Source organism: Gobio gobio (genome assembly GCF_949357685.1).
Source record: "Gobio gobio genome assembly, chromosome: 21".
Lineage (NCBI taxonomy): Eukaryota > Metazoa > Chordata > Actinopteri > Cypriniformes > Gobionidae > Gobio > Gobio gobio.
This window is the reverse complement of record NC_137117.1, coordinates 35105311-35160156: the sequence shown is the minus strand read 5'-3', so window position 1 is coordinate 35160156 and position 54846 is coordinate 35105311. Positions and strand designations below refer to the sequence as shown.

The 54846-nt window shown below is 38.0% G+C and overlaps 1 protein-coding gene across 6 annotated transcripts; it reads left to right on the top strand.

Moving 5' to 3' along the window:
• The first annotated feature begins 7397 nt into the window (after positions 1-7397).
• Positions 7398-48061, top strand: uckl1b (uridine-cytidine kinase 1-like 1b). 6 transcript variants are annotated; one of them, XM_079801895.1, is made up of 15 exons: positions 7398-7514; positions 23676-23869; positions 24659-24765; positions 27568-27738; positions 28552-28623; positions 28707-28896; positions 29478-29539; positions 36792-36811; positions 38545-38643; positions 40501-40594; positions 40990-41052; positions 41166-41288; positions 43327-43434; positions 43854-44010; positions 46669-48061. In XM_079801895.1, the coding sequence occupies exons 1-15, from the start codon at positions 7441-7443 to the stop codon at positions 46746-46748; spliced, it is 1614 nt and encodes a 537-aa protein (XP_079658021.1). In that variant the 5' UTR covers positions 7398-7440; the 3' UTR covers positions 46749-48061. The 6 variants fall into 6 exon arrangements, with proteins under 6 accessions (XP_079658021.1, XP_079658016.1, XP_079658017.1 ...); XM_079801890.1 differs by lacking the exon at positions 36792-36811 and adding an exon at positions 30710-30726 and having other exon boundaries at positions 7410-7514; positions 46669-48060; XM_079801892.1 differs by lacking the exon at positions 7398-7514 and adding an exon at positions 12633-13071.
• The last annotated feature ends 6785 nt before the right edge of the window (positions 48062-54846 follow it).

Genomic DNA, 54846 nt, shown 5'->3' with positions numbered 1-54846 from the left:
CTGTTATGATTGGCTAACGTCATTGCTGAAAACATTATCCATATAAAACCTGACTACTTCATCTTTCAATAAAGTTTCTTTTCGAAATCTCCATTACACTGTGCCTCGTTTACAAAGCAAATGCTCCGAACAAACATATAAGCTGCGTCCGAAATCGCATTCTGTCTGAGTGTAGCCGTTAAAACAGTACGTTCTATATAGTATGAATGAGTGTAGTATGAATGTAATCCGCCATGTTATCATTATCATGTGACCTACCAGTGTCAGTTGTGTCCCTTCACTGCCATTCACAAATCCTCTCCTGTGGCCTCATGGGATAGTAAAGTGTCCATCGAATGCGCACTTCAGAATTTTGTCGGAAGTAGGTCATCCAGGGCTTTTCCGCCTAATAACTGTGTCTCATTTCATTTAATTTTGAAGGCTGCATCCTCCGGAAGACACATCCTGTGAAGGATGCGGTATACGGAGTGTCCTTATTCAGAATTAAACGAGACGTCCTAAACGAGACGTCCGAGGAAGTATCACGTTGCTATGCCAACACGTTCACAGTGGAGTTGCGCTCTCACATCAGTTATATGAATGAAAATTATTTATAACTTGAAAATGACTATGAAATGTTTCTTGCCTTGACAGCAAAGTACTGTTCTAAACGTTTCAAAATCACTAAACACTTGTAATCCCATCTATTTGAGGTAATACAGCTTAAAAACAAAAACAAGCTTGAAACTACTTAAGTTTAAACACCACATCTTCGCTTGCATGTATATCTGCAATATAACGCAAATAATTGTGGGTTATCTATCTGCAGCAGAGAAGGATACACCTCATGCACACTCCGAATTCCTGAAAAGAAGGGCGCATTTGAAGGTCGCATTCGGAGTGTCCTACTTACTTTTCTGAAATGAGACAGCCTTGATGACGCATGCAGCCTTCGAATGCGACCTCTGGAGCGGAGACACAGCTTATGTATTTCGGACCAAGTGTGCGCCTGCGGCCAGTGTTCCCACAGTTACTTTGAAAAAGTAATCTGATTACTAATTACTCCTTTAAAAAGTAACTTAGTTACTTTACAGATTACTTGATTTTAAAAGTAACTAAGTTAGATTACAAGTTACTTTATTAGTTACATTCAGCAGTTGCCGACAACACCCCTGCCGCCTCAACATAGAAATGACAACCGTTTTTGCCAAAACTCACTTTATTGGAAGTGCATTTTTAACAGTAACGTCAACAATGTATCTCCTGACATTTTAAGTTGAAATAAAAAAATATTTACTAAAAAAAATATATATATTTTAATAAAAAATTTAATAAAGACTTAACATAAACACTCTCCCCGAGGCGCAAGAAGAAAGCAAAAATATATATTTTTTACTAAGGAAAATTACAAAAATAGTAACTCACAGTGACTTGGATAAATTACTTTAAACTGATTACTGGTTTGGAAATAGTAACGCGTTAAATTACTCGTTACTGGAAAAAAGTAGACAAATTAGAGTAATGCGTTACTAAGTAACCTGAAAAGTGAAGCCAAAGCGCCTTGATCGCCCCCAGGTGGTTGGTCCCAGCCCTCTCCATGCATTCTAATGGGATGTGAGACAAATTAAACAATCAAATTACACTCCAAATATTTTTTTCACAAAGATGGTTTCTGTCATTTTTTATTTTTATCACGATTTTTATCACGCTGATGTTAGTTCAAGTGTGCATTTTTTTTTAAATATGTTTGGTTTTAGTTAGTGATTTGATGCTATAAAAACGGGGGTGTGACGTTATGATTGACAGCTGAGATTGAAGACTTCTCTGAGCAAAGTAGTCACTAAGGCACCAACTGACTTTTTTCGGGATTTTTAGGAGGAGATTTGAGCTTTAGCTTTAATTTCTACATTTCCATAACTGCATTTCACACCAACATAATGAGTTGTTCTCCAGTAAACTGTACTTACAGATACTGTGGGAGTGTGTGGGGGGTTGATATCGCGGCTCTACTTCCTGCTCTCTACTGCGCAGACTCAGGTCCCAAATTAGCGCAAGATGTCAGCGCCATATTCGGACATTGGCGGCTTCAGTGAAGGGGCGTCGTCCATCTTCTTTTACAGTCTATGATTCGGACATACTACTCTGTTGGCGTACTGTTTTTCGCATACTAAATTTACTTCAAATGTGAAATTAAAACGGCCAGTAGGTGGCACCAAGTCACTGTTAATGAGCGAGTCATTGAGATTCAACTGATTCATTCAGGAACAAAGCTTTGACTGTCTTAATGACATTGAATCATTCATTCAAACGATTCGTTCATTCAGTAACGACACACCCGCCTTGTGCTGCTTAGAGACGCACAACAGACGTTGGCGAAGCAGGCAATATTGTGTCTAAAATGTAAGTAACTTAATATTAACTGCGTGTTTATCGAACTTTTATAAAAATCAATATCACATGTGTTTTCATGCTACACTCTAAAAAAAAAAAGGTTCTATATTGCACCAAAAATGGTTCTTGGCTCGTAATCATAGGGGAACCTTTTTTAGTGCTATATAGCACCAATTTTGGTGCTTCAGTGGTTCTTCAGCGGTTCTTCAGAGGTTCTTCAGCGGTTCTTCAGAGGTTCTTCACCGGTTCTTTGACTAAGGTGCTATATAGCACCTCTGAAGAACCGCTGAAGAACCACTGAAGCACCAAAATTGGTACTATATAGCACTAAAAAAGGTTCCCCTATGATTACGAGCCTTTTTTTTTAGAGTGTAATATCTGGAGAAAAACAGCACTCTTCGTGTGATATTATTAAATTATATAACTATAAAATACATACAGGAGCATTTTTGCCACCTTACCTTTTAATAGACTAAATCACGCAGTGAAAGCGTGCACTAAATGTGTACTAGTCTAACCTACTAGACAACATCACGTAGTATATGCGCACGCTCTCTGGGTGTGAGGGACATACTCGATAATGTCAGATCGCACATTGTTAAAACAACAATTACGATATTATCGCAGACGATATAATTATCTGACTTGATCCAGGACACCATTAAAACGAAACCATCCACTTGTCTCCGACGCTGGGATCCTTCTGAAGTTAAGCGACTGAATGGTAGTGGGCGGGGCCTATGGTGCGATGATATAAAACTATTCGCTGATGTCTTGATCTGGAGGTGGTCATATGCAAATATATTTGACCATGTGACATCACATATCCCACAAAATCAAAACGAGCCATTTCTGGAGCTTGATTAAATAAATGCTTTGTTTATAATGAGGAGGATGTTATAAGCTCTGGAACATTTTAATGGTATAAAGACCTCTTATATGTCAAAAGATGAAGGCACATTTGATTGCTCCCGTCATGACCCCTTTAGGCAAAATATAATTTCTTTAATAATTTAATTTAATCTTCAACTTTGGCATGTTCTTCACAGGTTTCGTGAGACTCTCCTCATAAAGGTTCTTGTCCTCTTGAGAGAACATCGCAGTAGAGGACATATGTGTCATGCATGAGATGGGAGCTCAATGTTGACATTTCTGATTATGTTGTCTTCAAACCGTCCCTGAGCTGGTGTAATGTTGCCATCTTGGGTCCATGAAACCAACTACTTTAACACAGACAAGCAATGCGCTATAATTTCGCCCAGTAGAATGAATGTTTCTCAATGGAAGTTTAGTTGTCACACGGTATTGCTCGATTTGCCATCTCATGTTAAATGACACGCAAGATGGCCTGTAGTTTCCGCTAGGAATATTGTGCGTGGCTTCAATTACCCGTCTTCCTAGATTATGTGGCGTACACATATGCAGACGTTGTACGATCATGACATTGCAACAGATTTCTTTGAAAATGACAGCAATATCTTGCAGTCGAAAGCACTACTGCAACGTTAACTATGATTTCCAAAGCTTTGTGCGAACTGTATTCGCTTTCGTTTGCTTGTTTGCTTCTTTCTTTGTGACATAGTTGCTTTAAACTATTTGAATATGATCCTGCGCTTTTCTATACAGGTCGAAGTACATGTTGAAAATGTCCTTTTGTCAAAAACGCTATACGCAGTGTGTGTATGTGTGAGCGTGCGAGCGTGTGTGTGTGCGTGCGTGTGAGCATGAATGTGTGTAGGTGTGTGTTTCTGTATTTAGTGCACTTGTAATCCCATGAAATAGGCTTGAATATGGAGTGTCGGTAGAGATTTTGGTGAATTTGATTGTGTGCTGTGGAATTTTGTACTAAGGGGGTCTGTAGAAAGTGGAGCCCCCTACCAGTTTTTAAAAATCATTCTTTTCATTACTTCAACTTTTGTGTGAAATGAGGATTTCAGAAGTTAGAATTTGACCCATCGGTGTTCTGACGGAGAACATCCTCGAAGAAGTTTACAAACAAAAGTCCTTGTGATTGATTTGAAGTGATTCGGAGCAGGGCCGCCGTGTCCCGTGGTTCCGGTGGATGGGGCACATCCCTGGTCTGAGGTACAAAAGGATGGTCCAAAATGACAAAAGAGTACATTTTATTCAGATACAACTGTTGAATCTATTAATACTTATCAAGTAATAGGCAAAACAATCCTTTATTCCTTTAAAGTTTTTAACTAGGTTGGTAAGAGTTCTGAATATAAACTATTATTCTCTCTCTTTTTCCCCTGGTGTATTAACTGTGCATTAATACCCCTCAAATAATTAATAAAATGTTGAGAAAGATTTGACTGGCTGAATTGTTTTCTTATGTTTGGATGAAGAAAATGTCACCCCAAAATCATTAAGGGAAAAATATGACATTTACATTTATGCATTTGGCAGATGCTTTTATCCAAAACGACTTACAACTGAGGAGTACAGGAAGCGATCCATCATGAGGAGGCAGCGAAACACAGAAAGTGCCTGAAGTACTAAGTTTTGCACATGGCACAGAGCATCACACACTAGGGCAGGGAAGAAGTAGAGAATAGAAGGAAAATAAGGAAAAATATTTATATATTTATACATATTTTTTTTTCCATTCATATTTATCCAGTACATTGTGCCCTATTTTTGCTGACTGTTTTTTACAGTGTTAAAGAAATGTTATATTCAAAAAAAAAGGAATAGAAAGTTCAGAAGAATATATTTTGAAACATTGTGAATGTCTTTACTGGCACTTTTGATCGACTTCCTGATTTAAAGAATTAATTTCTTTAAAATAAATTTAAAAAAAGAATATATGAAGGTCATGAGACCGAAACGTTGCCTGTAAAAAGTTTTGGTATCTTTTGCATTGCAAGTATCGAAAGTGTGTGGGATTTCCTTTAACTTTTAGGATTTTTGGATTCTATTTCCTACGCACAATTGTCAAAAAAAAATCTAAAAAATACATATATAAAAGTAAAATATATCCTATTTTATAAGGGCTTTTTTTTAAAGATTTGTGACAGTTTATTCATGTATAAAAACTGTTTAGTCATCTTTTTTGTGGATTTTAATAATAGATTTATACATTTAGCTATATGTTCTCTGTTATTATAGGGTGAATACTGGTAAAGTGGGACAGTTAAGCTTTATAATTTCTATATTTACATGTACATGCTTCCATTAATACAAATCAACACTGAGCTCATCATAAGCAAGTATGTGATAAAAAAAATATATAATCGGGAAGTTAAGTAAAATAATAGCATTCTGAGGTGAATAATGTTAAGTTTATAAAAATAAAAAAAACTCATCTAGTTTTTTTTTTATGCGATTTTGACACTGTCCCAGTTTGCCAATAGCGTATTGTTAAACTGGGACAGGCTGTTATTGGCAAACTGGGACAGCCATTTAAATCCTTCTAATGGGGAAATGTAGTTCCCTTTTTGAATACCCCTCATAAATGTAGTTAGCTAGCTAGATATTTCAACAAAGACAGATTCAACTTTCATATTCTTTCACATTCAACATTTCATACATTGCCTTAAAAAAAAAAGACTGGCACAAAAAAGGATGGAGGGTACAAGCTCGGATGGCCAGGACATTTGCAATATTTGCAAAGCCAAATTTGATGATGAAAATGACAGAGGATTGGATCATGTGCATTATTTGTGAGGACTGGTTTTATGAGACGTGTGGCGAGGAGAATAGCATCATTGAAGACGGGGAGGCATTCACTTGCACTGGCTGTATTGACGCGTAGACTAACCGTACAAAAAAGCAGAAATTAAATTTAGCCTGTGTGAAATGAATTAGTCTATAAGAAGATATGTTCATGAAGGTTCCTCTTTTTTAAATATATTTATATGAAATAAATTAAACCAAATGCAAAATTTGTGGGCAGGTGAGAGGGAGGGAGGGGGTGAAACTGCTGTCCCTTAAAAAAGTGATGTTTATTATTGTTGTTTTCACTGTTTTACTGTATATTGTTATGTATTTAATTCCTTAGGCCTACGCTTGAATAATAATTTAATGGGTTTGAGTTGAGTGTGCCAGTTTGCCAATAAATGTGTCCCAGTTTGACAGAAACGCCTGGAAAAATGTGGTTTGAGGTCATTGTGTGTTTAAGGAAGAGTCATCCATCCTGCGTTTAATGTTTCTCTCTTTTTAATTCTGTATAGTATAGTATAGTAGAGCTCTTAAGCTATTTAAAATAGTATCATATGAGGGGCTAAGACATTTGGATCATAATAAAAAATTATGCAGAAGGTAAATTATCAGAAAGTGTCCCACTTTACCAGTATTCACCCTAATCAATGATTAAATTACTACTATAATATTAAAACATGAGCTAATTATTAGGACGTTGTTTCAGTTTAGATGGCGATTATTATGGATTATTATTCAAGGCTTTTGAACGTTAGTGTATGTATGTATAATATATTTTATTCCTGGGCAATTGATTAATCGCATCCAAAATAAAAGTTTGTGTTTACGTGTGAGTACTGTGTATAATTATTATGTATATATACACACTCCTTCATGAATATATTTAAGAAATATTTGCATGTATATACTGTATATTTTATCATTCATGTATATATATATAAATATAAATATTTTAGATATACATATAACATATTTCTCTTAAATATATACAAGCATGTGTGTGTATTTATATATACATAATACTTATACACAGTACACACACATATATTATGTAAACACAAACTTTTATTTTGGATGGATTAATCGCGATTAATCTTTGCCTCGCACTAAAATAGAAAATACTAATGCATTATGAATCTTGCTTAGAGAAAATGCAGTTATTTAAAATGTGTGTGTAGTGTGTAAAAAAATTGCATTAAATGAACCCTGTAGCTACAGTAAACGCTACAATGCTGTATACCTAAACTTACCCTTAAAATATACGTTACAATTTACATGCTGGGACTTGTAGTTCCGCTTCGCTGAAGACATGTGCGACCCTATGAACCATAAAACTACATATCCCTGCAGTGTTAGTTGCCAGAGTCGCGCTCGCAACAGCTGATTGTCAAATAGGAAACTACAATGTCTGCCGTGTGTGGAGACGGAAGGGTCTCAGCGATGGAGTGCGGAGAAAAATCATCTCTGTGCTGCACAAGGTACGTTTTAAGAGCTGTGCCGCCTAACCTCTTAGTTAGTACGTTCCCTGTGTTCGTGCGTAGGAAACATTGTACGGAAACGATGAGCGCTCGAGCGCACAGTGACTGTCGCGTGCGAGACGTCTCGCGTGTTTCTGCAACACACGCGTTGATGATCATATATGTCTCTGGTGATATTAATAAACGGCTCATAAACTAACATGTGTGGAGACTTGTCTCTATAAGTACGAAACGTTAGTTATTAAATTGACCCCGTTTGCTCGTCTTGTTTCAGTCCATGAGTGTTTGTGTGAATATGTTGTCTTTATGCGTCTGGTTCTGTTTAAACTGTCTTGTCTAAATGTGTGTTACTGCTGCTCACACTTGGCGTATGACATTGCAGCACATGGTGCGGTGATCTCACGAGTGTGTGATGGGACTCAAATAAGCACACAGTATCATCACCGTTATTTCTTTGGACCGTTTTCAACCACACCTTTTCATTATGTGTAATTAAACTACTTTACTTGCGGAACAACATTCTGAACGACACCTATAGTCGCCTAATTACACGGTGGTTGAATTGTATTTTAAGCTAATAATAGAGCAAATACATTATAAAGTAACAGAACAGTTTGGAGTAGTTTATACTATTTTATGTGACAGTGCAACTGTATTATTATTATAGTTTATATTTATCAAGCTGATCTCCGCTCACCGCCGCGAGAGGGCGCGCTCGTCCAACTCTGCTATCAGTGCTCCATTACATCCATACTGTGTGTGGGTCACCAGGTTTGAATATACTTCTACTTAGGTCTCTATATATTATATACACTACCCTTTAAAAGTAATCAATACTTTTATTCAGCACAGATTAATTAAATTGATCAAAAGTGACGGTGAAGACATTTATAATAATGTTACTAATGATTTCTATTTCAGATAAATTGTGCTCATTTGAACATTTGAATTTGGAAAAAAAAGGCTGGTTTCCACAAAAATATTGAGCAGCTAAACTATTTTCAACATTGTTAATAATTATAAATGTTTCTTGAGTTTCATTGTTGTAATGTTTTTGGTTGATTCTAATAGCAAGTTTGTACATGTTCAACTTTCTGTATTGGCATATTTTAAAGGCACAATATGTAATTTTCACCACTAGAAGGCCCTTATTCGAAACAAAGGCGTAGCTTGATGACGTTGTTGTCTTCACCTCTACAGTCGGTGGAAAAGAATCCAGGCAGAAATCATATTCCTGGATGAGCTGATGTATTAAAGATTTATTAACGTTACTGTAGTATGAAGCAGGGTGGGAGCGGAACGAGGCCGCTGGAGCGGTTGCTAATGAGAGTCGAGCGCAACAGCGACACACGGCTGGAGCTTTTATTATGCTACTTCTTCCGCTCATGTGTATGTGGGGTAACGCTAGGGCTGGACGATTAATCGAAACCGAAATTTAGAACCTCTAACCAACGTAATTTTCCCATTTCGGTTTTAGTCACGTGACTCCACCCCGTCATCAAGTGCAGTTTGCAGGCACACGGAAAGATGCAGGAGCAGTTATCTTTGTTTATAGATGCTCAGAATTACTATGGCAATTGCATGTTTTACACAGTTTATACAGGTCAGTTAATCGCCATTCTTATATGCGCTGATACACACACACACACACACACAGACGGCGCGCGCAAGCCCTGAAGCCAGATCACTTTCACCTGCGTCCTCATGAAGTTTGTCAATTAAATGCTTTTAAAGGCTTGCCAGTTTGAACATTTAAAGCGATTGTGCACTATTCAAGAACAACAATAAGGAAAACTTCTCCGTTCAGTGCTTGTGAGCTTTTTTTCTGACACAGAGAGCCAAGCCACGTCGCGCCTCTGACAACGCGCGCGCCCTGAAGCCAGATCACTTTCACCTGCGTCCTCACAAAGCTTTGTCATGTGTATGTGTTTTAAGGCCTGCCAGTTTGAACATTGAAGCGATTTTAGACCATCAGATGTAGACATGTGCCGGTACACGATAATACGATATCTCAATAATGAACATGCACGATATTGTTACCGTGGGCACTTCAAAATACTGTGAATAATTATTTATTACAAATTATTTAGATTTCTTAGAATGCATTTTAAGAATACTTTACCCATCAACCGTTTAAAATGAACAATACGTCAACAAATACAGAGGAACGCGCACTGATGTAAACAGACCGTGCATGAGCCGAGCACATGGCGGAAGGAGTGAAGGAGAAAACACATTCACTCTCTGACAGCAGAGGGCGCTGACCGAACAGCAGAAATGCAGCCGTTTCCCCGGTAACCCTCGTAAACAAAACGATACGGTGCTCATCACGGAACCAAATACTTAATACTTAAAGACTTAAGGCTATTCATTTTCAAACTTAAACATTTTATATTTTAATCTGGACTACATGCTGTTTGAATATGTTCTGATTCTTTGTTGTTCAGTCACACACTTAACAAATTCAATAAGGCTCTATTATTTAACATTAGGTAATTAATTAACAAACTGACAATGACAAATACTTCTAAAACATTTATTAATCTTAGTTAAATGTAAATTTCAGCATTTAATAACACATGATTATTAAAATCAAAAGTTGTAACTGTAATATTTAATGGACCTGAGCTAACACTAACAGTTGCTTTGTTGCACTAACATTATCAAAGAAGAATAACTTCTGTAAAAATGTAGCTATTCGCTCTTTGTTGATGTTAATGCATTAACTGGTGAGACCTTATTGTAAAGTGTTACCTATTGTTCGTTATAATTCTTTTGCACTTTAATCTGTTTTAAATATTTGTTTACTTTTATAAATTTTTGTGTATTGCTTTATTGTATTTAAAGGGATAGTTCCCCCAAAAATGTAAATTCTGTCATTTACTCACCCTCAAGTTGTTCCAAACCTGTATGAGTTTCTTTGTTCTGCTGAACACAAAAGATATTTTGAAGAATGCTGGTAACCAAGCAGAGCAACCATTGACTACCAGCAGGGAAATAAATACTATGGTAGTCAATGGTCCGCAGAAGAAAGAAACTCATACAGGTTTGGCACAACTTGAGGGCGAGTAAATTATGACAGAATTTACATTTTTGGGTGAACTATCCACGTTTTTTAATGACTCGCTTTAATTGTCCAGTTCTTTTGTTATAAGAAAGTTATTAAACCTGTTATAGTATGACAACACTTTTTTTGCAACTTATTTCAATATCGTGATAATACCATATACCGTGATGAAAGCTTCAGCAATTAATCGCAACATGAAAATTTGATACCGGCACATGCCTAATCAGATGTGTATAATGTTGAACTAATGTCTGATATATTGTGACACAAACACTCAGACAGTAGCTCGCACATCACATGATGATCGCGCGCAGAGAGGAGCTCAGAAACTCATTGTCAACGTTGCCCTGTGATTTATCACTAAAGTAGCTTAGAAACTCAACCGTTATAGATTTTAAACTTGAAGTAACTACAAACCACAGCTTCATAATGAATAGAGATGGTATGACTAATTCACATACACAATCACTCTTTCAAATAAATGTAATGTAGGTCTACTGTGCTAATTTATCTGTATCTGATGTACAACAAACAGAAATCTGCCCCATAGACAATAACTGCTCCGAGTGAATCGTTTCCTTCAAGTATTTTAAAATCACAAAGAAATTCACTGGTTAAAATTGCTCTGGATTTAAACTTTCTTGGAAACATATGGGATAATGTTAGCCTAGAAATCTAGACGCACCCTAGCGGCAGCAAATATAATTTGCAGTCAGGGTAGTCTAGCAACTCTTTCTTGGCGTGCAAGCTGGAAAAACCAAACTCTGGTCAGGCCAATCACATCGTGTATAGAGTCGGTGGGCGAGCTTAACATAATGACGGCATAGTTGCGGCGGTTCCGCATGCTACTTGTAAACAAAGAAGCTGGCGAACAGCGGTCTTTCCAATCGGCTTTGGCCGCGAGACTTGGAGTTCAGCTTTTCTTTGAGGAAAGAACAAAGAACGGCTCTGAAGTCATTCTTAAGAAAGGAAGATGTATTCGGAGTTTTGCCGACCGGATACGGCGAAAGTTTAATCTATCAACTAGCTCCGCTTCACCTTCTTCGTTGCTCTGGTTGGTTGTAGCGCTATCCTATTGCGTGCAGAGGGAATTTGAAAGACAACCGTTTATCCCGCCCCTCAGATTGAGCCCTGCCAATGGTGTGTTCCCAGACCCTTGATGTGGGTCTGGCTTGTCAGGCTAGGATAATGTAAGTACACAAGTCAACAAAATATGTAACATTGTTCTAGTGGTTTTTGCATATTTTTAAATGAAAAAAAAACGTGCATATTGTTACTTTTAATAATCAATTATTAAAGTACTACCGTAACACTTAAACATCTAATTAGTTTAATTTAGTTCAGATGCTGGCTATTACAGGGATAGTTCACCCAAAAATTTTAATTCTGTCATGCTCGCCCACAAGTTGTTCCAAACCTGTATGAGTTTCTTTCTTCTGTTGAACACAAAAGAAGATATTTGAAGAAACCAAACAGTTGACGGTAGCCATGACTTCCATAGTATGGAAAAAAAATGTGGAAGTCAATAGGTCAAATATCATCTTTTGTGTTCAACAGAAGAAAGAAACTCATACAGGTTTGGAACAACTTGTGGGCGAGCATGACAGAATGTACATTTTTGGGTGAACTATCCTTTTAAGGATCTGTACACACAGTTATGTATGTGTATTTATTTTGTTAGCTAATTAAATGTATTTTTTGCGGATGTGCTTGTGCTGTTACATTACGGCCAGTACAGGCTTTGATAGTGGGTTTCATCATGATGTTTTTGAGGGGTGTCCCGGGAGGGGGAGCAGGTGGAGAGACGCCCCAGCGGACGGACCGGTTGATGAGGTGATCACAGAGCCCTTGGGTGTATTGAAGAGAGCGCGCAGACCTGCATCTCACCTTCACCGCTCCCTCGCTTCACAGAGCAACCTGATTTGTTTATGTTCCGAGCCTAAGAACACAATTCAAAATCGCTGCTCGCCCTCTGTCATCGGTGTGTCAGTAGTCAGTAACAGCCTGAGTGTCACAGACAGATGAGCTGCCCCATAAGAGGCCGGCGGAGGGGGGCGTGTGCTCTGCGTGTTTCCAACCTGCTGCTATTAATACCGCCCGCCTAACATAATCTGTGGGATAGGTTATCCTCTTACGTTTGTTGGCAGGGTCCATAGTAGCATGTTAGGGCGAGAGAAAGGTTTGTCTTGAATGGTCCCGGCCCAGTAACGCTAGTGACTGGTAAAACAAAACAGTAGAAAGCACAGTTTTGTTTTCCTCCCCTCTGCTTCACTTTCGTTTTCTTCCTGTTCTCTCGCTCTGCTCGGCTTGCCAGAAGGCAGGCGCACTGAGCGCCCGTGTATGTGTACTTCCCGGCGGTTTGATTAGCGCTGATCATTCTCTGGAGCTCTCATCTCATCTCATTTGTCTCTGTCTGCCCATCATGAACACACTCCCAGCATACTCGGGAGCCAGGATCTCAGGCTGCTGGGCTCTTAGGTCAGATGGAAGGTAAGCCTGTTAATTTAGTTTTTTATTTTGTTATGCTGGTCATAGCATCTTTGTCATTTTTCTCCATCCTCAGGAGCTCTTGAGTTGTTTATTAAGCAGTTTGCACACTTGCAGTTGCATGTTAAATGCAGCTGTCGCTGACAGGACAAGCAAATTTGCATCAGTTTTATGTATTTGCTGAAAACCTCAGGCACATGCTACTTGGCACATCCTGTCAGGTTTTGATGAGGTTTTTTTTGTTTAATGTGTTGGTCACAATTTAAATTAGGTGTCTTGAACTACTGCTATGCACTTAGCTCAAAAATAATAATTGGGTTACACTTTATTTGGTAACATTTTATTTTACAGTGTCCTTGTTACATGTACTTACCAGAGTAATAACTATAAAATATGAATAATTACATGCAAAACTCAACCAATCCCTAATCCTACCATAACCCTATAGTAAGTGTGTGTAGTTACTTAATATTACTCCGTACTTAAATATATAATTACACTGTAAAATAAAGTGTATCCCTTTATTTTAAGGCATCTGTGTTACAGTAATTATACAATTATGTACTGAGTAGTATTAATTCACTCCAGGTATATAGGATTGGGGTTTGGGTTTACTGTTATTACTGTAGTAAGTACATGTAATGTGTAACAAAGACTGTAAAATAAAGTGTTAATGATAATTGTCTGGCACAGTGTTACTTGTGTTGATGTTGTGTTGCAGAACACTTGTGCTGTTATTGAGGTGAGGTAGGACAGGCTTGGTGATATGGTCATTATAGATGTAATCACAGAACTTAATTACAGATGTAATTACATGCAGGAATTTTTGCTGCATACACTTTATTTTACAGTGTCCTTGTTACATGTTACATGTACTTGCTATAGAAATTAGGGTTGGGTACCGAACTCTGTACTTTTAAGGCCACCAACCGAATTACGTCGGTAGTACCGATTCACATTAAATCAATCGGTACCAAATTTCGGTACCTGAGAACACATCTGGTGATACAGACTAATGTCTGTGAATATTAAACCGCAAAAAGACTATTTAATATGAATCCTGCGTGTCTCTGTGCGAATGAATGCCGTAGACGTGCAGTTTACATCACACTCACTCACACAGAATCGCGCGTGACGGTCACATGTTTCCATCTCTGCCGTCTCATACATGGACATGAACGCACAAACGTCATCTCCAGAGCCACTGAGAGTCACTTTATGAGCATTTTACCATATGATATGAGTCATATCCTCCTGGGAACCAGAAAAAAAAGTTTTTTGAATTTAGTATTTTTTGCATGTCATTACACTGTTTGGAGCATAAGAAACTAATGGAAAAAGACATTTTTGAAAAATTATATTTTATTCATGTTATGATATGTCCTCTGTAGTTGACACCAGGGGCCCGTTCTTCGTACCTCGCTTAATACATCTAAGATGATTAGACAGATCCCAGATCTTTTAATCGTGATAACTGATCTCTGGCTAATTTGGTTCTTCAAACGAATTTGCGGATTGGATTAAAATATCTGGATTAAATGATCTAAGATTACTGCGCGTTCTTTTTTCCCCTGAAGAGGGCAGATGCATCGATACTCGAAACCACGATCAGCAATGCAGCGATTGGCTGGCGTCAAGACAGCAACGTAATGACATCATATATTAAAAAGCCACCTGGCAAAAAACTTGACAAATTACACGAAAAAAAACCCACGAATTTCTGAACCTTTATAAGGAAACCGCCAAACGACCAAACCAACATAAAAGTTATAATAGATAAATGATAAATGTTTTTTTTTTTTTTTACATAATTACCAATTATTTATATTCACGATTTTATACAGTATTTGTACACCCTTTACATTTTTATTTCAATGTTGTAATTTAATTTTTAATTCAATTTGAAACAGATTTGTAACGTGACAGTATTCAAGTTTCTTATGGGTCAAGATCAAATTATCCTCTCTTGCACTGCATCAAGCCACTCCCATAATATCCGTGATCACTTAATGCACGGCTCAGATTAACTGTACAACGTGTGTAAACCAATAAAAATAAAATTATATAAAGTAATTATTCCATCACAAATAAATCGCTCAATCAAGTGGCTGTGTCTATAGTAGCCTATTATACACAACATTATACATTCTCATATACATATACAATATAAAATTTTTATATTATTATTTAAAATTATTATTATTACCCCTGGTTCAGTAATGCACTCTTGTAATAAAGTAGCAGTGGCTGGGACAGATTTTAAGTATCACCTCAAGATGCAATCTAATCCTGTTTACATGAAATAAGCCTGCTCCCGAGCAGGTTTAAGCTTACGGACCTGTTGCTATAACAGCAAGTCCAGGATGAGCTTCAAAGAACCAAACAATCCAAGATCATGCCAAATCGTCAACAATCAAATCCAGCTAACTGAGTTTAGCGAGGTACGAAGAACGGGCCCCAGGACTCAGTTGTTTAAAAAATAAAATGACATCAAATTGCATGCATGGGCAAAAACAATGGGATTTATTTTTAATTCACCAATCAATTTTTAGGTTTCAGGGTTTTTTTTTTAACAAACTTTTGTTTAAAGATGATTCTGGACGATATAGTGGAATGAATTGATATACCATTTTACTTTATGCAACATGTGGGTAAAATGGCCATACTTGGATTTTCCCATTCAATGCAATGTATCTATACACCACATCTAATTTGCATATTAATGTGTTCTTGGTGCAACATGTAAGGAAAATAGAAGTGTAATAATGGGAGGAATAATTGGCAACATTTTCATAATAATATCTAATATTTCATAGGAATTTTGATATGTAATTTCTTTCCCTATTAACTTATGTCTCCAAAATGCCTGATAAACATGATTTAAGTCCTGGCATCCACTACAGTGGACATTAATGAAATCAATGCCCTGTTTTGTAACAGAAAGTCATATTTTGATTAGAAACCCCATAACATTTTCCTGAGATGTTGATTTATAACAAACAATTTGAAAATGTATCTGATTTAAATTATGATTAAAACATTATCATATTTCCATAAGAGTGCTAAACATTAATGTCAACCGTTTTTAAAGACCAAGAAGTTGTTGTTGTCCTGGTGAAACCTCCAAACATTTGGTATCTCTTTACAGGACATCCAGACTGTGACGTGAGTCAACTTAACTTAAAACATTTCACCAAAGGGGATCTTTAAGTATTAGTACATAGTAGTTAAAGACACTTAATATAAAGTGAGATCAATGCAGTTGTCGGACTCTCTGCTTGCTATGTTTTTACAAGCAAATTTCCATCAGTTTTATGTATTTGCTGAAAACCTCAGCGTGCGATTGGCACATCCTGTCAGGTTTTGTTTGCTGTTTTTATATTATGAGGTGTTTTACAGTGAAAATGTTTCATTAGTGAACTGCACTAGTGGTTTCACCGCTGGCCTTTGTTTCTTCTGTGAAACACAAAAGATGTTTTGAAGAATGCTCACACTGCTCTATGGCATGTGACTAACATTGACTAGAGTTAGAGTTGACTAGAGTTAACTCTAATTAATTTGGTAACACTTTATATTAGAGTATTTTTTTTAATGTTAAAAACTAGCAAAACACGGCAAAAATATGTTTTAAAGTATAATTTGAAACTGTTATAAGCAATACCATGCAAATGGCTGAGGTAAGGAGATATACATTTTAACTAATCAAAATGACCAATCATGACCTTTAATGCAAACAGCATTAAAGACTAAGTGGAACATCAAACAAGTGTCTCTAGAACTATTTTATATTTGATAATTTATATATCAGTGTAGTGGATTATGAGCATGTGCATTGAAAAAGCAAATGCATGACCTATAAGTAATTATAAAAAATAATATAACTAACTATAGCTGTTCTTATAATGCAGTATAGGTCTTAATGAGTCTTTATAAATATATTTATATAATATTAATAATTATAAATTAGTATAAAAGGGGCTATAATTCATTATTAGCAAGGACTTCATAGAAAGTGTTACCCTTTTTTATGAATTTTGACAATGCGTGGTTGTGCGATCATCAAATCGCAACGGTTGTGATGTAAGTATATAAATATATAGTCTGACACTCTGCATGATGCCGGGATGCCGTCTTTAAGCATTTGGTGTTAGCAAATACAAAGCACATACAAAAATCTGAATGGCTATTTGAAAACTTAAATATTAATGGGGGGTGGGGGGTTAATGGACTTTTTATTTAAAGTAGTAAGCAATTAAATAATTTAAGGATTTAAAGGAATAAAGGAAAAATATAGAGGAACGGTAAAATAACTGGAATTTATTATAAAGCAATCAATTTGATATTTCCAAATGTTATTTTTATTTGTAAACTTTGCACACACACAGTCTCTATATGTCAAAAATGGCTTTGTTAATATTTCTTGCTGTCCCATTCTGTTAAGATTTACATGACTCACATAAATAATAGCCTATGCTTTAAATCCAAAATGACAAAGTAGAGAATTTTGCTTTGCTGTATATTACTCTCATTTAACGTTTCTATCGTTGTCGTGTCTTTTCTTCTTAGCAAAGCAATAATGACCACTGACGACTTGAATTAAAATAAAACGAACTGTTTATTGAAATTTCTTTACAGGATTACAAACTCTTGCAGCGCACACACATTGAATCAGTCTCATATCTCTCTTCTTCGCTTCTGCGCGCTCTCGCTCTACACTAAGCATTATGGGTAGACTTAAAGCTGAACAACCTAATAAACAGCAATCTAAACTGTTTCTGTTATTATTGAAAACAATTAATTAAACATTGTATTATTACTCTAATTAATTCACAACAATCGTAAAACAGTTCTAAGTATCTAATTATTTAATATTTGACATCTTACCTCTTTTCTCTTTCACGGTTAACTGAAGTGTCGCTCTGGAATTTGTGTTCGTCTTCTGTGAACAGTAAAGCCTTTTCGTTTGATTTGATTGGTCTTCTCAAGCATTTTTAAATCGATGAACGCTGTTAGGCCAGCCTGAAAATGTAACTTAGAAAACATTTGTCATCCTAACAACAAACAGAGCAGAGCGTAATCGAGTCCTACATTACATTTACATTTAATCATTTAGCAGCTATCATTTAAATGCTAGTCATTTAGCATTTAGCAGACGCTTTTATCCAAAGTGACAAATGAGGAGAACAATAGAAGCAATCAGACAAAAAGGGGAACAGCAAGTGCTGTAACAAGTCTCCGTTAATCTAGCGCAGTACACATCGTTTTTTTTTTTTCTTTCAATAAGCAAACAAAAACGAATAGAATAGTTAAGTGCTAGTCTTAATTGGTCAGGTGCTGCTGGAAAAGATGTCTTTAGATGTTTTTTGAAAATGGCTACAGACTCTGCTGCTCGAATTGATATGGGCAGGTCTGTGAGTGATTTTGTCCCTCTTTGGGATGGCACTATGAGGCTTTGTTCACTTGCAGAACGCAAGCTTCTGGAGGGTGCGTAAGTCTGAAAAAGCGAGTTTAAGTATATTGGTGCAGAGCCTGTGGTTGCTTTGTAGGCGAGCACCCGTGCGTTGAATTTGATGCAAGCGGCTATTGGCAGCCAGTGGTCAGTGAAGTTTAACTGATCATCAATCACAACTCCGAGGTTCCTGGCTGTCCTGGAAGGAGTTATGGTTGATGAACCTAGCTGAATGGAGAAATTGTGATGAAGTGCTGGGTTGGTTGAGACCACAAGCAGTTCTGTCAAGGTTGAGTTGAAGGTGATGATCCTTCATCCAGCCAGAAATGTCTGTCAGGCAGGCTGCAATACGAACACCAACTGTAGGATCATCTGGTTGAAATGAGAAGTAGAGTTGAGTGTCACCAGCATAGCAGTGATAAGAAAAGCCATGTTTCTGAATGACAGATCCTAGTGATGACATGTAGATGGAGAAGAGAAGTGGTCCAAGCACTGAGCCCTGTGGATCTCCAGTAGTTAGGTGTTGTGACTTAGACACTTCACCCCTCCATGACACCCTGAAGGACCTACCTGAGAGGTAAGACTTGAACCACTGGAGAGCAGTGAGAGCAGTTCCTGAGATGCCCATCTTCATGAGAGTTGACAGGAGAATCTGGTGGTTAACTGTGTCAAAAGCAACAGATCAAGCAAGATGAGTACTGTGGTTTTAGAAGCTGCTCTTGCCAGTCTCAGTGCTTCAGTAACTGAGAGCAGGGCAGTCTCAGTTGAGTGGCCGCTTTTAAAGCTGGATTGGTTGTTGTCCACTAGGTTGTTCTGTTCAAGAAACAGAGAGTTGGTTGAACACAACTCGCTCAAGTGTCTTTGCGATGAAAGGAAGAAGGGATACAGATCTGTAGTTTTCTAAAAGTGCTGGATTTAAGGGTTTCTTAACCAGTGGGGTGTCCCAAGCCTGCTTAAATGCTGTGGGAAAGGTCCCGGTGTGAAGAGAGGTGTTGATTATGTGAGTGAACACAGGAGTAACTGAATAAGAAATGGCCTGAAATAGATGAGTGGGGATAGGATCAAGCGGGCAGGTAGTAGGGTGACTGGAAAGGATGAGTTCGCAGAGAAGGAGGGTAGCAAGTGCGTCTTAGTTGTTAAGATGTGCGTGTCAGTTTGTGGTATGTAGAATTGGCCGCTGATGGAGGTGGTTTTGTTTATGAAGAATGTTGCAAAGTTGTCAACTGTAAGATTTGATGGAGGGGGAGGAGGGGGGGTTGACAAAGAAGAGAAGGTTTTGATAAGTGTTGAAGAGTCAGAGGAATTGTTAATTTTGTTGTGATTGTATGTAGTTTTAGCAGTGGAGACATTTGCAGAGAAGGAAGAGAGAAGAGACTGATACAAGGTAAGATCAGTAGAGTTTTTAGATTTGCGGGACTTCCTCTCTGCCTCCCTGAGTCCAGAGCGATGTTCACAGAGAACATCAGACAGCCAGAGGGCAGAGGGGGTGGTGCGGGCTGTTCTGGATGAAAGGGGCAAAAGTTGTCTTAGCAAGATGTTAGAATGGAGCAAAGAGTGTCAGTAGCACTGTTAGTGTCTAGTGCTGAGAACTGAGCAGGTGGAGGGAGTGAGGATGAAACCATAGTGGATAGGTGAGAGGGAGAGAGTGAGCGTAGGTTACGCTGAAAGGTGATCTGCGGAGGAGTGTGTGTTGTGTCAGGAGTCAGTATGAGGTAGAGTGATGAGAAAGTGGTCAGAGGTGTGCAATGGAGTAATTAAAGTGTTGTCCGCGGAGCAGTAGCGTGTGTAGACCAAGTCCAATTGGTTACCTGATTAGTGAGTAGCCGTAGTAGATACTCGCTTAAGGTCAAAAGAGGTCAGTAGAGTGTTGAAGTCCGTGGCCTGGCTTTTTTCAAGGTGGATGTTGAAGTCACTGAGTAGTACCAGAGGAGTGCCATCCTCAGGGAAGTTAGAGAGCAACACATCTAACTCCTCCAAGAAGTTACCAGGTGACCTGGGGGACGATAAACAACTACAACATGGATTTTAAAGCTACACTATGTAACTTTTCCGTCCACTAGAGGTCGCCCTTTTCAAAACAAAGGCGTAGTTTGATGACGCCACGTTTGAGCGCAGAATCTCGGGACATGTGGTCTTCACCTCACAGCCGGTGGGAAACAGTCAGGATAGGACTCGGGCAGAAATAATGTTCATGGATGCGATTATTAACATTACTGTCGTCTGAAGCAGAGCAGGAGCGAGTGTTGTGGAGCTGAGCAAGGCCGCAGGAGCGATTGAAGAGCGGGACTGTTATTATGGCATAGTCGCTGGCGGGACTTTTATTATGACACGGTTGCCGGCGGCACTTCCTCTTCTCCAGTGCTGAGTGTGAGGTAACGCAGCTCTGTTTATCGTATTAGATATATCTGAGTGTGTTGAAAAGGAAGTTATGACGTTCGCTCGGCGGCTGCTATGACACTTCACAATGCAGTGAGAGTAAAGTGTTTCACTGAATAAAACCGGAGACCGAGGGTGACGCAGATATGACGCAATCGACAGGCGACTCCCTCACACGCATAGCTCACACGTCCCGGCTCCTTGGTTAAAATAGCAATTTTCTCACGATTTACAAATAGTTGAAAACATTTGGGATATTCTAAGTACTCAACTGAACAAAATATATAACACTGGCCTAGTGGTTTCTGGATGTTTTACTGCAAAAATCCTACATAGTTCACCTTTAACTGGGTGAATAATAGTGGGGCGGCAGTGGCTCAGTGGTTCATGTAGGTTGTCTATAAACTGGAAGGTTGATGGTTCGATCCCCGGTTCCACCTGACCAAGTGCAGAGGTGTCCATGAGTAAGACACCTAGCCCCAGCTGCTCCCGACGAGCTGGATGGTGCCTTGCATGGCTGACACCGCCGTCGGTGTGTGAATGAGTGTATGAATGGGTGAATGTGAGGCAAATGTAAAGTGCTTTGGATGGCCGTAGGTCTGTTAAAAGCGCTATATAAATGCAGTCCATTTACCATTTAGTGATTGAGAGTGATTCAAATAGACTATTGCCAGATAGAGATGGTAAGGGATTCAATTTCCATTTGTTTGAGATGAGCAAACCAGTACCTCCACCCCTCCCAATCGGACGGGGTGTGTGAATAAGTGAAATTAGTGGAGAGGGCTTTCAGGAGTGCCAGTGTCCTCTGGTTTGATCCAGGTCTCAGTTAGGCTGAGACGTGAATGAGTCGTGATAGATGAATTTGTTACAAAAAATGTTGTTATTGTGAGTTTATACAAATAAAAGTAGACCCTTTACAGTTTGGAATGATGAATTACTCCACACAAACACTTGGATATGCGCCTAATAATAGCACACATTTAGCTAGGTTAACGTTAGAGGGTATGGCCAAGTAAAGTTGTCACTTGCATATTTCAAATTATGATTCATATTTGAGGTCTATGGATGATAGTATTGTAGTGGCTAGAGCTAAACAGATTTTCATCGATAATCTGCCCTGAAAATTGTAGTCAGCATTCACTTTCTTTGTACTGACATTTCACTGTATAGAAGAAAATCATACAGTAAATGATTACAGGCTGTCATTTTTCAAGAGAAAGACTTTGGCAGTTTTTTACATTGGTTTACGGTTTCGGAAAATGCAAGGGCAGAGTCCACCATTTGCCTTCTTATCGCTTATCACTCTCATATTGTAGCAGGGCAGATAAACTCGAAAGCCAAGATGATTTCTATTCACACAAACAGAAACTCAGAGGCTTACTCGGCACACAAGGCATCTTTTTTGCCTGGTAAACTTGCTTCATTCTAGTTTTACCAGTTGTAGTTGCACATGGACAGTAGGCTTTGTGGGTTAAACGAGGAATGTAAGCATGTTTAGGGATTACGCCATCATGCACCACTTGATCTGACTGGCTTTTTAAACAAACAGGTATAGGTGTTTAGTTGAGAGTAAGTACTTGGTAGTATTTTATTTGTTTCTTTTACTTAATGGATAAGTACATGGGCACATATCTTTTGGACCTTTTGCGTTCTCGCCTGCATCAGTAAGTATTTTTCTCTAAAATGTTACGTTTTTGCTGCTTATGAGCTCCACAGTAAATTGTTACCAAGGTTCTTCGCTGTGATGCACACTGCAGTGATTCTCTTGTAGGCGTCCACCAATTTTGCCTTGTATCTCTTTCATTGATTTGTGACTCATCAATCATTCCAGAAATATTCTTAGAAACAAATGCATTCCAGCACTCAAAAACCAGAGCATGTTTTCAACAAAGTACATGCACCTTCAGCATAGTTGGCTCACATTATATAAATGGTCATTTTACAGTGTATTTATAGAAGGATGTACCTAATAATTTACAGTTATGCATTTAGCTGATGCGTAGAACATAAGCAGGAACATAAGCTATATATATATATATATATATATATATATATATATATATATATATATATATATATATATATATATATATATATATATATATATATATATATATATATATATATTGCAGCCTTACATCATGTCCTTACCAGACGTGGCGTGATGCGATAAAAGGTAGTTTTTGTACTAAACAGCCGCGACTGCAATGCGTGACTATTCTATTTTTGATACGATTTCCATTTTTCTATAACACCGCAAAGTTTGACAGTGATAATCTCAGGTACTGATTGTGTTTTATTTAATGTTAAAAGCATCTCATGCAAGTCATGTAAGACCTTTATTGCCATAAAGCGAAAATGGATAATTCACCTGAGATCTTGAAAATAAATGAAAGGAAACAAGAATGTTCAAACTGTGAACAAACAAGTGTTATGACAAAGATTGTTTCAGTCAATCGGTATGTATTTTTAATAATGTTAAAATGGTGAAATATTGATGAATTTGATTATGTACTTATCCATTTGGTTGCGAGTGCAATGCCCTGGTAGAGAGACTCTTCTGATTCGCTGAGTTTTAGATTTGATTTGGTCGCGTCTTGTAGTTGTCGCATCTGGTGTGGACCCTAGACTGTATAAAACAGTGTCCTTGACATCACCTGTAGGTTTCTGTAGAGTATTTTTGAAGCCAAAAGTGGGCGAAGCCGGCTGGCGCCATCTTGGCAGTGTGTCACTCTCAGATAAAGGGCTTCTCTTGTTCACTGTATCTTCCTCTTTTCAACAGTGGCAGTGGAGAAGACTCTCTGGACAGGCTCCTCCCCTCTGTCAACACCAGCCTGTCGCCACGGAAACGAACCACCAGCCAGTGCAAATCAGAGCCTCCGCTGCTGCGGACCAGTAAGAGGACCATCTACACAGCCGGACGCCCACCGTGGTACAATGAACACGGGACCCAGTCCAAAGAAGCTTTTGTTATTGGTCAGTAAAGTAAAGCGCTCCAGGGTAAAACATCAGTAGGGCTATTCACGCTGTGCTTAACCCCGGGTTATCGTCGTTCTAAACCCAGCTTTTAATTCAGAAGCGGGATAGTGCCACATTTTAACCGGGGGGTTTGAAACCCTGATCTGGAATAGGGTCTGCTTTTGTGCTGTTAACCCTGTATTGCGGGGATAAACTTGCGCTGTGTGAAATGATGCGGTGTTAAAATGTTATGACCTAGATGCTTAGCAACAGACAACCAATCACGTGCCTCATATTCACAGGCTTTAGACAGTTACAGAAACACTGCATGTTGTATAAACAGTAGGTTTTTTTTCAACGTTTGAGGGGAAAATGTCAAATGGTGACAGAAAACACAATAGCGACAGTTTAATTCTTAACTTTACAACTGAAAAGTTAATTTAGTATAAACTTGATAGTAGGCTAAAGCTATATATACAGTATATATATATTATAATATGGGGATGTGTAATTCTAGAGCCTTTATGTAAACTGGTCATGTGTGGCGTTCGTCCAATCAGTGACACTGACTTCACAGAAATGTAAATAAGAACTTTAACCCAAGGGTTTAGGAATGCACAGTGTTAAACGTCAGCTTATGAAGGATTAATTGTTAACCATGGGTTATGAGCAGTGTGAAATGTGAAGCATGTTGACCCAGGGTTAACTAGTTTAAGTGTGAAAAGCCCTAATGTTGTTAACTCATACACCATCACGATCATCATGGTCACATGTCAATTTACTGGTCTTTTTTTTTTTTACCCATAGGGCTTTGTGGAGGCAGTGCCTCAGGCAAAACAACAGTTGCTCGTAAAATTATCGAGGCTTTGGACGTTCCCTGGGTCGTTCTTTTGTCAATGGATTCCTTCTACAAGGTAACATGTCATCTCATTGATAAATATAACACACATTAAACGTTCGTACTACCCACAACAGATATCAGTGAAAGGTTTTCTGGGAAATCACACTCATATCTGTGACAGCCCTAAGCTTTCTACACAGCAATAAAGCGTTTAGGGGAGTGGCAGTTTTTTTCCCAATAAGAAATGCTCTCTGGCTGTGATTTATTTAGCATGTTTGTTGTTTGCTGACATGTCTTTTGTGGGCAGGGTTTAGGAGAGAGGGCTTACTACAGAAATTAGCTATATGGATGAAATTGGTCACAGAACCAATGATTTGTTCGATATAATGCATTGTCTTTCCGGCAGCCAGTGGCTTTACAGCACACTGAGGAATCTCAGAGGAAACGCTTTTCAGATCCTCTCACGTCAGGCAGAGGAACATCTCAGGTGTGCTGCTGAAAAACTCAACCATCTTTACAGCCGTATGCAGCCCAGCATTTAAACACAAGCCGTTGTGTGTTAATGATGTTTGAGTAAGCTGTGTTAAACAGTCAGGAATGTGAATGACCCAATCGCTCTGTTCAGTCTGCAGCGGGACAGCACTGTCAGGTGGATCAGAGCAGATATTCTAGACTAGTTAGGCATTTGTTTAAACGGTTTACCAGCTGCTGTTGCATATCTGAAGAGAAATCATTACCTTTTGACGCCGCGAAAGAAGTAAATGTCTGTGAGTGTGTGTTTGCGCACATGTACCTGTGTGTAAATGTTCCTCCTAAATTTAGTTCATCCGGCTTTAGCCGTGTGTCCAACAAGAGGACGGGGGTAATAATACCACACACTTCATTTACTCAGTAGTCTGGCACCGTTTCTGCATGCAGGCTGGCAAAAACATTCAACTTGTAACTTAAGACAGAAAACATCGCCTATCTTCCTGGAGGGATATATTCGAAGATGTTCTCTTGTCTGGAGAATATTACTCATATATAGATAGTTCACGCTAGGATTAATGTAGTGAATGAATTATTAAATACAGGGTTCATGGAAAAAATCAGGCAATTTATTTTTTTGAATTTAATTTTTCATCCAATTCTGCTCTCATTATCATAGTTGAGTCTGTTTGGCATATGTGGAAATTTCTTGCGTCTGTTTGGAGTAAGTAGAAATCTCGTTCCTTATAGGCCCTCCTGGCCTCTGGGCCCCCTGTACACGGCCCCTAAAAAAATTGTGCAAATGTTAACATTCACATAAAAAACTGATATTATTATGTTTAGCTGCTTATTTTTCACTCTGCTAGAACAGGGGTGTCCAACCCTGCTACCGTCCTGCAGAGTTCAGCTCCAAACCTGATCAAACACGCAGGAAAAATCTAACCAAAGTCTTCAGGGTTACTTAGAAAATGTTATGTTGTATCAAAATTACATTATATGATTGATTAGGGATGGATCTAAACCCTGCTGGACAGTGGACCTTAAAATGAGGCAAATCTGATATTATTGTAATCTTATATCTGTTATTTAACAGTTGAGATGGTTCTTTAATGCTGATCTAATCAGCAGAAGACACGAGCCACGGTTTAAATCCCAGTTGTGCAGGTGGGGTGCGTTGTCACACTTTGTTACAATGAGCCCCCTATTAGAAATATGCTATTATATTCTATACTTTTATGAATTCTATTGAGATACCATGAGAAAAAGGCGAATAAAGAATTCTGTTTTATACTATGCTGTATAGCTGTGTTTTGCAGTGTTTGTTGTCAAACTAATTATTAAAAAATGGCATTATTTTATATGAAAAAGTTAATAATTGTATTTTATTGACAACATATTTTAGTATAAAAGTATTAATATTTTAAGCTGCTATAATGTTACAATATACCCCACCTATGGGGCATGTTGTCACATTTCACTTCCATTCTTTCAGGGTAAATCAAGAAAAAAGTATACACTGTATTAATGAAACACAACCACATAATTGTACTAGTCTTGTGTGCAATAAATGAGGGAAAAAATAAATACTCTGAACCCCAGGTGAATTTACACAAACTGAGAAAGCCAAAAAGCGTTACTTTGTGCCCTGCTCTCCCCTAGCGCTTTAGGCACTCAAAGCACTTTGTATGGAAGGAGGGGGGAATCTCCTCAACCATCACCAATGTGCAGCATCCACCTGGATGATGCAACGGCAGCCATATATTGCGCCTTATTGGTGGAGAGGAGACTGATGAAGCCAATCAGTTTATGGGGATTATTAGGAGGCCATGATGATGGACAGAGGCCAATTGGCAAATTTGACCTGGATTACACACTTACTCTTTTTATCGAAGGACATCCTGGGATTTTTAATGACCACAGAGAGTCAGGACCTCGGTTTAACGTCTCATCCGAAAGACAGTGATTGTTACAGTATAGTGTCCCCATCACTATACTGGGGCGTTAGGACCCACACAGACCACAGGGTGAGCCCCCCCTGCTGGCCTCACTAACACCTCTTCCAGCAGCTACCTAGTTTTTCCAGGTACTCCTGGAAACCATCCAGGTACTGACCAGGCTCAACACTGCTTAGCTTCAGTGGGCAACCAGTCTTGGGCTACAGGGTGATATGGCTGCTGGTTATCTTATGACGTTTACTAAATGCATGGATTAAAATTGCATTTATGTGGTGCAACCTGGTGTTGGCTCAAGGACAGTGAGTTCATGGATCAACCCTTGTCTGGTTTGAACCTACGACCTTTCAGTTATCAGCCTTGATCTCGAACCACCAGGCCTCGCCGCTGGCAGATATTTGAGCTGAAGTCAGAGGTGTAACCTTGGACCGTCTGTTGTGACGTCTTTCCTGCAGGTTCTGACGGCCGAACAGCAGCTGCAGGCTGCTAGCAACGATTATAACTTTGACCATCCAGACGCCTTTGATTTCAGCCTGCTGGTGCACACACTCCGCAAACTCAAGCAGGGCAAGAGTGTGAAGATCCCAGTGTATGACTTCACCACGCATGGACGGCAGAAAGAATGGGTGAGTGCAAGCAGGTGATCTTATGTAAACTAGCTCTTTCTACTCTTATTTGCTTGAAAATTGTCATGTTTATGTAGTTCATTTTTGGGAAAGCTGCTTCATGGTTTTAAATTGACTTTTTTTAAAAAGTGGCCAGCTGCATAATGAATCAATGAATTTGTGTTACATACCAGCGGTTCTGTGAGGGAGCTGCAAGTTGCTGTAAAGCTAATATTTAATTGAATCATAAAGTCAAATGTAATTATTTTAAAAATCAAAATAAAACACTTAATATTAATAAAACACTCCATAAATTAGGGTTAGAAGAACTGTTGCCAAATAACATACTAGAAACATAATAGTCCCTGCAATAATGATCCAATCATAGACTCTTAAGACTTTTTTTTTGGCCAGGCAGTGTATTAAAATGCACACAAAGGAATCGATGAGAGGAACTGAAATTGTACTTTTATAACAAGTTTCCGATTCCTGACCTCAAGTATTCGATTTTCGAGTAGAGCCATGAGAGCCATGAACATGCAAATGTGTAGTCAAATTATTGGAATATAAACTTAAAATCTCTGCAGTACTGTAAGTAAATATGGGGATTGTCTGACAAAAAAAGTTTGGGAATGTGTGTTATATTCTAACCAAAGGCTAACCTCTAGACTTTACTTTATAGAAGCTAATTAAGGCAGCAATAGTTTTTTAATGAACTTTAATGTTAACATATTTAAAGTTTCAGCATACAGGCCTTCATCAGGATTTAAAAAAAAAAAAGCATTTTCTTTGCCCCCTTCCTTTGCCTGATAATGAGTGTTTATCTGTTTGCAGAAAACGGTATATGGGGCCAGTGTGATTATATTCGAGGGCATCATGTCATTCGCAGATAAAGAGCTGCTGAAGGTAAACAACCGAGTCTTTCATAATGAGGATATTTCACACCTTCTCACTGAGCTGATATGGAGTATCGTCTGTTTGTTTCTCAGCTGCTGGACATGAAGATCTTTGTGGACACTGATTCTGACATCCGGCTGGTACGGAGGCTCAGGAGGGACATCACAGAGCGAGGCCGGGAAATTGAGGGAGTTATCAAACAGTACAACAAGTTTGTGAAGCCAGCCTTTGAACAATACATTGAGCCCACGATGAGACTGGCAGATATTGTGGTGCCACGTGGTGAGTGAGGCATTCAGAATGGGCTATTACTCTAGTCTACACTATATTAGATTGTTTTAATGCGTCAATAATAAAACATTTATTTAGTTGTAAATTTAATTCAATTTGTATACAAATGCTGATTTATACTATAGCACTAGTATGATTTAATGTGCGTTCACGCCATGTCGGAATTACTATAATAACAAGATTCTAACTTAGTAGAACTCGTAATTATTACTTGTAAACTCAGAATTTTTGGAGAGCTCAGAGTTGTACCACCTGACCACTGCCGATTCAGTGAAAGTGTTGCCAGAGAAACAAGAGAACGTAAGAACGTCACGTCACGGGTTGTCATCTCGTAAGTACGACATGCCGTGTACGCAGCATTTGTAACAGAAATGGTCTTATTATTGGGAGACTACAAGGTTGTACCATTGAAGAAAGTGTAACAGCCAACTTGGATCACATGTTCCTTGATGACCAATCACATACATCCATTCCTTCCCTGTGTACAGTTTCCTTTTTGATAACCTTGGAGGCTTGTCTTAAAGCAGCTGTGTAATAATGTTCATTTTCATTCCTGTGCTTATTTCCTGTAGGTGGCGGCAACATGGTGGCCATTGATCTTATAGTGCAGCATGTACACAGTCAGCTGGAGGAGGTAAGCACTGCAGACATGTTGAAAATTATTTTCATATTGAGCAGTGGATGGGACAGTAAAAGCAATCAAAGATACTCTGGGTAGATGATGGTCCCAATCTGATGCACCATTTCGTCATGGTAGTTCTTGGTTACCACCATTTTCAGGTGTGTAATATCGCCCCCTTGTGGATGAAAATACAGTTTACATCCTGATTGTATGGTTTTGATTTGAATTAAGCTGTTTTGATTAAATTGCTAAAAAATATTATTTAATATATTAATAATATTAATATATAGAGAGGCACTGATCCTAAAATTGTCCGCTGATAGCCGATTATTCATAATAATAATAATAATATCTGCCGATATAGATAGTTCGATTTTTGTACTGTATCTTTATTCATGCATGTATTTGAGATATAACTTGTATTAAAATGGAAGAAAAGATGCTCTGCACTGCCGCAGACAATAGTGAACATAAATGCTTTTATCAGCTGATACCGATTATTGGCCGATATATCGGCGTATCTCAAATTTTAAATAATTCCCCCAATATTGCAATACATTTCAGCCGAAAATCCCTTAAATTATCATTACAAAGAAAATTCTTATTCTTTGTGAAATATTCACAAATATTTGAACATTCACAAATATTTTACATTGATCTTCATCGTTTCTTGCTAGATGTTTTTCTGTGATTTATTAGAGCGATAATCTGTGTGCGCACCTCATGAGAAGTAGTTCAATTAACGCTTGAGCATTTTGGATTTGGGAATGCTTTGTAGTGGACTAATATTTGACATGTCATGTGGTTTGTATCACTGACTGTAGTTTTGAGCAGCAAATGATGTTCCTCATTTTCAGGCCTACAGGGAATCTGCGTCCTTCATACATTTCCTGGCCTTCCCGTGTTCGTTTGTTGAATATTTTGATAAATTTGATTATTCTTTCACCTATCAGTAGGAATGTAATATTCTCATCTCCCTTAAATTATTCAGTAGAATCCCACAGATTTCCTTCTAAATTCAGCTCAAATTAGTCCCATTCGACGCAGATTCTGTGTGGGCCTGTTATTTTGTGTAATACTGGTGTGACACGTTTTGTTTGGCCTTGCTTCCTCACCGCACTGGATTATTCTCTCCCCCCTCCATCCATTTCTGCCCCTCTTCCTCCCCCTGCGGTGGCACAGCGTGAACTCAGCGTCAGGTAGAGTAGCACTGCTCATCATCTTCTCACTTCCTGTCGCTGTCTGCACATCCGCCCTTGACAGAAGTTTCCCCTCAGCACTGATCTAGGGTTAGTCCTGACAATCCAATTCAGAAATGATAATGATATACAGAGCTGATACAAATGCAGAAAAAACTGGCCTTAGATCAGTCCACATGGGCAACTTCTTCAGCCTTTTATAACTGTCCCCCTTCAAGCATGATGGAATCTTCCTCCTCCTGAGCTCTGCTGCACTTCCTGTAGTGACCAAAAGAGGGCAGCGTCTTATTAGGTTGACTACTAATTGTCACATTGGCCATTATGGGCAGTAGTGGGGGTCCGTTTTCAAATAATAAATCAAATGCATTTAAATATCATGAAAACACATCTATGACATTTCACCCCATCAAATTATATTATTTAAAAAAATGTTATAAAAATGTTATTTTAGTGTTTAGTGTTTAGATCATATATATAAATGTAATATATATTTGATATTTACATATCAAAATATTACATTTTATATTTGTTTTTATTCAGATTTGTATTTTATTTTCAATAATTGTAGTACTTTAAAATTGAAATCAAACAAATAAATCGAATCAAATAAATTAAAGTTTAGTCATTTTTTTTACTTAAGTTCATATATTATTTAATATTTAAATATAAAAAATAAAGATTACATTTTATTTGTATTTTATATTTTTATTCAGATAATTTATTTTAGTACTTTAATTTATTATTCAGTTTAACTTTTTTTCAGTGTGTTTTTCATACATATTTTATGTAAATTAAAATTACTGAAAGCTATTTTTTATTTTAACAACACCTGATTTAATTTGTAATATTTTAGATTATTATTATTAAAATATATTATTTTATTTATTTATTTATTTTATTTTGTTCTTGAGATTTACACACATAATTCTTCTTTTTTAATAACACATTGTCCAAGACTAATAAAAGGCCCGTGCTTTATTACCAGATACTAACCCACACTTAATATATTCACAGCTATGATGTTTAAGAAACCAGCACTGATCAACCCGGTAATGAGCAGCAGTAAAGCATCATGGGATGGATGTCTCATGATATGATATAAGATGGGAGGATAGATGCTTTGTGCTGCAGTCAGGAGGGAGGCAGATACCTTCTGTTTTTCCATCCTTGAGTGTTTTACAGCAGACACCCTCCCTGCATGCTGTGTCTAAAAATACATGGCTGTCTTCCTCCCCTTGACCTCTCTTTCTCTTACTTTCTCTTGCTCTTTCTTTCTTTCCCCTCTCGTTCTCTCTCTCTCTGTTCTCTGTAGCTATTGTTGAACACGGCGTCTCGCACGCAGTGAAGTTTCCTATGTCTACTACAAAGAGTTTCATTTTTCCGTTGGGCTAGAAACGACAGCAGATGAGTGTGTGTGTGTGTGAGAGAGAGAGAGAGAGAGAGAGAGAGAGAAACATGAGGAAGTACAGCCCCCGACACAGGATGTAGCAGACCTTTGTTTCAGTGAGAGTGAATGAGAGGATGACAGCTACAACAGGACCCACAGCAAAACTGACATTTTTCTCAAAAAAAAAAAGAAAAAAGAAAGAAAGATGCATTTGCATGGTACTGTCAGCACTTTCACAGCTCAAAGAAGTTCAAACAAACAAACAAACAAAAGAAAATTCATCGTTTATTCACTCTCAGTCGCTCTAAACTCGTGTGTATCACTATTTCTCATTCCACAATTCTATACGCCATGATGCATTACAATATCATAATTGGATCATCATTGAAACTGAAAGACAAAAAAGCATGTCTGGGTAAGAGGAGGGAAACTGCAGTATCAGATTAGAGTTCACACTTTATTCACTCAAACGGCTTCAGAAATCTCAGTTGTTTAAATATGGTGTGCAAATGGAACAGTTAAGCCGCAAATGAAACTTCTGTCATCGTTTAATCGCCCTCATGCCGTTACCAACCCAGACATTTATCTTCGTGATACAAATTAAGATTTTTTTTTACCATCCAAAAATTTAAATTTTTGCACTTTAAAAAATTTAACTTTGTAAAAGTGGTGTAATCGAAGTCTTCTTAAGAGACACAAGCGCTTTATATGATGAATAGACTTAATTTACGCTTTTATTCACATTTTAAAGGGTTAGTTCACCCAAAAATGAAAATTCTGTCATTAATTACTCACCCTCACGTCGTTCGAGACCCATAAGACCTCCGTTCATATTCGGAACACAAATGAAGATATTTTTGTTGAAAGCTGATGGCTGAGAAAGGCTTCAGATAGGCCTCCATTGGCATTCAGTACACTTATACTCCCAAGACCGATAAAAGGCACTCAAAACATCGTTACAAAGTCCATCTCACCACAGTGACTCTACAATAATCTTACGATGCGACGACAATAGTTTTTGTGCGCAAAAAAAATCTAAATAACACCTTTTTCCAACTTGTTACTGCCTTCCGTGTGTGCCTCCACGACGCATGCGCGAGAATATGACGCAGATCCGGCGTTCGGACACATGACCCAGAAGTGATTTGTTTACAATCAGAGGAAGACGCGCGTATCTCAGCTGTTGGAGTCTACATTGATCGTGCTTTAGGTCTCGGCGTAGTGCTCAAAATGGGGTTAGAGTGTGCATTTCATGGAATCCCGAACCCCGGCGCTACGTCATATTCTCGCGCATGCGTCGTGGAGGCACACGCGGAAGGCAATAACAAGCTGGATAAAGGTGTTATTTTGATTTTTTTTGCGCACAAAAACTATTGTCGTCGCATCGTAAGATTATTGTAGAGTCACTGTGGTGAGATGGACTTTGTAACGACATTTTAAGTGCCTTTTATCGGTCTTGGGAGTATAAGTGTACTGAATGCCAATGGAGGCCTATCTGAAGCCTTTCTCAGCCATCAGCTTTCAACAAAAATATCTTCATTTGTGTTCCGAATATGAACGGAGGTCTTACGGGTCTCGAACGACATAAGGGTGAGTAATTAATGACAGAATTTTCATTTTTGAGTGAACTAACCCTTTAACATTGATCAGTGAACATACATCAGGCATAACATTATGACAGGTGACGTGATAACACTGATTATCTCTTCATCACGGCACCTGTTAGTGGGTGGGATATATTAGGCAGCAAGTGAACATTTTGTCCTCAAAGTTGGTGTTAGAAGAAGGAAAAATGGGCAAGCGTAAGGATTTGAGTGAGTTTGACAAGGGCCAAATTGTGATGGCTAGACGACTGGGTCAGAGCATCTCCAAAACTGCAGCTCTTGTGGGATGTTCCCGGTCTGCAGTGGTCAGTCTCTATCAAAAGTGCTCCAGTGAAGGAACAGTGGAGAACCGGCGACAGGGTCATGGGCGGCCGAGGCTCATTGATGCACGTGGGGAGCGAAGACTGGCCCGTGTGGTCCGATCAGACAGACGAGCTACTGGAGCTCAGATTGCTCAAGAAGTTAATGCTGGTTCTTATAGAAAGGTGTCAGAATACACAGAGCATCTCAGTTTGTTGTGTATGGGGCTGCATAGCCGCAGACCAGTCAGGGTGCCCATGCTGACCCCTGTCCACAGCCGAAAGCACCAATAGTGGCACTTGAGCATCAGAACTGGACCACTGAGCAATGGTAGAAGGTGGGCTGGTCTGATGAATCACGTTTTCTTTTACATAACGTGGATGGCTGAGTGTGTGTGCGTCGCTTACCTGGGGAACACATGGCACCAGGTGCACTATGGGAAGAAGGCAAGCCGGCGGAGGCAGTGATGCTTTGGGCAATGTTCTGCTGGGAAACCTTGGGTCCTGCCATCCATGTGGATGTTAGTTTGACACACACCACCTACCAAAGCATTGTTGTAGACCATGTACACCCTTTCATGGAAACGGTATTCCCTGGTGGCTGTGGCTCTTTCAGAAATGGTTCAGGAATGGTTTGAGGAGCACAACGAGTTTGAGGTGTTGACTTGGCCTCCAAATTCCCCAGATCTCAATCCAATCGAGCATTTGTGGGATGTTCTGTACAAACAAGTCTGATCCATGGAGGCCCCACCTCGCAACTTAAAGGATCTGCTGCTAACATCTTGGTGCCAGATACCACAGCACACCTTCAGGGGTCTAGTGTAGTCCATGCATCGACGGGTCAGGGCTGTTTCGGCACCAAAAGGGGGACCAACACAATATTATATTTTTGTTGACTATGTTGATAATGTTATGCCTGATTGGTTTATATAGAACACATTAAAACTGGTAAATGGAAGTTAAACGATGCTTGCTTGACTGAGTTTTCATTTTTGGGGAGTGTTATTTTCATTAATGAAATCTCTCTACTCTGTGGAAGAAGTGCAGATTATCTGAAGACTGAAGGAGTTTAGAGATCTCCATTTAAGATTTTCTGTTTAAATGGATCGTGAAGGAACACAGACTGACTCTTACACTTTCGACTAAATCTGCCATCAAACCTTCTCATTGATGAACTGTAATAAATCCAAAATGAATCTCAACCCCATTTGTGGTTGCGGAATAAATGGACTGACACTACCTCTGTGTGACGAAAGTCTTTTTGCTGTTGTTTTAATAGAAAAAAAAACAATGATGTCATTTGAAATTATTACAATTACTATTAGGAATTTGAATTTCTTGTTTTACAAGTTTTCATAATTTAGACAGTGTTAATTATATGGTAAATAGCCTATAATAAATCTGTACACTAGATGAGGTAAAATGAACCATCTGTATGATTTTGTGCTGGTGAAGATCTAAAATCTCAATTGACAACAATCGTTTGATTGTTCAAATTTAAATCATTTGAATGTTCAAATTTAAATCATTTGAATTTTGAGCAAAATAATCGTGACGTTAAACATTATGCAGCAAGTTTTCATTGACTTATTACGCATTGTATGATTTTGTGCTGTCCCAGATGAAAGATTTCTGTGGTCGTGGTTCCTAAACGCTGGTCCTACGTCGTATATAGAGATGTTCAAAGATGGCAGTTGTCACAGTCTTGTGACCAAAAATAGCCTGCGATCATTTTCTGACCGTGTCAGAAATGTATCATGATCATCTCAGTGTGTTTGCTTCTACAACCTATGTCTACTGACTCGCCAATTAAAATGCATCATGAAATGGCGATGGTGCTAAAGACTTAAAACTACTTGCCTCAATTTCCATTACAAAATTGGCATGCCAAGTTGGCCTCCATATTCTCCACTTTCGCTTTCTCCGCTTTTTTCAGTGCACCTAAAAACCACAATTGCCAACATGTGATTCATCTTGCTCTATTTGTTTACCACTAGCACACGTATTCTTCTGTACTAGCTTGTCGTAGCCTGTGATTCAATAGTCGTCTTCATCGTACAGTCTACATGCATGTCAGACCCAAGTTCATTAGATCCGTGTCGTACAGTGTGATTTGTAATGATCTTCTAGGATTGCCGGATTGTAGCAGGCGTAAAACTAGACTAAAATGCCCAGACATTTAGTCGACTAAACATTGACTAAACAAAAACAGGACAAGGTTGATTAACTATGATTTAAAAAAAAAAAAAAAAAGTACATTTGATACAGGACTAAGACTAAATAAATGTAAAAATAGCTGATGAAATGAACACTATTTTTTGGTGAACAAGGTTAAGACAAGGTCAATGACCTCCAGAATTCGTTTCCATTACTGATCATTGACGTCAAACCGGTCATAACTCACCATAACATGCCATATTTGAACATGTGTGAAAGATTTCCATCAGTTGCCCACAAATAGCTTTCATAAGGCTTCAGAAGACTTTTAATACATGTGTATGTTGCTGTTGCTAGAAGCAGTATATTCTGCTACTTTTCTGTTCCATGATGACAGCATTTTCAATTTTCGATGAACTATCCCATCTAGCATTACCAGTGCTGGATGGTTTAGCCACAGAACTGTGTGCTGACGTGCAGCTGTCACACTCTTGTTCCACTCTGAGTCATGTGACCACCTCATCCTCCTTCACCTGATAGTGTGTGACGTGTCTTTTCTTTTCCCTCTCTTCCTGTTGTCATTGTCTGTTTTTCTGTTGTTTGTCACTTCCCCCACAGAGAAAGCTCCGCTGGGATATGTGAGGAGATTTGCTTATGATTTTATTATTTTTTTGCTGTTATATTGCAAACCAAAAGTAGAACAAAAGGGATCTTGGTGTGATTATCAAAGACTGCATATTGTCATATCAATGTATTAATGAAGCAGTTAATTTAAATGTAAAACCATTACATTAATTTTCTGCATGATTTCTTGACAGGATGCAGTCTTTGACACGACTGCTTGTGAAATTGAATCATAGGATACTCCCAATAAAGACTCTCCTACCCAGAGCTCATAAAGCTTTCTAACAAATGGGATTAAAGGCACAATATGTAACATTTTTGGATTAAAATATCCAAAAAACACTAGAACAATTTTATATATTTTGTTGATTTCTGTACTTAGATTATCCAAAATGTTTCCAAGAATGTTTAAATCCAGAGAAATCATTTTAACCAGAACATGGTCCGTGTCAATGCGTCGCCTATCAGTGACATCATACCCGCGTTACCCTCGGATTCCAGGGTTTTTTATTTTGTAGAAGCCATGGAAACACCAAAGACACTTTAATATATTGTGTTTTATTAGACAGGGGAGCAACTGTTTGGAGACATTCATGGACAGAAAACTAATCATTGTTATGCAGCTCAACACATTTAGTCTTATTGTTTAAATCTGGTTTTCTTGATTTACCGCGAGTAACATGTTTTATCATGCCTAATATCCATCTAGCTCACTACAGTATGAACAAGTGTCTCATAGTAGCCGCCGAGTGAACGCACAGAGTAGCATTATAACATAACTTTCAACACACTCAAATGTATCTAATATGATCCACAGCTGCGTTACCCCACATACACATGAGCAGAAGAAGCGGAAGCGGCGACTGCGGCAGAATAAAAGCTCTGCGAAATCAAGGCGTCATCAAGCTACGCCTTTGTTTTGAATAAGCGACCTCTAGCGGTGAAAAATTACATATTGTGGCTTTAACAATTAGTTTATGTAAGAGTGTACAGTGGCTTCAAAAAGTATTTGAACAGTATGAATGTTTGGGGTCGGTTTGAATGTTTTATGTTTAATCAAATTTAATCAAAAATACAGTGAGAACAGTAAAATTGTGAAATATTATTAAAATGTTTTCTATTGTAATATATTTAAACTATATTGTATTCCTGTGATTTTCGGCATTATTACTCCAGTCTTCAGGAATGATGATCATATCTTCATATGATGATCAGGAAACATTTATTATTATTATCAATGTTGAAAAAAGTTTTGATGCTTAATATTTTTGGTAAACTCTTTGGTAAATTTTTGGTAAACAAAAAAGATTCGTACCTACCTCAAACTTTTGACTGAGAGTGTATCAAACCAGAAACGACAGCAAATTTCACAAAACACTTCACAAAAAGATACTTTAGAAGGTAAGACGGATACATTGTTCAGACTTTTTGGAGCCACCATAGAGCTGTCTTATTTATGATTAAACACAAACTCATAAATGGGTCAGCTTTTTCATTTGGAGGTTGTCCTTTGGTTTTCTCTGTTTATAAATAATTGCTTCATGCTTATAATCCCTCGCTTCACGCTCTCCTCCAACATCAATGTGTTGTTTGAATGATCAGTGTTTGGGTGACACTAGTAACTAGTGTGTGAGCACGTGTCTCTGTCTGCCTGTGTTGCGTTTGAATGAACATACAATGCTCTTAGTGCCACTGTGCTGACAGCTTCCTCTCTGTTTCTGTCTCTTGCCGGTGATGACGGTAACAGGGCGGCACTAGCGTCGGCCCATCAGGCGCAGCCCCTTCCACAGACTCTCAGTGTTCTGGAGAGCACACCGCAGGTCCGCGGCATGCACACCATCATCAGGTCAGACACACACTCACGACTTTGCTGTGACGCGTGGGAAGCACATTGTTGCGGCAGAGTATGCATTGTGTAAAACTCACCGATACTTAGAGCATCCTGACTAACTGTACAGCATCTCATGTGCCAGTGTCAAATAACATAAAATGACTTGATAAAAGACATATACAAAATTATAGCATTTAGTTCATATTTATTTGAGATGAACTGTATGCTAGCTCAGTGGTTTTGTTTCCGTCTACTAGTTTTGCCTAAGAACCCAGTTTTTCCTTAACATTTTCATGTGGTGACCCAACACAGCGCTAAAATGCCCAATGATACGCTGAATTATAAACACGACAGGCTGAATGGGAAAATGTAATTTTGCAAATGTGAACAACAGCAGACGGTTACGTCACATCGTCTGCTAGTCAGTTGTAGGTCTTATTTATTTTTTTTATTTTTTTTTTTGTTGTCTTGTAGTTTTTTAGGTCTATATATATATATATATATATATATATGTGTATATGTATATGTATATGTATATGATATATATATATATATATATATATATATATATATATATATATATATATATATATATATGTATATGTATATATATATATATGTATGTTATAGTTATCGTTTTTTGTTTAGTTGTGTTCTATTTTTATTTTATTTATTTTTTTTGGTGTGTTTATGACTTGTTTATTTTGTAGTTGGTTTTATTTTTTATTTTTTGTTTAGTTTTCTGTATGTTATTAGACCTGTGAGCCATTCTTGTGTGGCAACTGCAAAAATGAGACTGTCCCTCCTCATACTCCCATTTGACTCGTTTTGTTTTATTTTGTTTAGGTTTTTCTTTTAGATTTAGGTTTTTGTTTTGTATTTATTAATTTTTTTATTTTTTTTATTGTTTGTTTTATTCGTGTTTTAGTTTTGTTCTGTTCTTTTTGTAGTTTTTTTGTTGTGTTTTAGGTTTTTAGTTTATTTTTGTTTTATTTATTTATTTTGTGCTGTCAAATCGATGAATCGCAATTAATCTTTTTTTTTTAACAAGCTTGTTTATATAATATATGTTTGTGTGTGTATGTATGTAAGTATATGATTTCTGAACTTGGAGTGGTCTCTTAATTTTTTCCATAGCTGTATATATATGTGTGTGTTGCACAATATACCGGGACTAGAAAGTTATCATGATACCATGCTATTAAAAATGGAACGATATGAATATTTATTAGTACCGGTACTTTAAGAATGACAGCAGTCTAATAATAGCAAACAGTATTTCTTAATTCTTACACACACACACGCCCACACGCCCACACGCATACACATGCATACTCGCATTGTATAAACTTTTTTTGTTAGATGTGATTAATCGTGATTAATCGATTTGACAGCGCTATTAATTTTTTACATTTATTTTGTAGTTTTTTATTTTGTGTTTAATTTTCTGTATGTTATTAGACCTGTGTGGCAACTGCAAAAATGAGACTGTCCCTCCTCATAATCCCATCAACTACCAGTCAAGTAGCTGAAACCAGTGGCTGGAATTTATTCATTTCGAAACTTTCTTCATTGCTTTCATCCATGCCACAAGCTGTGTGTGGTTGTGCCAGGCTATGACATAATCTAACGGCTATTGCATATTAAAAAAGGGCAAGGCCTAACTGGCGTCTAACTGGCGGTTAGGAAAATTGCGTTGTTCCATATATTTTATGTCTTTAATCTGTCTAATTAATGTTAGATCATGATACCCAATGAAACTGTGACAATAGTAAATAAATACATAGTTATATTATGTAAAACATTTTGAATGAAAGGTTACAAAGGATAGCAATGCAAACACACTTTTTGTCATCAATGCTTGTGTTGCAGAAATAAAGAGACCAGTCGAGACGAGTTCATCTTCTATTCCAAGAGGTTAATGCGGCTCCTCATCGAGAGAGCGCTGTCCTTCCTTCCATCTCAGGTGAGAAAATGGTTATAGAGAGAGCGAATAAGGAGGGATTGCTGGGGAATTTTTAGATCAACCTAGTAATGGCACACAAACGGATTTGAGCGTGTGGGCATGGAGGCCTCGTCTTGAACATGGAAACTTGGCTTGCTTGTCCACCGCAGTGGAAATTCAGACAAGCAAACACAACATGAGAGAATCGGCTTATCGAGGAGCAGCAGCCGCAGCAACACAACGACCTTTACACTTAAAACACTCACAGGAGAACTGCAGTGAAGGAGTGAGCTTCATCATGTTGCCGCTGACATTTTACTGTGGCTTTTAATCAGAGGGGACGATCAGTTTAGCTACATCTGATATGCTTGGACAAAAATTACTTGACGTTACAGTGTGTCGGTTATCTGCTGCAGGTCCACATTGTTCAGACCCCACAAGGAGAGGATTACGAGGGCAGAACCTTCCATGGGAAGAGGGTAAGAAAACAATGCTCCTCTTGGCAGTGCAGCCCAACGAATCTGTTGTTCTCTGTCGCATAGAAATGTTTCGGCCTTAAAAGGAAATCAGACCCTTTTTGTATTTTGAGCAGATTACGGGTGTGTCGATTCTCAGGGCGGGAGAGACCATGGAGCCCGCGCTTAGAGCTGTGTGCAAAGACGTCCGCATTGGCAAAATCCTCATCCAGACCAATCAGGACACAGGAGAGCCTGAGGTACCGCCCCTTTCTGCTGTTAAAACCTCCCAACATTTACACAAATCAGATCAAGTGAGCAGGATGAAGTCGATTTATGTATTCATTTTTAAGGATTTTTTGTTGCATTTTTGGAGCTACGCATTTTGTGAGCCCTAAATGTACGCAGCAGTTGAGAATTCTTTTTTTTTGTCAGAACAATTTATAGGTGTTTTATCATTTTTGTCACTATTTTGCTTCCTTAAAGTGTAGTGTGTTTAACTCTTAGGGTGGGTTGCACCAAATTAAATTAAGCAAAGGTAATTTATTGATCTAGGTTTTAGGACCCACTTTATATTAGGTGGCCTTAACTACTATGTACTAACATTTAAATTACTCATTTGACACAATGCACTTATTATGTACATACATGTATTACATTGTACTTACATTTTAAAAATTACCTGCATGTAGTTACATTTATAATGGCACTGACAATTACACCTAAACCCTACCCTTAAACTTACCCATACCACCACACCTTTCCCTTAAGTGTTTTGAAATACAATATGAACACAATAAGTACATTGAACTTATTTTTATGTAAGTACATGGTAGTTAAGGCCACCTAATATAAAGTGGCACCCGGTTTTTATTTTAAATAGAGTTGTTGCACCGCTTCGTTTTAAACACAGATTAACAAATCAGGGATTAGAATTCTAATTTGCGATGAATTTTCTCCACCACGATGGATTCACCATTGCGATGTCCATTTCCTTCTTTATTGACCACCGGAAACCCTCTGACATGAGTATCTCTTATTGATAAAGGAAATAAACATGGAAAATGTCAGCTGACTGATTCAAGCAGGCAATGAAAACATTGCGGCAGCACATGCTGATTTCATAAGCCTGGTAATATTTGTTATAGGATCACTGGCGCTCACCTCATCAACACCGCTGCCGTTAAATGCTAACTATATTCCTCTCTTCTTTTCTGTCCGGCACCGAAGTGCACCGAGATGACTCGATAGAAGGCGTAAATTTACGGGCCGCCACAACCCTTAGTTTGCTTTAAGTTCTCATTTTTATTTGTAATGAACACCTCTCTGAGACCTGACGACGCACCCACCGTTTCTGTTTTTGTTCAATCAAACACATTTTCATTTTATTTAAACCTCCTCACCTTTAAGTCAATCTGTCTTATATATAAATTATATCTTAAAGTTTGGTGCAACAGAATTATCAGATAAACCTTGATTTATTTGGTGCAACTCCCTCTTATTCTTTTTTAAACTTAAATAAGAAAGTATTGTTTCTTTTTTATGTTATTTTGGCCTGTCAGTCAGTAAAAATAAATAATTTAAATCATGCTTCATCTCAATTGTTAATAGTCAATATATTCAGTTTGAGGGAAGAAAAAAAAAAGTGAAATTATTGGTTGATTTGTGGAATATGTGCGCATATATAAACGCAGTGAACAGAGGTATATGTCTGCAGCAGTGCTCTAGTCTCACTTGTGTCTTTCTGTATGATGTGATATAATACTTTTTTTTTTATTACCACTCGTTATATCTTCCAACTTCCTGACAGTACGGAAATAAGTGTTCTAAGAAATCACACTCGTGTTAAACAACTTTTAAATAATCACATGGACGCGCTTGTTCATTTTGACAACCTGGTATTATTATTGATATATATATTATTTTTTTTTTTTTTCATTTTTAATAACATTTTATGCATCTCTTTATTTGATTGATTCATTTGTTTAAACGCATTGCTGTACAAAAGCACTTTAAAGTTCTACACAAAACCGGCCAAGTCTGGGTCATATTTCCCACCAAATCATAAGAAAAAAATGAATTATACTTTGCTTAAAGGAAAATGAAGACTTCTGTTTTTAAGGAGCATTAAGGTGACAAGAAGTTCATTTTGCACAATATCATATAGAATACATATAATTTAAATCTAAATAATCGCATGTACTCACAGCCTTGTTTTGTATTATTTTGTATGTATTTATTAATTAGATTGATTCATTCTTTTAAACGTATTAAGTTGTCTTTTATGTTTCCATCCAGCTGCACTACTTGCGTCTACCCAAAGACATCGGTGAAGATCATGTGATCCTGATGGACTGCACTGTGTCCACTGGGGCGGCAGCCATGATGGCCATCAGAGTGCTGCTTGTAAGACTGTTTTTGAGCTCTTTCTCTCGCACACAGTCTAATGGAACTGATGTGTGCAATGGCACAGGCACACACGCCTACTCAAGCACCACATGTAGAGCGGCCCAGTTTGTTTGTCTGCGAGTGTAGGCGTAGCAGTGAAACCTCACTATCTGACAGCGGCCGTAGAGCATGACATAACTTCACACATTATCACATTAATTCTGCAGTTGATCCGAGGCCGAGCTGCTGTATTTTATCAGTTGTCCGATGGCCGTATTTGGCCCGACGGAAGATTAAACAAATAAAGTTCTCTTAGAGCACACTAATCAGCACTCAACAGTTTATTTTATATATCATTTGTCTACTAAGATCCACAAGAGAAAATCCTCCACATCTGATATTTTTTGGAAATAAATGTCTGACTCCTGTGTGTGCAGGATCATGACGTTCAGGAGGAGAAGATCCTGCTGGTGTCTCTGCTCATGGCTGAGATGGGTGTGCATTCCGTGGCCTACGCCTTCCCTCAGGTCCAAATCATCACCACCGCCGTCGACAAGAAGGTCAATGACCTCTTCCACATCATCCCTGGCATAGGTGAGACATTGCTTTATTTGCTTGACTCTGGCCTTTTTCCCTTTACGCCTACAAGTTCAGGAAAAGTTTATGTTTACAGGCTAGTCTCACAAAACCAGCCATATTTCTCCCTAAATCATAAAATATAAACTATACTTGCTTAAAGGAAAATGAAGACTTCTTTTTTTTTTTACATTATTTCATGACTTTTCTTGACTCATATATTAATTAGATATTTATTGGGGTCAGTAAGATTTAATTAATAAATAAAAAATAAATGAATATTTTTCTATTTTAAAAGTGACAGGAAAGATATTTATAATGACATTTATAATGCAAAAGATTTCTGTTCCATATAAATGTTGTTGAACTGTGTGTGTGCGTGTGCGTGTGCGTGTGCGTGTGCGTGTGCGTGTGTACACGCATACATTTATACATATATACACACACAAACACACACACGTATGTAAATAATATTTAATATTTCTATTGAGGGTATCAAAATAGTATTTTGCTTTTAATTTATTTAGTTTTAACACTAAAAATCGAATAAAAGTAATTTCAATTTCAACATTTACTAATACATCATTAAAATCAAAAGTTGTATTTATTTGCACTTAGTTAATGCACTTTGAACTAGGGATGGGCAATATGACCATATTCTTATTTCACGATATGAGAAATTTAGTTTCAAAATAATGATATATATCATGATAAAGTTATGCTTTTAAAAAATATCTAATTTCTGTTATTAAAAATAAGAAAAAAGAAGCAAATTACAAAAAAATAGGGCATTATTAAATAGGTTTATTTAACGTGCAGTTAGAATTAGTACAGGAATTTAATTAGCAAAGATATCGCATAGTCTTCACTGTATGAATTAAATATGAATGTATTCTTATTAAAGCTAAAACTGTTATTCAGTCAAGAGCAGCGAGTTTTTTTTCTCTTTTGTTTGATTTACATTAATGTCACAGAGCAGGAGGTTTATTAGGCTGCTGTAAGACCAAACGCACGGATCCATTATACTGATACTAGTGGTGGGCATAGATTAATTTTTCACTGTAATCTTGAGATTAATCTAGATTAAAATGGCTCATTTGAATTCTGCCGAAGGCATTCAGAATATGTGTGCTCGTAAGTGATCGTATGTCTTTTTGTAGTTTGAATAATAAATAACTTCTGTCCCTTTAAGACCTGATGCACACATGGATCCCACTGTTCCTGTGAGCTGGTTACGACTGTGTTTACGTTAAAACTCACCAAGATGGGCATTGAGACATTTTTGAGTGTATTTGACCATTAATAAACTGGGAAAAGGAGCTCATTTTTGCACTTGTATGTCAGAGGCGGCTTTATTACGGTATGTGTGTGCGCTTCAGATGCGAGCGCGAAATCTGCGGGAATTAGTTGAATTAATGTTATGTGCAACCCCGCGCGAAATTCAGACCGGTCACACCAGTACTAACACACTGTCATGAGGAAAAATCCAGCAGAACACGCATTCGCCATGTTCAGAAGGTTAACCGGACTGAATGAGAGGAGGCAGGTGCGTGTCAACTCGCTGTCAGTCGGAGAGGAGAAGAGAGCGCAGCTGATATCGATACTGTAGAAAATGAGTATCGTATCGTTTCAAATATATCAGTATCGATACATATCGAAATATGGATATTTTTGACAACACTAGTAGGCATAAACACAGGTTCGAAGACTCGTTCTCTCGCCCCTACAGTGCAATTCGGCTAGGTATACATCCGCGCTAAAATATCAAGGTGAAAGTCATCATAGCTTGCGTAGTATAGACCCAGCTCCCAACCAAACTTTGAGAATAGGTTAACGGGATATTTTTTTTATCGCCCGATAAGAGTCGCCGATAACGGCCCACCAGTAACTGATACACATCCGGTTTACACTCAACTGCATTTTGACATAATTGTATGTGTGTGTGTCTACCATTCAAGTAAAATAAGATGGGAAAGAGAACTGACTTTGCGATTGCATGCTGAGAGACGCGGTTTTCTGTGCCGCATTGAGTTCTTTGCTTTCTAACATCGATCATGCCCCAGATTCACGCTCGCCTTCTGAGAGAGGCAGTTTTCTGTGCGTACACTTCAGTCAGCACGAGCACCGAACTGTTCCCTTTTTAATATATATTGAGCTTATAACTCTTTTTAACATCAGGCACATCCTGCTCTTTATATTCTCATTCATGCGTTTCATCACTCTGAAGTGTCAATAATAGTACGATATAGTTACATATCGCGATATACATGCTATAGCAAAATCTGTAACGATTGACATTTTATACCGTGGTAACAATATATATCATCATACATGAAAATTTTTATTAAGTAACATTTAATTAAGGTTAATAAATGACAAATCAAATATTTTGCTCATTGTTAGTTCATGTCTAATCTAATTAGAATGACAATAATAAAAATTTGTTGATTAAAAATGTCTACTTTAAAGTATCTAGACACATTACAGTAATGAAAATTGTGTTTCATTGTCATGAAATAAGTCACCAGCAAAAACTCTTAATAGTCCAAAAAAATCTTTATTTCTTTCTTTTTTTTCATTTCTTTGATGCTGGTGTTGGGGGTTAACATGTCAAATGTGCGTACTACCCCAACAATTATTTAAAATGTGGGATTTTTATTTTTTGTGCGTGTCCAGGAAATTTTGGGGATCGTTATTTTGGCACGGACGCCCCTCCGGACTGGAGTGATGATGACATGGATGAGCCGAGCTGCTGAGACGCCCTCCTCACCCGCTGGCTCACATCGGTGATGCCGGTCTGATAATCATGTCCGATATCTGTACATTATAAAATATTTTTATACTTTTTTGCACTCCCCAAGCGGATATGTTTTTATTTGTGAAGGTTTTATTTATGAAGGTTGTTTTTATGCAAGTGATTTACTGTGTGTAGTGTCTGATTCTGAAGCACATGCTGTTGATCTATTGCCTTACGTGAATCTGCTGTTTTGGTATTTTCGGCATGTGAACGCTCTTCAGCGAACACGATATGTCTGCTCGTCGTGGCATACAGCAGGCAAGCTTTCTGAGAGTAAAATAAGACTCAAAGCGCTGCCGTGCTACACTTAGACAGTACATTTCTTTGAAGGACCACTTCATCGGAAAAAATGTGTGGGCGTTGCTTTGTTTTAATCTTTGCTTTCTGTCTCGCTTTACCTGCAGTCGGCTGCTGACCAAACCACAGGCTGTTAACAAATTACACTTTCACAACTGCATTCTATACTATGGCTCTGGCTTTAAAACGTGACATTTTTCTAAAATATTGAGTAAAAATAAAGCTCAATTTAAGGGTTGGAGTTGCAGAGCTCAATCGATCAAACACATAAGCATGAGCGAACAGCTCCTGTCTCTAATCGGCGGTCGTTGATTTTTAGGTCATTTAAAGTTTTGTTTTAGAGAGAGAAAAAATGCTGTGAACGACCTACATGTTTCTTGCATCTGTCCAGTGAGTCTATAGCTGCCTTTACCATATATGGCTCAGATCTGCTTGATGTTCGCTCAAAAACATACAGGACGTACAAGAGCGAAACTAGCCCACAGGAAGCGTTGGTGTTTGGCCTTAATTGTGTTTGGTTTAATCGTGTTACCCCACTGAGCACTTTGAGAAAGTACCTAGCCTGAAGAAATTATTTCATCAAAGAAATATGTTGTGCGTGTTGTTTGTTTGATTTACATATTATATTTAAAGTTAACCAAAGGTTGCAAAATACAAAAAACTTAACATAGAAAAAAAAATGAACAATATTGTATTATGGAAATGATGTTAAAGCACTGAGATCTGCAGTGATGATGTCAAGGCTAAGTGAATGTATACTGTGACTTTTGTCCCGCAACAGGAGTGAAAGTCTATGATTTGTGTTATTTATTTTATTGCTTTGTCATTGCACACTTTCTGAAATACTTGATTTTGATTGGTCAGTCGGATATTTATGTGTGACAACTGCTAAACTGTATTATTGGCTATTTTTCCCTAGCAACGGATGTCAGAAGTTTCTTGTTTCACCTTGCATAATAAAATAATTTCAACTCAAGTCAATGTTTCATATCCATTTTATTGAATTATTTAGTGAACTGCATTGTAATAATTGTGACATGATCATGACAGACTGACTGACTGTACATTATACATTGTGTATTGTGTATGTAAAGATTTTTTAGTTTTTTTAATTGGAAAGTAAAGATTTTGTTTTTTGAAAGAAATTAATACATTTATTCAGCAAGGAGGAATTAAATCGATCCAAAGTGACTGTAAAGACGTTTATAATAAGCAGTGTTGGGGGTAACGCATTACAAGTAACTTATGTAATCAGATTACTTTTTTAAAGTAATTAGTAAAGTAACGCATTACTTTTTAAAATTTACAACAAAATATGAGTTACTTTTTCACATTTATTTGACTGACAGCTCTTCTGTCGCCATTTTGAGAAAAATCGAGAGTAAGTGCAGAGGCATGGGGCCTCATTCATGAAACTTCAGTAAATACACTCACCTAAAGGATTATCAGGAACACCAGACTAATACTGTGTTTGACCCCCTTTCGCCTTCAGAACTGCCTTAATTCTATGTGGCATTGATTCAACAAGGTGCTGAAAGCATTCTTTAGAAATGTTGGCCCATATTGATAGGATAGCATCTTGCAGTTGATGGATATTTGTGGGATGCACATCCAGGGTACGAAGCTCCCGTTCCACCACATCCCAAAGATGCTCTATTGGGTTGAGATCTGGTGACTGTGGGGGCCATTTTAGTACAGTGAACCCATTGTCATGATCAAGAAACCAATTTGAAATGATTCGAGCTTTGTGACCTGGTGCATTATCCTGCTGGAAGTAGCCATCAGAGGATGGGGACATGGTGGTCATAAAGGGATGGACATGGTCAGAAACAATGCTCAGGTTGGCCGTGGCATTTAAACGATGCCCAATTGGCACTAAGGGACCTAAAGTGTGCCAAGAAAACATCCCCCACACCATTACACCACCACCAGCAGCCTGCACAGTGGTAACAAGGCATGATGGATCCATGTTCTCATTCTGTTTACGCCAAATTCTGACTCTACCATCTGAATGTCTCAACAGAAATCGAGACTCATCAGACCAGGCAACATTTTTCCAGTCTTCAACTGTCCAATTTTGGTGAGCTTGTGCAAATTGTAGCCTCTTTTTCCTATTTGTAGTGGAGATGAGTGGTACCCGGTGGGGTCTTCTGCTGTTGTAGCCCATCCGCCTCAAGGTTGTGCGTGTTGTGGCTTCACAAATGCTTTGCTGCATACCTCGGTTGTAACGAGTGGTTATTTCAGTCAAAGTTGCTCTTCTATCAGCTTGAATCAGTCGGCCCATTCTCCTCTGACCTCTAGCATCAACAAGGCATTTTCGCCCACAGGACTGCCGCATACTGGATGTTTTTCCCTTTTCAAACCATTCTTTGTAAACCCTAGAAATGGTTGTGCGTGAAAATCCCAGTAACTGAGCAGATTGTGAAATACTCAGACCGGCCTGTCTGGCACCAACAACCTTACCACGCTCAAAATTGCTTAAATCACCTTTCTTTCCCATTCTGACATTCAGTTTGGAGTTCAGGAGATTGTCTTGACCAGGACCACACCCCTAAATGTATTGAAGCAACTGCCATGTGATTGGTTGATTAGATAATTGCATTAATGAGAAATTGAACAGGCCTAATAATCCTTTAGGTGAGTGTATAAGAGCAAATTCTGAGTAATTTGCGCGTTAAATGGACCTTTACGAAAACTCTCCTCCAGATTCACAAACGCTTCATATACCACAGATTCAGTAGTTAAACGTGTGTATATTAATGAATTCCAAACATTCCCAAATGGCACGCTCATTCATAATTAGCATAATCCCCGCCCCTGAGTTATAACTGCGAATGATGCGTCCAGGAACTGGACTTCTTTCTCAGGTTTGGCTCCAGTATTTTACATAAATGCTAAAGAGATGAATTGGCCATATGCCTAGCAATAAATATTAAATTATTGTGTCCATCAAAGCATTTTTAGCCAGCTAAAAAACACCTGGTGCTCTTCTGAAAACGGCCAGCTGGTGGCGCTTGAATGCGCTTTGCAAGCGCAGCGTGTTTCCAGCTGAGATACTTTGGTTGCTATGATACAGAATATCCATGGCAGTAATGTCTTACTGAATATAAAAAATGCAGTAAAAACCAATTGTTGTTCAGTCGGTGTACAAGTGGGATTGGTCAGTGTAGTTTTTGTCCTGCCCTTCCTCCACTGTGATTGGACGGCCTGGTAAAATGGGACAGTGACGAGCGCTGCCTATTACCCAACGTTGAACAGAAAAAAAAAGACGGGGCAAATCTACTCTTGAAATATTCTTATGGTAAATGGACTGCATTTACATGTTTTACGCACCATTTACACGTGGTAGGGAGCAGGTCTACATTTCTGTCGTACCATCCAAGGGGGTAATCCAGCACCCGGAAAGCGTACCTTCCATAGGGGCAGCCATTGCTAACCAAGCCATCACCTGCTGTTAGCATCCCATTGACTCCCATTCATTTTGGCGTCACTTTGACAGCGAATAACTTTGCATCTGAGGCATTTAAAGACTCCATTTGTCCATTGTTTATTTCTAAAGAAACACGGCAATGTATAAAAGGCTCCATTACCTTGTATCTTACACGTATTGTAGCCGTTTTTGTAAAAAATAGGCTAACAATTGCGTCATAACCACGCGACTCTGTCGCACAGTAGAGAAATTACCATATAGACCCGAGGGAAGCTCGCAGGCAATCTTTTACAGTCTATGAGGCAATCGGGGGGACGTGGAGGCATAAAGTCCGATAAAGTCAAGGGAGAAGCATGTGGAGAAGCCCATAGAGAGTCAAAAGCAACGGGATAAAATATTTCAACAACGTGATTCAGATTTTACTTCACAACTACTAGAAGACTTGCCACTGTCAGACAGGTTGCTCACGTCACATCTACGTGGTCAAGCTCAGTCTGAGGCTGCGCAGTACATCAGCCATCAGGAAGTGATGCTTCTACTTGACTTCACTTTTTCCCGTTGAAGTCTATGGGGTCGCTGTGTCCATTTCTTTTACTGTCTATGGTACCATCCAACATTTTGAAAATACGAACATTTTCGTGAATCTGACAATTTACGTCAGAGCTGCTTTACGAGCGATTTACACACAAATTTGTTCTGCTTGTGTTTCATGAATGAGGCCATGTGTGTAATGAAATTGTAGTTCTAGACTAAATGTGAGCATTATTTATTCAGTAATTAAATGTTGAATAAAACAAATAGGCTTATTTTTGTGCATTTAATCTCACTTTATTGACCAATGTCTTGCTGCTGACCTTTGACAGTTAAACCATGAGCAAAAATTAGATTTTTTGTTTTTATTGGTGAAGTAAGTGTTAAACATTTTTCGCCTGCCTTCTATTCTTCCATTACCCAGAATGGCAGCACAGCTGAAAGGTTTGTTTGAGCTGCGCCCTCTGCTGTACACGCGTGAATTTGCATTTTTACCTCAGCCTTATTATTTCAATTTTGGTGTGAAATGGTCTTTACATTTGCACAAAAATATAACTTTTTTGTTATAAAAAACAAACAAGCCCAGCCCAGGTGAGAAAAAGCAACGTAACACATTACTTTTCTTAAAAAGTAACTAAGTAACTCAATTAGTTACTTTTTAAGGGAGTAACGCAATATTGTAATGCATTACCTTTCAAAGTAACTTTCCTCAACACTGGATACAACAGATTTCAATTTCAAATAAATGCTGTTCTTTTGATCTTTCTATTCTTTAAAGAATCCTGGGGGGGAAAATCCACATAAAATGTATATGTTTCTTGAGCATCAGATCATCATATCAGAATGATTTCTGAAGGATCATGTGACACTGAAGACTGGAGTAATGAAGCCTTTGATCACAGGAATAAATTACATTTTAAAACATTTTCAAGTTATTTAAAATTTCACAATATCACTGTTTCTCACTGTATTTTTGATCAAATAAATGCAGCCTTGGTGAGTAGAAGAGACTTACTCACCCCAAAACCAGTCCATACTTGTGAAGAGAAGAATGTGCCAGCCCAGAATTAAACTTTTTCTCTATTATGTATAGAATTTGCCTCATTTTTGTAACCGAGACAGCGGGATTGAAACTCATTCATGTCTCAAACACACAGGAAGGATGCTGTGGTTGTCCTCTTGGTATGGAAACTAACCTAGCAATCTTTCATCAGTTTCCATAATTAACTCCACTCTATTATAGCTGATAGTCAACACTATAACATTAACCAACTAATGAGCCATTTTCTGCACTAAAAATCAGCTGACCTTCTAGATCAACACACAGCGTGTAATTAGTGTTTAGCAAATGCTTCTGCAAACTGAGGATATTTGCATATATTATGCTGTATTTAAGTGACTAATGCAGCTTTTTGGTTAATATGACTCCTGGTAAAAATGAACAAGCAGAGGCAAAAGTTCATCTTTCTCTTTCCTTGATGGCCGAAAAATCTATATTCTTGCTCTCCCTCTGTCATAAAACAATCACCACGTCATACGACGTTTCAAAAAGAAGCGGTTGAGATGAATGAAACGTGCTCTATAGTGGCCCTCGATATTGAGATGTCATGGAAAGTTAACCACAAGCTTGTTCATAGTGACAAACAGGAAGAAGGCGCTTTGCCGGTGTGTGTGGCAGCTCTATAGCATCTCCAGCAGTGAGCAAGGGCCCTTTAGGTCACAGGAGAGCATGAGCGTGACGGTCCAGCTTCTCTAGAGGTCGACAAGATGACAAGGTTGACATTTTGAAGGCCTCTCTCAGTGCGGACCAACTGCGAGCAAATGAACGTCTGTGTAGGTAAGGCAGCAGAGGTGAGTGTTATGCATAGCTGCACGTATAAGCCCACAGTCAATGCCAATTAAATGTATAAAGTGACAAATCCAGGACTTGAAACGATGCGTGTGCACACGTATTTAGGTTTGCCGTTCTTGAAGAGGATTTCACGTTTGTGAACGTCGTCCCGGTCTCAAAAGTGATGGTATAGGAGCAATGTTTTATGAGGTTTTTGGTATCCTAGAAAGAGATTGAAGCTGTGGGACGGTGTTGTTCTGTGAAGACACGAGGCCATTGCCGTCACATCGTAGCTAATTGGGTGAATGTGATATCTGACCAAATTGTCTTTGTTTTAGCTTCTTAATAATGAACCATTCGAATTGTGTATGTATGTAGCTTTATGGATTTTGGTAACACTTTATTTTACAGTGTCATTGTTGCACGTGTTACTGTAGTAATAACTATAAATTGTGCATAATTACATGAGACAAACCCTAATCCTAACCCTACATGTAGTTACTTAATATCACTCAGTACTTAAAAACATAATCACACTGTAACACTAACACCTTAAATAAAGTGTAACCTAGATTTTATAGACAGTAAACGTTTCGATGGCCATATCCAGCTGGAAAGGCGCGAAAGTTGGCACATCATGATATAATATATAGCGTACAGTAATGCATGACTTTTATTGAAAAAGGGGCATATGTGAATAGATATGGTCAATGTGTCTTTGTGAATGCGAGTGTTTAAAATTTGATTCTGAAATTATCACAATCGCTAAAAATAGCTTTCAGATTACGGATGCATTATTATTGGTTGAATGGAAAATCTAGGAGACGTTCGACAAATATAATTCCACATTTTTCCATTATTCTATATTTCCATATGATGTGAATGTGCTTTTCCTGCATTCAAGTAATTTTCATCAGTGGTTACACTTTATTTTAAGGTGTCATTGTTACAATGTAATTATATATTTAAGTACTGAGTAAAGGTTGCTTGTAGTTATGCATAATTTACTGTTGTTGTTATTATTATGGTAATTACATGTAATATATGTAACAAGGACACTTTAAAATTAAAGCGTTACCTCATCATCTGCTGTGTATGAAATTGATACAATGAAAACATGATTATTATGTATGTTATTTTTTTGCTATGGCAGATCTAGATTTTGCTGATCAAATATGCCATTTTTTTTTTTTTTTTTTTTTTTTTAGCTAGACGATGCAAGTAATCTGTGGTCGGTGTGATCTGACCATCATGAATGAGCAGTGCTTTTGAGGACTGTCCAACCTGAGAATGCTTGCGTTCTGGTCAATCTCAGGTTCGTCAGCCCATGAAAAACTGCCTCGCTGAAACCCACACGGGAACCGCTGGTCCTCCAAACCACCTCAATGCTGCACCACCTCAAAATCACTGTTGCTTTTTTTTTTTTGTATTATCATGTATTGTCAGTGTTATAGCTTCAGATGTTGTGTGTGTTATGTATTTCATTAATTTTGACCAAAAAAAGACCATTCATCATTTTATAACAACTTGGAAGCAGTTCTACGGATTCACAAGATGTTAGATATGTCCATATGATACTTGATTTAGGATATTTTTGGATTCAAAAGAACAAATTAATAAATCTGTTCAAAACCCGACCAGGTGCAAGAGAAAGTTATTGGGTGAAGCAGATCAATTCAATGTCACGAAATGTTTTTTTGTACAGTTGTATTAATTGTATTAATTGTAAAATTGTATTAAGTACAGTTGTGTTGTGTAAATGTGCAAACACTGATTTGCACGGAGTTAAAAGGCTGATAAAGATGTTTATTTTAAACTAAACCAATAGCATTTAAAATGCACATGCCTATAATTATAATAATGCTTATTTTAATTGTTTTTTGATTTAAAGAATTTTTCAACCCTTTATTATTGTAACACGATTTAATCATTTTGAAGGACCAAATAAAACATTTTAAGGATCAGCCA

Bases quoted from the DNA above. Each gene is read 5' to 3' on its own strand.
- uckl1b (XM_079801895.1), top strand. From the start codon at position 7,441: ATGTCTGCCGTGTGTGGAGACGGAAGGGTCTCAGCGATGGAGTGCGGA. The intron at 23,870-24,658 runs GTCAGTAAAGTA...TTTTACCCATAG, and splicing joins CAAAGAAGCTTTTGTTATTG to GGCTTTGTGGAGGCAGTGCC. The intron at 28,897-29,477 runs GTGAGTGAGGCA...TATTTCCTGTAG, and splicing joins AGATATTGTGGTGCCACGTG to GTGGCGGCAACATGGTGGCC.